We start from the raw sequence: 72,089 nt of genomic DNA, 5'->3' as shown, positions 1-72,089 counted from the left end.
CTCAGTGAGGGGTACATAGGTTCAAGAGCCAGACAGCTCCCAGTTCAGTTTCCACACCCGTTATCTCAGTGAACTTGGGTGAGTCACTTTAACCTCACCATGCCTCAGTTTCTCCCTCTGTAAAGCAAGTATAATAGAACCTCCCTCTGAAAGGTGTTGGATGTTTCCATCTACAGGACTGGCAGCAGGTGCCGTGTGCTGTGGCCACTGGCTCAGTGCTTCCCTCTCTCCCTGCTCTTGCCCTGGCTCCACAGTGCCTGTCCCCTCCAAAGCCAGCAGCCTCTCAGCCCTGGTGGTGGCTAAAGACAGCCTGGTTGGCGGCATCACGAACCCGGGTGAGGTCTTCTGCTCCGTGCCTGGCCGGCTCTCTCTGCTCAGCTCTACGTCCAAGTACAAGGTGACGGTGGGGGAGGTGCAGCGGCGACTCTCGCCTCCAGAATGCCTCAACGCCTCCCTCCTGGGGGGCGTCCTCCGCAGGTAGGAAGGCCAGCCCATGTCCCCCACACAGCGCTACAGCCGAAATCCCTGGTGTCCTCAGCCCTGCTCAGGGCATCAGAGAGAGGGCCAGCCTCACCCCAGACCACAGCGTCATCTCTGCCTCAGTCTCCCTGGCATAAGAGGCCCGGGGGACTCTAGATTGTGCCTGCTTTGCGGGCAGGCTCAGGTCCCCAGCAGTTCTCACAGGTCTGTGGGCTTGCGGGTAGGGAGGGGGGCAGAGAAAGAAGCCTGGGCACAGGGAAGGGATGCAGGACTCACCCACGTTGGGCAGGAGTGACAAGGCTGGGACTGGGGAACAGAGTGCCATCTTCACCCCCTCCCCCAGGAAAGGGACCCCCCAGGACCCAAGGCCCATTCACTGTGGCAGCATAGGCTTCACCCATGTGTGTTTTGGGGTGGGGAGTGTGGTAGTCCATGGTTTGTGTTCATAGTCATGTGTCTATCTCTCTCAGCACATGTCCTTGTGCCTGGGAAGGGTGTATCTGCTTCAGGGCTGTGAGTTTTGATGAGTCTGAGGATGGTGTGTACATGTGTACGTGTGTGTAGCAGGGGATGGCCATGAGTGTGAGTGTCCTGTGTCCTGTGTTACTTCTAGTGTGACATCTGGGCTGGAGTGTGTCCTGCTATGTGCATTTGTGCATGTGTGTGGAATCACATGTGCATCTTGAGCTAGACTTAGGTATGTTTACATGTCTGTGCCTCTGTGTAGGAGCTGCACCGGGGCAGTTGTAGGGAGTATCTCCTTATTCCTGGCCTCTTTGAGCATCTTTTTGAGGGTCTCTATGAATCCCTGAGTGTCTACCTATGTCCCTGGGATCCTGACTGGCTGTGATCCTGTGTCTCTGAGTCTGTGGGTCTTTGCGTATGTCTGTCTCTGTTGGTGTCTATGTGTCTCTGTATTCTTGGCCCTCAGTGTGTATCCATCTTTGTTGGGGGGGAGGGCGTGCACATGAGCGTGTGTGTATGTGAGTCCCGGGGTGGCTGCGTGTATACCTTTCTCCCCATCTCCCTGTGTGTCTCTGTGTTCCTGTGTATCTGTGCATCCCTGGGTGACTGTGCTAAGGACCCCAGGATGCTGGCCTATGCTGCTCCACCATAGGCCGCCCCTGCTGTTGAGAGACTGGGGAGGATTGAGGGGCCCCTGGAGCTGGGTGCTGGGCCTCCTGCCTCTGTCTTGGCTGTAAAACTAGTGAGGCTAGCAAGAGGTTGAGACCTTGCTGTAAGAGTGCCCAGGGCATCCCCAGGGCCAGACCCAAGCCTCAGCAGGGGTTGGTGGGGGCAACAAAGCTCTTTTGGGGTCACTTAGCCTACATGCTTCTCTCTTGTCTTCATAGTTGTGTGTCTGTCTCTCTCTGTGCATGTCAAGGGCCAAGTCCAAAAACGGGGGCCGGTGCCTGCGGGAACGGCTGGAGAAGATCGGGCTCAACCTGCCAGCTGGCCGACGCAAGGCTGCCAATGTGACGCTGCTGACTTCACTGGTGGAGGGTGAGTGAGGCCTGAATGTGGGCATGAGAGTGAATTCAAGGGGATGCGTGTCATCTGATGTGACCATCTCTAATGCAGGAGGCTGTGTTTAGTCATGTGTATGTATATTTGCATACGTGTTGCTGTATCTGTGTACGTACTGTGTCATGCATAAGTAAGGTGTGTGCGTGATAATCTGTGTATAGTCTTTGTGCATGTATGCATGCATGTGCAGTAGAGAGCTACCTGCAGCGTGTGTGTGTGTGTGTATAGGGGGAGTAGTGGCCAGTATCTGGAGGTTAGTGGCTCTGGCTCTGGGATACACAGTGGGCCCAGCTCCCGTCTCTGAGCTTAGAGCCCATCCCTGGTGGCCCCAAGGGTGGACAATGGAGTGGAGGCTGGAGCTGGGCTAGAAGGAAAGCCAGAAGGGGCATCTACAGAAGCAGGGTGGGGCAGGGTGCCCCCTTGCCAGGGGTCTGGAGGTTCAAGGCTGTGCCCCAGGCTCAGAGTGGCACAGGCTGGCAGCAGGTGACAGCTCCCCTCCCCCTAGGAGAGGCTGTGCACCTGGCCCGAGACTTCGGTTACGTCTGTGAGACGGAGTTCCCCGCCAAAGCAGCCGCCGAGTACCTGTGCCGACAGCATGCAGACCCTGGGGAACTGCACAGCCGCAAGAGCATGTTGTTGGCTGCCAAGTGAGTGAGGGTACCATGCACAGGCTGTCACTGGTGCCATGCACAGGCACACATAGGTGCAATGCACAGGCAGTCATCATAGCATCATATATGAGCACACGGACACCATTCATGAGCACACACATGTGCATATAGCCCACCAGAGACACATCTAGGCTCCCTGCTTAGGTTCACAGGGGCACACTTGGGCACCACATGTGGGCATATTTGGGCATCATGTTCATCACATTGAGACAAACATGATCATTCCCCACAAGCATGTGGGGGCGCACATGAACACTACATATGAACATATCTGGGTGCTGTGCATTAGTAAAAACGATGTCACACACAGGCTTACACAGGCCCATGTGTGGGTGCTATGCTCACATACCTTGACCCATGGCACCACCAGCCCCAGGTCCTGTTGTGGGTCTGAGGCTCCCTCTTCAAGCCTTACCCATCAGCCCCTCTGCTCCAGTGACATCCATCAGGCCACCAGGTCACACCTGACCCTCTGCAAGTCCCCTTGGTACTTCCCTCACCACCATTCACATGCTGCCACCTCAACTCAGGTCTCATCTCACTCCTGGACCTTCACCCCAGAGTCCTCATTCCCTCAACCTCCCTGCTCATGCACCACTTCCCTGCACAAGAATCTTCAGTGGCTCCCGCTGCTGCTGCATTGATTTTCAAATTAGGTCTGTGGGGACATCTCAGGGCCTGTTTGTTTGTTTATTTATTTATTTATTTTATTTTTATTTATTTGTTGCCAGTTGAACTCAAACAGGGCCTGTTTAACAAACTAGTATTCCATTAAGATTTAGTTTTTCAGAAAGGGTCCTTATCTTAGTCCATTTGGGCCGCTATAATGAAATATCACAAACTGGGTAGCTTATAAATAATAGAAATTTATTTCTCAGAGTTCTGGAGGCTGGAAGCCCAAGATCAAGGCAAAATCCCTGTCTGGTGAGGGCCTGCTTTCTGGCTTATAGATAGTACCTGGTTGTGTGTCCTCACGTTATAGAAGGGACAGGAGGTCTCTCTCTGGCCTCTTATAGGGGCACTAATCCTATTTATGAGGCCTTCACGCCTATGACCTAATCGCCTCCCAAAGGTTCTACCTCCTAATACTATCACCTGGGGGGGGTAAGATTTCAACATAGCAATTCTGGGGGGACACAAACATTCAGACCATAGCAATTCCATTGCAAAAAAAGACAGAGAAGGGGAGAGAAAGAGGGAGGGAGAGAGAGAGAGAGAGAGAGAGGGAGGGAAATCTGACAACCATCAATCTGTAGACTTAAGTCCAAACTCCTTTGAGGGCCCTACAATTTGGCCTGCACAGACGCCACCCACTCTCCCAACCTGCGTGCTCTCTCCTGCCCTCACATCCTTGGGCTTGCCCTTCTCCTGCTTAGAACACAGTCCGGTCCTCCCACCTAACGCGGGCCTTCAAATGGCAACCCCACTCTCCCTCCCATGAGGCTTCCCTCCAGTCCCCTAGGCAGAAGACGAAGCACAGACTCACCAGGCCGCCCCATGGAGAGACCTCTGAGGCTGCTCACATTGTAGCTGGAGAAACACATCTGGGCAGGGCTCACCTCATTCACTAATCAGTGCACTCAGCAAGTACGTTCTGAGTCCCAGTCACGTCTGAGATGCTGGCTGGGTTCCACGGTGTCACAAAGATGAGTGATGAGTGATTCTCTGGCCCGAGCCATACACAGGATGCACAAAGGAATGAAAAATGGCTGGAGACTAGAACTGGATTCAGGTCCCACCTAGGTCACTTTGACTGGTCATCAAACCTGTCTGAAACCAGTTTCTTCATTCATACCATGGGGATAATAATAGTATAGATTTGTGGAGAAGATTAAGGGAGATGATGCATACAGTGTACTTGGCACAGCGTCTAGGCCTCAATTAATATTCGCTGCTAGCTATTTGGTTATGCAAGGCAGATTCTGGATTGTTCCCTAATAATTTCAAAGACAAAGTTCTGTGAAGCATTGGGTGTTTGGGGCGGGAGAGGGGCTCAAGACATTTTCCTGGATAAGGTAGTAAGTAGTTGAGCTGTACTTTGAATCTGGCAAGACTTCCAAAGCAGAGAGACCGTAGGGTATTGACGTGTACTACTTCCTAGTTGTGTGATGTTGGGCTAGTCAGTTAACTTCTCTGAACCTTAGTTCTCTTGTCTGTAAAATGGGCATGATCGTCATTTGCACACTGTTGGCAGGGTCAGCTGTCATATAGACAATGTATATGAAGGGCCTGGCAGATAGGAGGTCCTTCTCTGGGCTCAGACCTTTGTCCTCTAACCTCTGACCCTCCTTCCCCACCAGGCAGATCTGCAAGGAATTTGCGGACTTGATGGCTCAGGATCGCTCGCCACTGGGCAACAGCCGCCCAGCACTCATCCTGGAGCCTGGAGTGCAGAGTTGCCTGACGCACTTTAGCCTCATCACCCATGGTTTTGGCGGGCCTGCCATCTGTGCCGCCCTCACTGCCTTCCAGAACTACCTGCTGGAGTCACTCAAAGGGCTGGACAAGATGTTTCTAAGCAGTGCGGGCAGTGGGCACGGTGACACCAAGTCTTCGGAGAAGGATGCCAAGCATCGGAAATAACCACTTCTTCCGCCCCAGCCCTAGGGGGCTCCCAACACCTAAAATGAGGCCTTAGCTCCTGGGGGTGGGCCTGCTATGAAAGGACTGAAAGGTGGGATTAGAGTCAGGCCAGAAAAAGAACATTCATCCAGAGACCCCAGAATTAGGGATCTGGGTTGGTAAGGGAGGGTGGCCTCTCTGTGGTGATTTGTTGGTAAAAGGGCCCAGGTATCTGTCTCACATGTGCAATTTTCTGACCTGTGATTGCTGGGAAGGGCTTGGGTAGAAAATTTTGGCATGGAAAAGTCTGGCTCATGGGGCAGAGCCTTCCCATTAGGGTGCCTAGGCAGCAGTGGGTGCTCCTAGTTGTTAATAAATCACAGGTGCTACTGAGGAGTTGGTGCCCCTCATCCCAGAAGCTCTTACCCCTAGAAGAGGGGTGCTGGCAGGAAGCCCCAGTGGGCTCTATGGACCATTCCCACTCTTAGAGAGAACCAGGCAGGAGGGGCACTCAAGGAACAAAGAAGATTAAAGCACAAATCGCAGAACTTGAATCCAGGCTGCACTTCACAGTCCTGTTGCTGTCTGTCCTATTTATTTATCTTGTACTTAAATTTGAACATTTAAAAATGTCCAGTGCAATTTATTTATCCCAATGAGTTGGGGATTCATTTCACTGTTTTCTGCTCACACACCAAGATGTCCAGCTGGACCAGGATGGAGAGGGTGATTTTGCTCACAAAGGGCTATGGGTGGGCTGGGAGGGAAGAAAGGTGTGTCAGGTACCCCGAGGTTGTTGCTGGGATTTTGTATTTGCGGTTGTTTCTCTTCACCCTGCAGTTGATGTACCTCCCCCTCTCATCATCTCTCATTCTTCTAATAAAGCCTTTCATTGAATATGAAGCCTTCCCTGTTCTTCTTGAGCCCAGGTCTGGATTTGCCTCCTATGAGGCAAAGGTCACTGGGGAGAGAAAGGGCCTGGGCATTAGGAGTGGGGTTTGGGTGAGAAGGGGTCTCTAAGGGGGAACCATGGAAGGGAGGTGTGGGCACTTCTGTAGGTGGGGGGTACCAAGGTTGGTGGGTCCATCTGGATTGTCAGTGTGGCTGTTTGTGTCAAGTGACTACTGTATGTGCATTATTATGACTTGGTAGGCTGGGGGGACTGTGGATGAACGTGTCAGTTTGGCTGTTAGGTGATGAATTACCATGACCACTGGTGGTGGGTCTGTATGTGTCAGTGTGAATGCTAGTGAACTCTGTGTGAGTGTGCGTGCACATGTGTGTGTGTATCAGGCAAATGCTAATCCAGCTGTCCTGTCTTCTTGAGGATCTCACCCTTCAGGCATCTTTTCTTTCCTGTATCATCAGTCTCTCCCTGTCTACTTGCCTACTAGATCATTCCTCAAAGCACATATGTTCTAGCTTCTCTTATTTTACAAAATATAAATCCTTCCCCATTTCTTTACTTCCTTTGCCGATAAAATTTTTGAGATTGCTGTACCGCCACCTCCCCTTCACCCCCAATTCACCCTTCAGCCCATGTCAATCTGGCTTCTGTCCCTACCAGTCCATTGAAACCCATTCGGCATGATCATCGATGACCACAATGTCAAATCCAAAAGGCTTATTTTTTTCTGGATTCAACAGCAGTGTCTGACACGGTTGACCACATGCTCTTTTCTGAAACACTCTCTTCTCTGTGATTCCCAACTTCTGGTTTCCTCTGACCTCACTGGTTCCAATTATCTTCTTTACTGGCTCCTTTTCTCCTTGACCTCTACATGCTGGCTTTCCTTGGAGCCTTCTCTTTTCTATCCACACTCTCTCCCTAGATGGTCTCATTCAATCCCACGGCTTTCAATGTCACCTATATGCTGCTACCTCTTGAATGTGTATCTTCAGCCCAGACTGTTCCCTGAACACCAGGCTTTGATGTACAACTGTATGCCTGATGTCTCTGCTAGACTAACAGGCATCTAAAACTATGTCCAAAATGGAGTACTTGGCTTAAGTACTAAGTTGACCTCTCCTAGACTGTCCCACCTCAGTAATTGGCCCCACCTTCTACCCTGTAATTGCTCAAGCCAGAAACTGGGGAGTCGCATTTGATTCTTCCCCTACACTCAATCCCTCAGAGTCCTGTGGATTCTGAGTCTATTCTCTTTTCTCTCCTGCCACCACCCTAGTTCCTTGGACTACTACAGCAGTCTCCCAGCTGGCCTGTTTCCTCTGGTACACCACCTTCATACTAAGGCCCTACGATGATCTGGACTTTACCTCCTTCTCCAACCTCATCTTCAACTATTCTCTTTGTCACTCACTCACTTCGCTCCAACCATGCTGGTTTCCTTTCTGTCCCTCAAACTACCACTTTGTTTCATGCCTCAGGGCCACTGCACTCACTATTGTTTGTCTGAACTGCTGTCCCCCATGTCTTTGCAGGTGTGCATCAGGGACAGGTATTGGGCTGCTTTGCAGAAGTGAAGGGTGTTCTAGGAACACGGGGTCTAGGCCTCATCTCTCAGGATAGGGGCCCAAAGATTTCTTTTCCCAAGAAGTTTTAATGCCTCAACTCACCAATATGAGAGGAGGAATGGAGGGGGAAGACTGGATGTATGCTCTGCTTTAACTGAAGCCCAGGGCCTGGCAAGAGACATTATACTACTAAGATTATTTTAGAGTATGTGAGGTTGAGGGAATTACTAACAGGCACGTAGCCCTTAAACAATGCCTGGTATATAGTAACAAATCAATATCCGAAGGGTAAACAAGGAGGATATTAGTTTATCAAAAACTTTTCAGGGCTGGACAACTTTCCCCAAGGAAAGGACCATGTAGCCCTCACCAAGTCCTACTTTAGGAATAAGAAAATTGTAGATCACAGCAATTTGCCCAAGGTCACAAAGCAAGTATGTGGGACTCACACATCTGTCTGATCCAACCCTCCCTTCATTTCTACTGCAGCACATGCCCCGCTGCAGAGAGGCTCACAGGCTTGACCCCAGCAAGGGGAGGCAGGTCTTCCCAGCCCCTCATGCCCCAAGGCCCTGCTATGCCAGCATATGGTCAGGATCATTAACAGTGCAGAGGAAGCAGTACAGTGTGGAGACTGTAGAAGTGGCATAAGAAGCTTCTAATGAGGTCTCAGCATTTGATTCTTCCCATTAAGTTGTTTTTATTTTATTTTTTCCCATAGCAAAACAAATTGTTTTAGCCTCTGACTAGCTGGGTTTAGCCGTAAGGAAAAGTAGATGATGATTAAAGAAAAAGTATACATGGATAGTTTACATGGCTTCTTTTTTGCAAAGCAAGTAGCTGCAAATTAAGTGGAGACTATTTAGACTGGGTAAGCATTCCAATTTTCACACTGTGGGAGTTTAAAGAAAAGACTTTCCTGTTTTCTTTTAAAGGATCATAGTGTTCCAGGAGAAATAAGAAAAGTACAGGCTTTGAAAACGCTCTCTCCTTCGATCCCCATGAAGGAAGGTAAGTGAGGATGAGGTGCAGGCAAATTCTCCTCCCAAACACACTCATAACATGCACATAGGAGCTAAGTGAGCAGCACACACTCAGAGAGAATCGGAGAATGTGCCTCCTTCTCTTGCTTGGTCACTGCAGCTGCTTCAGTGAAAGGGTCAAGGTCATAGAGTTAAAGGACTCTAGACTTCAGGCAGAGCAGACCCAGCAGCAGTCGCTCAGCTGGCAACACCAAAAGCTTCTCCAGCCACTTCAGCTCCCTCTTCCATCTCTCTCACAGGTTCCTTGCCAACCTTCCTATCCCTTCACTAGTCAGGGCTGAGCTTCCCTACCCTCAGGCAAAACAGCTGCTCTCCTCTCCAACCTATCTACCTCCCACCCTAAGCCTGGGAAGGAATAAATTGTTTTCTGTGTATTAATCACCTGAAAGCAGATGGGAACTAATTGGAAGACCATTCTGAGCAGCGTTGGCCAGGAGTGTTAAAGAATGGGTACATTACCAATGTTTTTCAAACTTCAGGAAATTGATTTAAAGGACACAGCTGACATTTAAAAAAATAAAATCCAGCAGAAGACAGAAGATACCAGAGTGCACTGCATCATGACTCAATACACACATACATACATAGAATCATTAAAAACGTTCCACAAAACAATGCTTTCCCTTTTTATAGGAGGTAAATATATAGGTGTGAGTCATGAATGTATGACCGAGGCCATGTAAATCTAGTTGGATCATAGGCTTTATGAAATATAGAAGAGGGAAAGGACACAGGAGAGTCAGGTTGGGAGGGGATTATGAAATGCCCAACATGTCAAACCAAATAATTGGGCTTTATTCTCTAAGCTATGGTAAACCATCAGAAAGTTTTAAGTGAGAATGGGTTATCAAACAAATTTTTTAGAGCGTGGAGAACTGGAGAAGGAAGAGATTAAAAGTAGAGTGAAGTTAGCAGGCTATTAAAACAGTCCAAGAAAGACAGGGAATGAACAAGAATAACTGGGATGAAGATTTAAAAAGAGATTTAGAAAGTAGAAATGCCAGAACTTAGTGACTATGTGAAGATAGGAGATAAAGAATAACATCAAAAATGCCCAGCTAAATGCAATGTAGTATCTTGGATTGTATCCTAGAACAGAAAAAGGACACTAGTGGGAAAATTGGTGAAATCTGAATAAAGGCTAGAGCTTAGTTGATACAAATGTACCAACCAATGTTAATTTCTTAGTTTTGACAAATATAGCATGGTATGCAAGATGTTAATATTATGAGAAATTGAATGGGGTTATATGGAAACTCTTTTATCTTTGCAACTTTTCTGTAAAACAAATTTTTCATAAACTTTTTATTTTGGAATAAATTAAATGATGCTTAGGTTTGACTTGGGCACCTGGGAGCCAAGTGGCTCTAATTCTTTAAGAGGGAACACTATAGAGGAGGTTTGGAGGGGGGCAGATGGTAAGGCTCAGTTGCAAACATGTTGAGTTTGATGTCCCTAAGGCTGGAGGGTGAGATATCTAGAAGCAAGTTGATCCGGAGCTCAGGAAAGAGATTAAGGTTAGGAAAAAGTGAGGGGGGGGGTTGTAGACTTGCCAGAGATTGCCCTGCCCTGGAGACATTTACATTTAAAGGCAGAGAACCATTTCATTCCTGGTGAGGCCTGGACACAGAATAAACATTTACCAATAATTATATACTTACTGAGCACTTACCACAAGCCAGGTCCTGTACTAAATGTTTACATACATTACCTCATGGAATTCTCATAACTACCCATATGAAATAGGTATGATTTCAACCATTTTACAAATGGGAAAATCAGAAGCAGGATTGCCTATGTTTTAGTAGTGGTACTCTACTGGGGAGAGCATCAGAATCACATGCAGGGCTTATAAAATAGATATCTTACGAAAAGATTCAGGAATCCAGCTAAAAGCCCAAACCTATGCGTATTTATAGTGGTGTTAGAGGTTGAACCAGCTGTGGTAATATGAATCATCTTTTTTCCCATGTATTCAATGATTAGCTTTCCTATGGTGTAAGGCATTTACCATTGGTGTATTAAAAAGTGTATAAGACACCCAAATCTGATGTTCATTCAATACTTTTGGGTCATGTCGGATCTATCAAAAAAAAAAAAAACTCTCAATACTGTTACTATGAATGTTATAATCTGTTGGTAGTATCTTAGAAGATAAATTTCATCTCAGACAAACCAAATCTATCTGTATGTGGTATTAAGAGTAGCACAGACTGGATAAAGGAGGCTTATCTAAAGTTTGAGAACTACGGTTTCAAATGAAGAAACCTCAATCCAATGGTTCTCTGTCATGACTGAAGATAAGAATTACTTTAGCAGCTTTTTAAAACATTCCATTTTGGCCGGGCGTGGTGGCTCACGCCTGTAATCCTAGCACTCTGGGAGGCCGAGGCGGGAGGATCATTCGAGGTCAGGAGTTCAAGACCAGCCTGAGCAAGAGTGAGACCCCGTCTCTATTAAAAATAGAAAGAAATGATCTGGACAACTAAAAATATATAGAAAAAGTAGTCAGGCATGGTGGCCCATGCCTGTAGTCCCAACTACTCGGGAGGCTGAGGCAGTAGGATTGCTTGAGACCAGGAGTTTGAGGTTGCTGTGAGCTAAGCTGATGCCACAGCATTCTAGCCTGGGCAACAGAGTGAGACTTTGTCTCAAAAAAAACAAAACAAAAAAAACAAAAAAAACCCATTCCATTTAGGCCCCAAACCTACTTATTTTGGGTTTTTTGTTTGTTTCAGACAGGGTCTTGCTCTGTTGCCCAGGCTAGAGTGCAGTGGCGCCATCATAGCTCAATGCAACCTCAAACTCTTGGGCTCAAGCAATCTCCCTGCCTCGGCCTCCTGAGTAGCTGGGACTACAAGCCTGCGCCATCACACTTGGCTGATTTTTCTTTTCTTTTTTTTTTACAGAGACAGGGTCTCACTCTTGCTCAGGCTGATCTCAAAATCCTGGCCTCAAGCGATCCTCCTGCCTCAGCCTCCCAAAGTGCCAGGATTATAGGCGTGAGCCACCACGCCCAGCCACCAAACCTACTTAGAATCCAGGAGGGCAACCTAATCAGGTACACTAAAAAAGAAAACTCCCAGGTGATTCTGATAACACACATCTGGTTAAGCAGCGGTCCCCACTTTTTTGGCACCAGTGACTGGTTTCATGGAAGACAATTTTTCCACAGACTGGGAATGGGGGGATAGGGTGTTGTGGGGTTGGTGCAGAGCTCAGGCAGTGATGTGCCACCCATCTCCTAACAGGTCACAGACTGGTAATGGACCACAGCCCAGGGACTGGGGACAGCAGTAGTTAAGAACCACTGTTTTATTGGCCTCAATCAAAAAAATCTACATTGTTCTCCAAATACTAGGTTAAGACTAAAACAGGTATCTGGTTAACAGCCCATGATATATCAAATTAAGGGAATATCATGCAACTGTCAAAAAGAATAAGGCAGATCTATATGTACTGATATAAAAAATCTCTAATATGGTATTAAATAAGCAAATTTAAAGACCATTTTAAAATATTATTTGAAGGGGACATGCGTCTGTCTGTATGTTGGTAAGCATACTTTTATATAGGAACAGACTACCTCCCTATTAAAAGGTAGAAAATAAATTAGTAGCTAAAGTTGCCTGCAGGAAGGGAAGCAAGTGATTAGATTACAGGCATGGGAGAAACATTTTCCACTATATGTTTTTGTACTGTTTGCATGTTTTATTAAGTACATGTATTACCTATTCAGTTTATTTAATTTTAAAAGCTTTAAGGGCAAAAAGAACCATTGCTTTAGAGGGAATGCCATATTAGCAAGCAACGTGTATGAAAGAGCTAGGTGGGAAGGAAGCTGGCCAGTGGAGTAGAATGTTGGGCTGTCAGCTGCTAAAGCACACCAAGAGCATTAATGGAGGGACAGGGGCAGGAGGAAAGACAGTCCTTACAGAGAAATAATCTTCCTTCCACTTTCTGAGGTGATGTCAGGTAAACTGAGACCCAAACCAGAGAGCTCAGTTTATCCATATTCAGCTTTATTCTGAATTAACCATCTGTCAAGAGTGCATTTCAAAAGAGTAGAAAAAAATAAAGGAGCCCATCATAAAAAGTTGCCTGGCAAGTGGGAGGGAAGGCATGATGTTAGGAGCCCTGTTTGGGGAAGGAAATGTTGTCCAGGTCATGAATGCCATTTTTGTCAATGATTCGAACGCTGAAGGTTGGCAGATTCAGGATGAAACGTTTCTGGAGCTGCAGAGAGATATGAAGGAAATCGATCAACAAATAATTATTGAGCACTAACTAAATGCCAGGCTCTGTTCTAGGCACTGGGGATACAGGCAGACAAAAATGAAACTGATTTTTTTTTTTAAAAGAGACAGGGTTTCACTCTGTTGCCCAGATTGGGGCTGGGCTGGATTACGGTGGTGTCGTTCAATCTCGAGTAGTTAGAACTGCAGGCACACACCAAAATGCCCTAATTTTTTTTTTTTAAGAGATGGAGTCTTGCTGTGTTGCCCAGCTGGTCTCGAACTCCTGTCTTCAAGGAATCCTCCCACCTCAGCCTCCCAAAGCTCTGGGATTATAGGTGTGAACCAATGTGCCTGGCCTGAAACTGATATTCTACTGGGGGCAGTTGTTACTAAGGACACTCAGGAAAGCTCAAATGGTAAGTGGAGACCGCCTGGGAGGCAGGGAGCGTGACCTGTGAGATATAGCTGGGAGCCTATCTCTAGTCAGTCAGCTGAGAAAGGAATGAGAGAACCCAGTGCTCCCTTCCCCACAGTCTGTCGCCAATCAGTCTGGCAAACACAGACTTCTCTCTTCAAATGTCTCAAGATAATAATAAGCCAACAAGGAGTGACTGCCCTCAGACCAAAGCAGTGTACTCCCAGGTCCCAATTCCTTGCTCCAGTCACCCACACATTTTATAAGAACCGGTGAGTGTGTGTTTGTGTATGCAGCTGGAGGGGTGGTGGGAAGGAAGTCAACAGAACTGTTTTTGGAACAACCCCTGCTCTGTCTCCTCCAATGCAGGCTGACCTGTCTGTCATTAAGGTAACATCTCTGCATGCTCATAAAAACTCTGCTTGAGAGTCCGTTCCAAAGGAGCTGTGGGCACGGAAGCTGACAGCTCCACTAACCTGACAGAAGATTACAGAGAAACACAGCTGGGGCAATCTTTGTTTCTGTGGCTATCCTCTCTGGACACCTAACTTAAAGCCTCCAGAGAGAAGACACAAATCTCTCCACCTGCTCCCTTTGGAGCCTATCCCAGAAATGTTCACCTCCCAGGCTTTAGCCCTCCTTTCCTCGATGGTTCCCATCTCCTCTGCAGCTGAGCACTGTGCCGCAAGAGCCCATTCCATTTCCAGAGTCCTCTCTGGCTGATGACTCCTATATGTCAGAAACTTGCTCCAAGAGCAAGAAAAGATGACAATAAGAAAATAAGGGTTTCTAAAGTGGCCCTCTTTAGGATTCATGGGGAATAAAGTCTCAAGAGCACTTGCTATTCCTGGCTTCTTCCTGGTAGCCCCTTGCAACACTTGGGGCTGCTGGACTAATGTGGCCCCTTAGCTGAATGGTTAAGAAAAGCAAGAGTTTATTCTCAGCTTCTGCTTTGGAAAGGGGATTTATAAACAAGGGGGTGGGTACTGTGAACTGAAAAAGACAGGCTTGTGGAAGAGGCAAACTACATTACTTCAGGTGCTCCCACCTGCTCTCATGCCCTCACTCTCTCACTAGACCATGAATTCAAGTTCATCCTCAGGCCACAAAAACAGTAACAGAATGAAAAAACCTAGTGGGGTTGCTTTTTGACCTCCTTATCCTACAGTCAAGCCCAAAGCCTTAGACTCTAAGGAGTAGTATTGGAATGGGTGTGGTCTGTTGCTGGTCTCACAAACTGAAGGCCACTCTCCCCTTTAGCCCAAAGCGTCCTAGTTGCTTTCTATGTCCTCCTGGAATTCTCAGGGAAGGCTTTCTCTCCAGATTACAAGGACTCATGCACTGTTAAGGGAACAGACAGTATACAGACAGTATGGCAATGACAAGTGCCACAAGAACAGAGCAGGTATAAAGTCTAGGGCAGTAGTTCGAGCAGGTATAAAGTCTAGGGCAGTAGTTCAAGTATGGCCTCAGGGACCACCTGGGATTGGCAATATCACCCAAGACTGCTAGTTAAAACAGAGATTCTCAGTTTGTACATCAGAACAGTGGAATCAGAATGCGAGGTTGTGCAGAGACAGTCATCTGCTTTTTTAAATATTGATTGATTGACTGAGACAGGGTCTCACTATGTTGTCCAGGTTGGTCTCAAACTTCTGGCCTCAAGCAATCCTCCCGTCTTGGCCTAGTCATCTGATTTTTTAACAAGTTCCCCAAATGATGCTTATACACACTAAAATTTGAGAACCACTGGTCTGGATGAACCAAAACAAAAGTAATTAAATTATAAAACTGACATTGATGGGGAGGTGATCCATGAGAGAAAAATAAGCTTGTTACCCACACCAAACTCTGTCCCTGGTAGCAACTTCACATCTGGTTAGTGGGTATTTATTACACCTTCTGGCAAAGATCAGAAAAAATGCAAGCAAAGAATAGGAACAATATTGGCAAAGAGAGAGACAAAACATTCCTTTCAGGCTCCCATGGGAGCTGCTCACCTCCTCCAGACATTTCCTGAGAAGCTCCACTGCCTTCTCACGTGAGATAGCTGAAAGAGAACGAGACCAAGAACTTAGGTGCTGTTATTAAGTCCAACCCTCAGCAGCTTTTGATTAAGTTTCAAACTTCATCAGGACCAAGTGCCATACAAATGGAAAAGGCAAAAAATGCTTTGCCTTCTAGCTTGCTACAAACTTATTCCGTATGCAGTTGAGGGTGCCCCAGACCCAACGCTCCAGCAGCCACAAGCCATTGCAAATTGATTTGCTACAGAGAAGGGTAAGCATGACGGAATTCTGCCTCCCCTGGCCAAGGCCCGCCTCTGAAGAAGTCCAGAGGCCTGCCTCTCTTTTACACAGCCCACCCCCTCCACCCCCTTTTAGTCCAGGGCTTAAATCAATTCCATCTGCCCTAGCCAACTGCAAATCAGGGGCAGGGAGGACAGGGCCAGAGTTTCAGCCTTACTTTCATAGCTGGGTCTCAGTTTAACAATGGGAAGAGAATTCATAGGATGGGGCTGAGACTCTCCTAAAATAGGAGCCGAAGGAACTGTCCATGGGCATAGAAAACTGGGGTGACACATTATAAAGTTATGCTTCAAGGGTGGTTAGTGGTTATTTTGGTGGGCAAATCAACTGTATTATTGACAGATGCCAAATCAAGAAACAATCACCAGGAGGCCAGGCTAATTCTTCTCAGGATGTGGCCTGGAGCTCTAGCATGACCGAGGGTTGAGTGAGAGGCCAGCACCAAAAAGGAATGAACATGCCAGATTCTTACGATACTGACGGGGACAAATGGAATGTAAGGAGAGAAGTGGTTATCTGTGCTGCTTTTTTTTTTTGGTAGAGATGGCGTCTCACTCTTGTTCAGGCTGGTCTCGAACTCCCGACCTCAAGCAATCTTCCCATCTCGGCCTCCCAGTGCTAGGATTAGAGGTGTGAGCCACTGCACCCAGCCTGTACTGCATCTGTAGTCTGTGAGAGCTATGAATCCCAAGTGCCTATAGTCCACAGTGCCTAAAGGTGATGTTGGGATTGGGGTCAGAAGGTAAAACAGCACAAAAGCAAACCTGTGTCTGAAGCTTTGCCAAGCTGACAGTTTATGGACAAGGAGGGAGACAACTTTTTCTTACAGAAGGGAGCAGCCATTGGGTGATAACCAAGGGCAGGGCCTTAAAAGGGCCTTAAAAGGTCCGTGGCCTTAAAAGGCTTTTATGTTTAAGCAAAGAAACCCTCATTTGTCATGCTGGGGACCTGTTTATCCTTACAAGTTCAAAATAAATACACAGCTACTTGGTTTACTCATTCATTCTTAAGCATCCGGCAGAGCAAAATGAGTGAAAAAAATTAACTCTTATAACTGAAGAATTATAGAACCTAATACAAATGTTTTACTCACTATGGCATCTATTCTAACCTCCCTTTAAAACAAAACTTAGCTTTAGAGATATGTAATATCTCACTCTGGCTGGCAAGAAAGGGGCTTTTATCAGCTTTTTGAAGACCCTACTGACCACAGGAGAGAAGCTTTCAGAGGGTACCTGCTTGTGCTTCTGGGGATCCATCCTCTATTCAATCCCTGGCCAGCTAACTGCAAACGTGGACATAACTAGGAAGCAGCTGAGGGCAGGGCTCTGCCACTGCTCCCTCCTAGAGAGGTGCTACTTACTTGGTGTGTAGTATCGGTCGAGGATACTGAGAGTCAGGAAGGCACCATAACCATGGGCTGCAAAAGGGGCCTTGGCCAAGGCTGCTAGGTAGTCCATGTAGTAGAGTGCTGGCCCCTCATGCTCATCATAGCCAGCCAGGAGGAGGTTCACGTGATATGGGGTCTGCAAAGGAAAGATGTGACAAACTGATGATCAAAGAACACCTATTAATATTTCTCTTCCCTGGCAAATGGGAATATTCTAACTCTTGTTCAGTAAGAAAATACTAGCTGCAACTGAGTAAATCACAATGAAAGTAAAAATGTAGGGGAATCTAGAGGACCTGGAATGTGGTAAGAGACGAACGGAGGTTGGCTTGTTTTCTTTTAACAGAAGGGTATTTGGAGTACTTTCACTAAGGCACATGAGAAAGCTGCTTTCTTCTTAAAGCCTAAAGACAAGAACCTGTACAAAAGCAAAAGGCAAAGCATGTGTGCTCTTGTGTTATTACTAATTGTTGAAACCAACAAACACAATTCTGACAGTGTCAGGCCACACATTGAGAAAGCAGCAGTTCCAAGCACATCAAACAAAATAAACAAGTTCACATCTGAGCACATGAGACAACATCCCAAATGATAAACTGTATGCCCACTATTAAAGAAATAACTTGTGAGGTGGGGAAGGATAGTAGGTCTCAAATATTTAAGTCAAATCACTAGACTTTTAATAAAGATGGCAGTAATGGAAGCCACAAACATAAAGAAACACAGTAACTTTTGAAGAACTGTAGCCTTATGTAAAATGCTAACATTATTCTAATATAACAAGCCTCCCCTAAGATAATTAAAAAGTAATTTTTGAGAAAAATAGAAAGTAATTATAATTTGGATTTATAGGTGTCCTTTCTTTGAATTACCTGCAAGTCTACAAACACAAGTTACTATACAGAACCTTGACTAAGTCTACCTTACTCTTCATCTCCAAATGGATGATTTTTTTTTCTAACCAAGCTGAGGCATTTACCACATTAAATTCATTCTGTCTATGCCCCCAGACATGGGTGGTGGGACTCCTGTTTTATATGATATGGCTTCCTTTTTCTCTGCAGGATGTGTTTTTCCTCTTGTGTTTCCTTCAATGGGTAGTAAGCAGGCCTTGCCTATGGATATGTGTCCATCCCTAAACTTAATGTATATATTTAATTAAATGTACATATATTCAATTAAATGACACCCTATTATGCAGCATGAAGTAATAACAACTAATGGGTCTAAAAGGGACATTTTACATTCTTTGAACACTGAATAACATGGGCATTTGGCAGCCTGAAGAAACTCATGTTATATTAATTCCAAGCCAACTGTGCTAAGCAGGAAGGGTTCCTAACACCTCCTGAAGAGTACAGAGTAACCCTAACCTACAAACAAGTTTCTGCCTTGGGGATAAAATAGTGGATAGCCTCAGAGGAATAAGAATTGACCAGTAGTAGTCAAGACTTCTGAGAAAATAATTATCTGCCTATCACATTTCCCAATGTACTACAGTCTGCCAAGCTCTGAATTCTCTGTGTGTCTGTGACTACCTCCTTAGCAAATCTGACCTTAGGCCAGACACAACCCTTATGAGCTTCTGGTTTTTTATGTATAAAACTGGGTTAATTAATCCTTCTCCTTTCTATCTTCTAGGGAGTATAGTGAAAAAAATATTAGAGGTGAAGCATCCCAAACTCTGGAATAAAAGATGCTCCCTAAATTCCTAGTATATTAACTACATTCTAGTCTCCTTTTGATAGCTCACCATTTTAAACAACAACAACAAAAAACCTATTTAAATTAGCAAGAGATAAACATATATATAAATATATATAACTAATAGCTCCTTTTTTTTTTTTTTTTTTTTTTTACAAAAAAGTGTGAAAACAGTACTGCAAAATCTGGCAGACACAGAATACCTTGGTATTCTTACAGTCAAAAGTGGGGGAGGTGAAGAAGAGAGAGAGAGAGAGAGAGAGAGAGAGAAGAAAAGGAATTCTAACTGGTTTACCTCACCAAGAGAATTAATAATACAGTATTTTACCTATCACAAAAAAAGTTGATCTTTTTTGCTGATGGGATACCTCTTCACTACTCACTGGCCAGAACACCTATGGTATGGTTAACCAAAATAATTTTATCAAGTTATAATGGTATATTAAGGGTTCACCTATATACCCAAAGAGGCCTTAACCAGCAGAACACAGATACCTTCTGTCTCCAAGGAGGATCTTGCCCACAATACTATGAGGTTAAATTGTTTAAAAACAAGTAATGTTATTTTAAAAGCCACTACCAGAAGATTTTACATGAAACTCTACGTGAACAGAATTCCACAAGTACATTGTATTACTTAATTCGTCCGTATAATATCATTTATTTATGCTTAAGAATGACTGACACACACACACACACACACATACATACACACTCACCAAAGTTGGTATTCAAAAGCTACAACTCGTGGTATAGAAGATAACTCACAAATTATTGTGTGACTTCGAATTACCAACTTTTGCATGTGTGAGATGCTTAAGCATAAATAAATGGTGTTATCTAGACTAATTAAATCAATACATCTGTGTAACAACTTGCAGTTTCTGAATTCTTCTGACAATGTTCCATCAAAGATCTCCGGCTCACACTAGTTTTTTAAAATTTCAAATAAACTCTAGTGTACTATCACTCTCACACACCTCTAAGAATCGTGCCATTCAAAGTGACAAACCACAGTTATGGATTTCTTGATTGTTACATTTCCTCTCTTGATTCATTAGTGTTTTCCTGGAATGAGATAAATTCCAAGCCATCCGATTTTGTACTATTCTTACAGCATACAAGTGTGACTGCTGTGTTGTGTTTAGGAAAAAACTTAGTATATATAAGACATGACCCACCTATTCAAGTATTTATGCCAATTATAAACTCTACAAAAGCAGGACCGTGTCTGGCTTATTCAATATGTACAAGCATATAGTACATGCCCAACAAATATTTGCTGAATGAATAATAATTATACCACAAAGCATTACACATTTTAATACATAACATGGCTAGTGTCTAATATCACAAGAAAAAATTAAGAAAATCACTAAACAAATGTCAGAATGAAACAGGTTCTATTTCTGAGAAGTGGTTCAAGTTTAAGTCAATTGCCAGCATCTCTATGAATACATAGTATTGTTGCTTTTTGCTAGGTTCTGAGTCCTTCTCTTTCTACCTTCTTCTAGACATGGGTTGCTACGTAAAGAAAAGCTTAGGGTACAGGTCAGGCATTCAGAACTCAACAAAGTGAGGAGACCAATAGAATAAATAAATATCTCAGGAAGAAACACCTGGGCTATGTGTGACTTTAGAAAAGTCAGTCAATCTTTCTGAATTTTAGTGTTGTCATCTAAAACATGGGATAATAGCTCTCCAAAAGGGCCGCTACAGGGAAGATTCAAAGAGATAATGCATGTAAATGATAAGCATAATGCCTAAAACATAGCAAAAGCTTGGTAAGTGGTAAATATTATTACTAGGGAAACATAACCATCTATGAAGTGTCCATGAAATAAACAGTACAAATACTTAGGAGAAGCCTGACTACTTCTGGTACTGAGAAACTCCTCATATGTGTCTTCATAAAGGCATACAGAGGGATATTTTTAAAAAGTGCCCAGCACAGCATCTGACACATGGTAGAAAAGCAGTAAATGACAGTTTCTTCCTCTCTCATTCCCAGGACAAAAGAAGGTCCCTAAGGAGTGGTATTCAGTGTCACAAGCATTCATATTAGACACTTAGAGGATATCTACTTCATGGTCAACCCATCCTAGCCCCTCAAAAAAGAAGACCTACATCCAGATTTGCAAAGTAAATCAACATGTATTAAGTACCTTCACGTTGTTTCTTACCTTACAAATGTGTCCACTCTGAGGGTTAAGCCTCACTTTCTAGATGTTTTTTCATCAGTTCCCTTCTTTCCCATGATTAGTATTTTTAACTTGCCTAATTATTCTGGGAAAATGCAAACACTAAGCAATAATGACAGAATTGCCAGGAACTCTTTTACAAAGATTACCAGAAATCTTTTACAATGTAATCTCTATTCTGTGCATGATATAATCTAGCCTTTGGTTGTCTCCACTATTCTGTTCAGATAGCAAGTTTAAGTAATAAGATAAAGTTATGAGGTCCCCCCACACCTGTAATCCTAGCACTCTAGGAGGCTGAGGCAGGAGGATTGCTTGAGCTCAGGAGTTTGAGACCAGCCTGAGCAAGAATAAGACGCTGTCTCTACTAAAAATAGAAAAATTAGCAGGGTGTTGTGGCACACACCTGTATTCCCAGCTACTTGGGAGGCTGAGGTAGGAGGATTGCTTGAGCCCAGGAGTTTGAGGTTGCAGTGAGCTATGATCATGCCACTGCACTCTACCCAGGGCGACAGAATGAGACTCTGTCTCAAAAAAAAAAAAAAATCATGAGGTCCCCAAGGGAAGAACTGTAACTTATATGACTAGGTATCTTCCACAGCAAAGGCTAAGACTAAATATTATATAATAGTTTAGGATTAACCTAAATATCCAAATGACCGGTAAATGAATCCAAATATTTAGCTAAGACACTCTGGCCTTGCAGAGCACCATCAATGGTTTACAGTGCAAATACCAACATGCTTAGTTTTAAAGTTATGTCTAATTCATATACAAAGAAAAAATTTTAAATGAACTATCCTGGGAACCCAAAATGAATTTTAGCCTCTAGAATAAGGGTACCACCAAATTTTGCCTCTTAATAGAAGCCAGTGAGGAGAACTAGACAAATGTATTTTTTCCTACCTTAACAAGTACATAATAATGTAAGCTTATTTTTACAGTGATGAGCTTTTGGTCATTTTGAGATCTCCTCATCTATACAACAAGGACAATAAAAGTACCCATGATTATAAGGTTGTGGTATAGTTTAAACAAATCCATGTAAAGTGCTCAGTGCAATGTCTGATATATTGTAATAATACAGATTGACTATTATCACTATCATCGCCACCACCACCATCATTTTTAGGATTTGACTGCATTATCAACATTTGACTAGATAATACGATCAAGTAGATATACCACAGAGAGCCAATAAAATTTGGTTGCTACTAATAAAAGAGATAAAATTTAAGCCAGGGGAATTAGCCAATAAGCACATCTCTTATGTGCTTTTTCCTGGGATTGAAATAGACTTAAGTACCTCTGAGCCCTGCGGAACTGAGCTCAGTTCCACTTTGGGCTCCTGTACATTTGGGCGGGCACAGTGTAGAACTACATACACACACAAACTTTCCTTAAGTTAGAGGGAGTGTTTCTCTCTCTCTAATTCTTGTATATTCCCTCTCCTATGAAAAAGAAACACTGTAGTAACTAAGAAGAGTGTGAAATTCCATAAATTTTACAGCTAAAGAGAACAGTTGTGATAAATACATTGAAACAACAAAATCAGTGACAAGAGTCTAGGCGGTGACAAGCAGCGGTGTGACATCTGGCGGAAGCCAAAGTCACAGCAAGGGGGAGAGAGGTGGGCGTGAGGAAGCATCCTGCCGAGCGTGGACACAGAAAAAGAGAGGAATTGACAGTCTTCCTTTGGAGCCAGGCCAGCCTTTGCCACCTCTAATTGAATAGGAAGACATTGCTATGAGTGAGGTGCCTTAGAGAATGATGCAGTTTCTTTTTTGATATGCTGCACCTTGGAATGCTAAACACATGTGAGGTATACTTCCATTCTTCGTGGGTCAGTAATTTAGAAGGAGATGCAGAACCACCAATGAGTCAAACCAGTTTGTCTAGAGATGAGGGTTCTAATAAGCAGACTTCTAAATATACTAAACAGAGGCTGCACTTTGAAAGGAACAGTGCACCTGCTATTTTCTTTTAGTACAGTCAAATTATCAAAGCTGGCTAAAATTCCATCTTTGGCACTCATAGTATTTGACAAAAATGCAGGTTGTAGACTTAGGAGGGATCAAAGATCTCAACTAGTTTACCCAGCACCCCTTTTATAAATGCAGGGACTAAAGTTCAAAAAGGAGAGAGTAACTTGCCCGAAACCACATAGGTAATTAGCATCAAGAGTCAGGACCACATGCAGGCTTCCCAACTGCAAGTCTTGCATGCTTTTCCAGGAAACCATGCTGCCTCCACAAAATGGAAATTAGTGTAAAAATATGATTCAGTATGTAAATGTCAGTTTCACACTCAAATATTTCAGAATGTACTATTTGCATACCAGCACCTATTGTTCTCAATTTCACTTATTGCATCTTATAAGACCAATAATATTTTAAGTTTTTAAAAATTTTTTGAGACAGGGTCTTGCTATGTTGCCCAGGCTGGAGCACAGTGGCTGTTCACAGATGTGATCATGAAGCACTACAGCCTCAAACTCTCAGACTCAAGTATTCTTCCTGCCTCAGCCTCCCAAGTAGCTGTGGCTACAGGCGTGTACCACCCTGCCTGGCTAATATTTTAAGTTTTAAAAGAGTAGGTTTAACATCATACAATTATAACTCCTCTATAGGGTCTAAAACTATGCAATATATATAGTAGGTATTCAAAAAATATCCATGATGATAAATAGTTAGTAACACCTTAAATGCTTTGCCAATGGCCAATTTTTCAACTTCATTAATAAACAAAATGGATCAATTATTATTTTCTTATACTGATGCTCTGAGATCTGAATCAGATCTTGTTTCCAAGAACCAACAAAATTTACTAACTAGCTGCTTTGGGTGAGTTTGGTGGCATAACTTTAAAATTTCAATTTTGCCATTTAATTAAAGAAGGACTGTATACCTGAATTGGAATTCACTATTTGAAACACTTTAAAAAAAAAAAAAAAAAAGACTCAAGGATTTTGGCAACTTTCAATTATTGTGACCTAAATACTTTTTCTAGCTCTAAAAGATTATGGTTCTATGAACGGGGAAGAGGGTGGAAGAGAACTACCTATCCCTCATGTCTAAGAAGTATGGAATAATTTGTATCCTGATTTTACTCCTCTTGGCTATATTCATTTTTAAGGAAACCCATGTATAGATTCAATCTCTCTTAGCCTTAAGTATAAAAGCACACAGTTTATAAATGGCTTCAACCAATTCCCATGAGAGTTTTCTGGGACTATAACATAGGATAATTATGAATTGGGCAGATGCCCCAAATAACTTCATTTCTGCATTTAGAATGTGAATAAATTCAACAAATGTTTATTTGGCATTTACTTTGTGTGGAGCATTTTGCCAGGTGATGAAGATGGAAGCCTAGATCTGAAAGGAGCTCACAAGGTAGACGTGCATAGGAAGGATTCCCTATGTGAAGGTAAAGAAATATGGAGGAACGTGGAATGTTCAGGTACCAGTGAACATAGGACACATAAATGTAGAGAATTAGGTGATTTCAGCTGGAAGCAGAAAGGAACTGGGATGACAAAAATGGGAGGATACTGCCATTGGCCTCCTAGACTAACGAATATGAGCCATCAGTATGTAAAACATGGAGGAGCCAGTGAAAATTTACCATTTCCATCCCTCTGTTGATCCACGCCTTTTTTCATAACTTAGGACACTGGCTAACTGGTGCCAAGGAACACTAATGTCTCCGGATTGACTTTTCACTGGTCCCAGTCATTTTTCCCCCTTCTCTTTAAACAGAAGATTTTGGCCGGGTGCAGTGGCTCACACCTATAATCCTAGCACTCTGGGTAGCCGAGGCAGAGGGATCGCTTGAGGTCAGAAGTTCAAGACCAGACTCAGCAAGAGCGAGACCCATCTCTACTAAAAATAGAAACAAACAAACAAAAAATATTAGCCAGTAAACTAAAAATAGAAACAAAAAATTAGCCGGGTATTGTGGCTCACACCTGTAGTCCCAGCTACTCAGGAGGCTGAGGCAGGAGGATCATTTGAGCCCAGAAGTTTGAGCTACTGTGAGCTAGGCTGACGCCACAGCGTTCACTCTAGCCTGGGCAACAAAGTGAGACTCTGTCTGTCTCAAAAAAAAAAAAAAAAAAAAGATTTTTAGATAGGGGGAGATAGGAGACATATTTAAAAGGTAGAACAGATAGGACTTCATAACTAGTAGAATAGGTGAGGGAGAAAGAGGAGTTAAGAGGACTCTCAGTAAGGGGAAAAGTGGTAGTGCAAATCTAAAGAGCTCATTTTGGACCCCATGAGCCTAAACAGAGCTGCCCAGAGACAACTGGAAAGAGAAAATAGTGTACAACCAAAGTCATGAGACTGAATGAAGAACCAGGAAGTTAGGAGGTTTTATTTACATAGACACATTCTCACACTCACATAGGGAAGACAGTGAAGGAAACACAACAGGACACTATGGCAGAGGTATACCTAAGTTGCCATGAGAGCACAAAGAAGATGAGGGTGACATATGTGTAGGGGAGGGGGTATGGAGAAATACATGAAATCCATGCTAAATGCTGAACTGAGTTTAACTGGCAATTAAGAGCTAGCCTTGTGGGGATGTAGGCACATTCAAGTGAAACTGATCAGCAAAGTGGTGGAGTGGGCAAAGGCAGAACCACGAGAGAAAACACATGGGGTAGGTTAGGGTCCTGTTATCCACTGTTGCCACTCAAGAGGAACAAAAAGGTATGGAGTTGGAAGTTGAAAATGGTTTCCTCTTAATCTTGTCACTAAAAAAAGTACAAGTTTAAATCGATCAGAAGCAGAATACAAGTGGTCCCCTGGGTTACAGATGAGATGCATTCCGGAGAACATCTTTAGGTTGGATTTGTATGAAACTTGGATCTCTGATGAACAGTGCATATACAGTAATAATAACAATACTATAATGGCTCACACGTGGTAATCATAATACAGCATAATACTGTAGTAATAATACCCCTGTACTGTAATAATAAAGTTACAGAAATTATTGTGCTTTCTTTTAATTCAAATAAACAGAACATAAAACAAACTCATACAAAAAGTTTACATAGGAGGTAGGTGAAATTTCAAAAAAAAAAAAAAACCACTCATCTAATGTTGCATCAATGCTAGGCTAATAGGACTGTTATGCTTATTTTGATCTTCTAACCAAATCAATAATAACCTTTCTGTTTCAATAACTAATCCACTATGCCACTTTGTAATAACTGATGCTTTCATTGGAGAACTGTCTTTCACTCATTCTATTATTCTCATTTTATCCTTTATAACTACTCCAACAGTCAAGTGACTGAAGCCTTACGCTTTCCCAATGAATGATGGCGGCTGGCCTTTCTCCAAAAGCTTAATTATTTCTATTTTTGTTTCCACTGTAATCACCTTTCTCTTTGCTGCAGGCTCACCTAGACTTGCAGTAGACTTTCACTTTGGAGGCATAGTCATTGCGGTAAACATAGACTCACAAAATCAAATTAAAAAGTTAAAACAAAAGAGATACTGTGAGTAAGTGACCATGTAAACAATGAAACTAGCTACTAGTGTAAAGATGCTGCACCAATGAACCACTTCTGCCATGTAGGTTTGCTTACGTGCGTGGAAGAAACTAATTCTAGAATTATTAATTAATTATAAATTATCCTTATGGGGAACCTTGGGAGCCCCATTCATAAGTATGGAACACCATTAAGTCAGGTTGTCCCTAACACAGAGAATGCCTGTACTTTAATGAGCTTCACAAATAGCGAAGTTAAATTAAACTGACTATATGACTTTCCTTGTTCTCTCTTGTTTCAAATACATTTATCTTTTGTAGCACCAATGAACAAATCAGCCCATGTTTATAAACTCTAATACTAAATTGAGAAATGAGGCAAGCATGCCTTAAACAAAGCAAACCTTTGATTTTCAGAAGCCCAAGATGAAATAAAATATTGCTCTGAAAATGAGACCGTCTAGCCAATTTCTTTTTCTTTTTCCTGCCTTAGGTCATTCTCTGGAAAGTGTATTTGGTATACCTATGTGATGCTGGCAGATGCAAAATAAAAATAGAAAAATTGTCTTCATTTTCCTTTAGTAATGATTAGTTCATGTTCAAATGTTTTTGCTTTAAAACACTGGTAAAAACTCATATTATGGTTGAGTTCTTGAACTTAAGCTTACGAATGTTGCTGTATTTACAACCAATATTTTACATTTTAAAAGCAAAACACCCTTCAAATTATTATTTGGATAAACCGTGCTTTTAAATGCCATACAACGAGTAAGACAGGCAAGTACTTTTGTGAAAAAGCTATGAAGATCAAATGTGGCTTTATCACTTTCCAGTTGTGTTTCCCGAGACAGTGCATTTGGAGCTTCAAGTGCCCCCTCCGTAATGAGGGGGACGGTACTGCGTGCCTGACACAGTTGTGAGGAATTGAAGTGCTCACCTGTGTTAAAGTTCCTGGAAGAAGGCCTAGTAAGTAGTAGGAGCCCAATAAATCTGAATTGTAGGACCGAAAATTTTGAATATTGTATATATTTCAATTTTTAACAAAATCAATTTTAAAGTTCTCCCTCAATCCCAAAATTTCTATAAATTTTACTTCTCTAAAGCCATTAATAACCTCAAGTTTGATTGATTCTCCTATTAAAGTTGTAACCTTGTTGTAATTAGAAGTTTAGAAATTTAATGACTTGAAATGTAACATGGCACAGATGCCTTATTATACCAACTAGTTAACACAGTATTTGTTTTCTACATTAATTTTACTTGCTAATCAAAAATACTGCTTTCCCCCAAATAACATCAAAATAAAATTGCTGATTGTGCAATGGTGAAACCAACACCATGTTTGCAACAAGGCCACATGAATTCTTTTTGTCTTGAGCACGCAGTTTCCGGGAAAATTTAAGATTCCCTATACCTTTAAGTCAGTTCTTAAAACACTCAAATGCAAAAGGCATGCTTTGCTACAGACTTGCATACCACAAGGCATATATTAAGTTGTACATGCTAAGCATACTCACATCTATAAATGCTGAACATCACAGCTGACTCTTCTCTTTGAGTTAATAAATAAGATGTCTTCTAGAAAAGAGTATTTAGGACTATATATAATTGTACATGTTTTTAGATGCCCACAACAACTAGATATAGAGTACTAAGGAAATCCTAGGGAAAAGACTATTTGGGAGCCCTTCTATTAGAACACAGCATTCCCCATTGGTATCCCAGGTACAACACAAGTTACTCCTATAGCTTCGATGAACATGGAACATAGTGTATGTACATGGTACATAGAACATAGTAGTATATGTAATATAAACTACACAGGAGGCTCAGAGAACTATCTATCTGTGCCCCAAACATCCTTTGCAAACCACTGTGCCTAACCTAACAACTTTTCACACACCTTGGTCTGTGCTTCTAGTTTTCCCTTTTGTTTCACCTTAGCCTTAATAACAACTAGTCCTTCAACACTCAGGTTAGGTTCTGTGTTCCCAGAGCACCTTGTGTATATGGTTATATAGCACTTGTCACTCACCAGTGCAAATTGTTTACTTCTCCATTTCCTACCTAAAGGTACACACTGAGGTTTGTATCTGTTTCCTCAGACCCAAGGACAATGCAGGCTGGCAATTTGCTGAATGAGTGACTATTAGCAGTTACTGAACATCTTGGCTATAAGAAACCATACCCATTAGGAGGCATCAGAAAAGGAAGTGTGGAATTCTGGTGGATCATTTCAGTTTACAAAGCTTGAGAGATTATTATCTCCTCTTCCTTTTTTTCTTTTCTTTTTTTCTTTTTCTGAGACAGAGTCTTGCTCTGTCACCCTAGGTAAAGTACAGTGATGCCATTGTAGCTCATTGCAACCTCAAATTTCTGGCCTTAAGTGATCCTCCTGCCTCAGCCTCTCAAGTAGCTGGGACTACAGGTACACGCCATCACGCCCTGGCTAATTTTTCTATTTTTAGTAGAGACTGGGTCTTGCTCTTGCTCAGGCTGGTCTCAAACTCTTGAGCTTAAGCAATTCTCCCACCTTGGCCTCCCAGAGTGCTAGGGTTATAGGCATGAGCCACTGTACCCGGCCCTTTTTTTCTTTTCACTCTAATTAAACTTATTTGCTCTGGTGCCTACACTCAAAAGTAATGATAAATCTGAACTCTTTTTTTCCATTTTTAACTTTAAAAAACAATATTATGCTTTCCTGCCCTTTTAGCATTCCTTTTTATGAAATAACACATATATATGAGCATAAAATATACATGCACAACTAAATGAATATAGTGAACATACATATAACTACCTCTCAGGTCAACCCTTCTTCCCCAAAAAGCCTTCCCCACTGCCCTTCATTTCAGATGACTGTTTTTGGGGAAGAGAGTAAAGAAAACCTTAAGGGGTTTTGGGGATCAGTGCCTGAATTCATATCCCTGCATGATCTTTGGCCAGGGCAGGTAAAAAGGGGCTCCAAGATTCCAACGTATGTGTGTTTGTGAGTGTGTATGAGGGCATGCCCACACCTATGCCTGTGCCAGGGCACTGGTTTAAAGCAATCTTAAAAGATGAGGGCAAGCTGGGCACAGTGGCTCATGCCCATAATCACAGCACTTTGGAGGCCAAGGCAGAAGGATAGCTTGAGGCCAGGAGTTTGAGTTTGAGACCAGCCTTGGCAACACAGCAAGACCCTGTCTCTATAGAAAGTACAAAAAAAAAAAAAAAAAAATTAGCTGAGCATGGTGGCGCATGCCTGTAGCCCTAGCTACTCAAGAGGCTAAGGTAGGGCCGGGCACGGTGGCTCACGCCTGTAATCCTAGCACTCTGGGAGGCCGAGGCAGGTGGATTGTTTGAGCTCAGGAGTTTGAGACCAGCCTGAGCAAGAGCGAGACCCCGTCTCTACTAAAAATAGAAAGAAATTATCTGGCCAACTAAAATATATATATACAAAAAATTAGCCGGGCATGGTGGCGCATGCCTGTTGTCCCAGCTACCTGGGAGGCTGAGGCAGTAGGATCACTTAAGCCTAGGAGTTTGAGGTTGCTGTGAGCTAGGCTGACGCCACGGCACTCACTCTAGCCTGGGCAACAAAGCGAGACTCTGTCTCAAAAAAAAGAGGCTAAGGCAGGAGGCTAGCTTGAACCCAGAAGTTTGAGGCTGCAGTGAGCTATGATCAAGCCACTACACTCTAGCCTTGGGCAAAAGAGCTAGATCTATCTCTTAAAAAGAAAAAAAAAAAAAAAAGGTTAGGTAAATTTGCACCTCTAACAGTAACATTTTAAAAATAAATGCGTATTCTTACTAAGCAGATACAGTACTCTGCTGCTCTAGGTTTAAACTAAACCTTACCAGGAAACTACAAAACTTTTAAGACACAAGTTTTAAAACAATATAAATCTAGACCAATTACGGAGGGATGGACAGGCTTGAAGCTCTGACTCGGGCGGGGCAAGAGCAATATATGTAACCTAAACATTTGTACCCCTGTAATATGCTGAAATAAAAAAAAAATAGACCAATTACCTATATTGCTTCACCCCTATTTTGGATAGGAAAGATGCTTTAAATGAAAAGTTGGCATTACAGGGTTGCACAGTTCCAGCCATCCAATAGGCTTATTCCACTTCAACTAGAACAGAGGTTCTCTCCACTCGCAGCAGGCATCCAACAGGGTAGCACATATATGCTCTCTGAGTGAGAAAGCAACACCTTCTCACATACAGCCCCCTGGAGAGAGATGGGGAAGGGGAGGGGGAGGACTTTACACCTGCAAACTCCTAACTCAGCACTAGGGCTGGGAAAAACAGCACATATTTTTTATGAAAAAAAAAAAAGAAGAAAAAATGGTTTCCTGATAAAGCTAGTAACTTTCAAAGAAGAATCTTCTCACGCTATTTTTTTCTTAGGAGACTAGTTAAGTGAAATGATTCAACAGCCAGCCTTTATCTCCATAATGGACTTAGTCAAGCCCTAATAACTGCATAAGCAAACTGCTTATTAAAAGGGCAGCTGTCAGAATTCCTAGTCCTCTTGGTAGAAAAACACTATAAGCAAAAAGTGTTGTCATATTAATTAAAGCACTTCAACTTCAAGGCACATCTGTCCCTGGGCCTTTGGATAATCAAAATGACCACTAAAAATAGAACAGCGGTATCTCCAATGGGGCAGACATGAGCCACCCTCCAATCCTAAGAGACTCCCGTGAGATGTGACCTGGGACACACACGTGTTTTACAGTACCACTGAATATCCATGTAAACACAGCCATGTGTTTCCAGTTTTTAATTCATGTCCTATTAAGGCTAAGAGTTAGCCAAGAAAATCCAGTTAGCCGACTAGGTCCAGCGGGAAAGAAAACTGTTCTCCAGGTCTAAAAGGGCTGCTACTTGCACTGAAAGTCCAGAAACTTCATGATGAACATCTTGGTTTCTTTTTGTTTTTTGTTTTTGTTTTCAATTTCCCCATCGCCAAAGTAAGCCAGCTCTGTCTGTCAGGATGCCCAGGCTGTGTGGCAGCGGTGTCAAAGGCTGCCATTTGCTTCAAGGCACTGCCATCTGCAGCAGCACAACATTTTGTCTCCGGAAAATAAACACATCTGTCCTTGCCAGTGTCCTCCCACTGTGCCGCCCATCTGGAGCAGGTGAGCTGGAAGGCAAGCCTCGGCATGGGTGAGATGGGGGCAAGTAGGGAAGATGAGGCCTCGAGGGAGATGGCACATGGAGGAAGAAGGCAGTGCTGCGTCATGTCACATCCTGCTAGCCACATTTGCCAAAAAGCATGTGAAATTACCCTTGTTAGTGATATTTTAATTACATGTAACAAATGGTTGGTAGTGTTTAGGGGACAAGACCTGCACAGTCAAGGCTTCACCTGGGCCATCTGTTCACAAGACCTCACTGATACCACTAAACAGATGATGTCTTTGTGCCAGCTACTTAAGGCATAAAGAGAATAACCCTAGTGATCAGAATAGAAGGCTCAAAGCAACAGGATTCTTCTAGGACAGGAGCACACTATACATGCCTGCTACCACATCAAACGCTCTCAAATTCAGGCCCGTGCTGGGACAAGCCATGGTCACTGCTGGAAATGACTAATATCTGAAATTCTTCCTATTTTTTCCCTTTCACTAAAAAAAATAAATTCAAGTCTGGTTATGGTCTTGATATCAGATCTTTAAAGCATGCTATTTGAAGGCTGGATGAAACCATAAAAACCATCTAATCAAATGCCTGCTTTCTCCCAAGGTTTTTAACTAACTCACTAAACCTCTTCCAACTGTACCATTAGTTTTCAAACTTTGTTAGGAAGGGGACAGTGAAGGTACCTTTTCAAATAAAACCTTACATAGAACTCCACATGTAAAATAGGTAACGGCTGAATTGATCTCTATGAAGCAGAGCTAAAGTACTGCCACACTTGGTCTTCCTTGGTTAGTTGCCTGAGTATTTTCATGGAATAAAGTTTGAAAACCACTACACCAGGCTGGATATTTTTCCAACTCATTATTTCTACTGTTTTCTTGCTAAGCATTTACAAGTATAGCCCTATGAAAAGATAAATTACCAAAGCCTCCTGAAATACTTCAGAAAAAGTTCTAGAAAACTCTTTGGCCAGTGAGTAGTAGTAGTAAAACCCTGATGATTACACACCATGGAGGCCAACATTCTACTCTAAGCCTTGCCACAATTCCACATTCCCCAAAGACATCAGGTTTCGCTGGTTCATACCTCAGTCTCCGTATCTGGAAAATGGAGGAGGTAACGGATGCTAACAGATAATTTTAAGGCATTCATATGGGCTACACCAAATATGCCATATAATTCATTTCAAGTAAGAAATAGCCCCAGTACTCATTGCCATCCCTCTATAGCTCATTCATTAATCAAACTCTAAGGAGAATTTAAGCATCAGGCCTTGAGCATAGTGCAAATTATGTCCATATGTCATTACAGAATTGTCAAAATAATCCTGTTAAAAATCCAAATACACTTTGGGAAGCCAAGGTGGGAAGATCGCTTCAGCCCAGGAGTTCGAGACCAGCCTGAGCAACACAGCGAGACTAACTCCGTCTCTACCAAAAAACAGAAAAATTAGCAGAGGGTGGTGGTGCACACCTATAGTCCCAGCTACTTGAGAGGCTAAGGCAGGAGGATCACTTGAGCTCAGGAATTTGAGGCTGCCGTGAGATCACACCACTGCACTTCCAGCCTGGGTAACAGAGTAAGACCTTGTCTCAAAAAAAAAAAAAAAAAAAAAATCCAAACAGCAATGATAGAGTCATTTATTAAATACTCTTTTCTAAGGAGGTATCATTCATTTATTCAAAATATATTTTATTATAATTCTCAGTTCTAATGTATGTTGATCAAATTTTTAATGTGACACATCTGATCACTCCTTCCTTCTTAACAGATGAGGAAAGTGAGGTTCAACAAGCATAAGTAACTTATTCAAGATTACACAAACTAGTACACATCAAAGAAGGGAATGGAAGTCTGGTATATCTGACTCTAAGTGCTTAAAGAAGCTTCATAAATATTCAAAAATGGGGAGTCAAACTCATAGCAAAAGCTGAATAAGTGCTTTTTCTACCCCTTGGAATCTAGGAATAGACCAACTTAAATGTGTATATGCACATAAATAAAAAACTGAAACGAAGGCTTTTGAATTTTTTCCCCATCTGTCTTTTTTATCTTCTCCTCATGATCTTATGTCTTTAATTCTTACATGAATTAACATCCATTCATTAAGAATACTTTAATAAAATTCCCTTCAGTGTATAGATGCACAATAACATTCTCAGTAGTATATGTGGACCTAACTGGATGACATTTATTCAGCAAATATTTATAGAACACCTACAATGGGCACATATTCGTACCAGTATTCATACCAGTAAATTTTTATATCACCTTCTTTACCAGCAGATCAGTTCAAATAAAATAGCACAACAAAGAATTCCCCAAGAGGCTAACACATAGCCCCAAAATTGTCTCTTCAAACAGCAATAGCAGCATAAAAACAGAAGTATTATCTACACATTATGTGGAGGTTTTGACATTTTAACACAACTGAACATTTCATGCTCCCCTAAATGCACATGCTTGTATATTAGTCCAGTAACTATTAATAATAAAGAAGACAGCATGAAAGAGTATGATATTTGAAGTTAGAATCTTAGCTGACTCTTTCATAGGCTATATACGTGCTTTTGGAAATGTGTACATTGAGAAACACTTAACATCTCAATTAATCAACTTCAATATCCTTGTAAGTAAAATGGGGATAACTTACATCTTCCAGTGTCATAATAAGGACAGTTACAGATAGATACATACCTAAGTATTTTGAATAGCACTGTCCAAGAGAACTTTCTATGATGATGGAAATGTTCTATACCTGTAATGTCCAATATAGTAGCTGTTAGCCACATGTGGCTATTGAGCACTTGAAATGTGGCTGTGACTGAGGAACTGAAATTTTTTTTTTTTAAAGAAACAAAAGTTTATCTCGCATTCAGACAAAATCCAGGAGACTCTCCTCCAGGAACTGAATTTTAAATTTTATTTAATTTTGGCCAGGTGTAGTGGCTCATGCCTGCAATCCCAGCACTTTGGGAGGTCGAGGTGGGAGGATTACTTGAGGCTAGGAGTTGGAGACAGCCTGGGCAACATAGTCAGACCCTATCTCTACAAAAAATTTAAAAATTAGCCAGGAGTGGTGGTACGTGTCTGTAGTCCCAGCTATTCAGGAGGCTGAGGCAGGAGGATCATTTGAACCCAGGAGTTGGAGGTTGCAGTGAGCTACAATGATGCCACTGCACTTTAGCCCTAGTGAAAGAGCAAGACCCTATCTCAAAGAAAAACAAAATTTTTTTTAAATTAAAATTTAAATAGCACCAAATAGCTAATCGGCTACCATAATGGACTGTGGAGACCTAGAACAAATCCTAGCACATAATAGATGTTGTTAGTTTATTTCTATTTTCCCTATCAATACCAGTAATTTTTTATATCCCCCCGTTTACCAGCAGACCAGTTCAAATAAAATAGCACAACAAAAAATTCCCCACAGGAAGCTAACTTATAGCCCTTAAATTGCTTCTTCAAACAAACAGCAATAGCAACATAAAAACAAAAGTGATTTGTTAACCAGTTATTTGTGACATACACTGTGCTGAGAGTTTTGCATAATTATTTCATTTAATCTTCATGATAATTGTATGAAGTTGGTACTACCATTTTGTAAGTAAGGAAATTAAGCTTAGAATTTGTCCACAGACTTAGAGCTAGCAAATTAGTAAGCAAATACTCAAACCCAGGTAGTCTAATTCCAGAGACTATGCTCTCAACCACATTAAATTGCCTACATCTTAATGAACCAGCTTACATAAGATTCATTATATACTTGGTGGTAAATAAATGTTCTCCCAACCCAACATCACCCTGAAACACACAAACACACACACACACACACACCCCATAAACTGGAAATCAAACAATTTGAGCTATAGACATAAAGTTATGCAAGGTAACTGGCTGGCCCAAAGTAAGTCTCATGTGCCAACTGGTATGTACATGTACCAAATTTGGTGACTTTCCACTTATAAAGAAGACTGACAAACTATCATCACCTCTCTCCCCATAATAAAATGACTAAAATATAAATTCATATTTTAGAACTAACAATCTACTTTGATAGGGGGTTGGGGGAGCTGGGATTGGACCTACAGCAGAAGCACAAAGCAGAGGTAGTCAATACTTACTAGAGCCCCATGTCACTGTCTACAAGGGATATTTGTTTGTTAAGACATCAAACATTTCTGCTAGGAGATTAATCGGATTCACTGCATTTGCATGAAACACATTGCCACTCTTATCTCAATTCTAAAAGAAGCTTAATTTACTTAATGTCTACAGCATTTATGACAAAGTATTTATTGTGCCCAAAGCTGGAATTCTTATTCCAGTTCTGCCTGATAAGTCAGAGGAACATTTTACATAGCAAGCTACAGCATACTCTTTGCTGAATACCACAGGAACGTCTGAGAGGCAGGAAAGTTAACATCTGACCTATTTTTCTCTCTTAAGGAGGAGTGAACAAGAAAAGACCATTGACCTTTCACCCAGATTCAAACAAAGTATATAAATTTGTCATCTTCTCCCAATACACCATGTCTCTAGCTTCTCTTTAAACACCTTGCACAAGCCCTTGGTCAAGGCTAGTACTGAGAGATTCCATTTATTGAGAAATTCTCCGTCCTGTATTATTAGGCACTAAAAATAAACTGCTTTAAAGATAAGTAAAGTAACTTTTTAAAAAATATAACATTTGTACTTGTTTAGATTCTAACATAACTCAGTTTAAGCAAGTATAGATGAAATTCAAACCATAATAAAAATATGAACAACGCCAGTGTTCTAGAAACACTACTGAAGAACCAAGGAGCTGACCTTAAGGCAGAACAGTCAAATAATTATGGCACCATTACTTTTAGCTCTGTCCGACCTGCTGTGTGACCTGGAGCTAGTCCCTTTGCCACTTTATGCCTTTCACTCCATATCAGTGATAGAGAATTAACTACTGTCTCAGTGGAATAGTGAGTAGATTAAATTATTAAGCAAAATGCTTTGGGCAAAAGTCATGTGAATGTTAAATATTATGATTTACAAGCATTCATTTTTCCCAGCACTCCTAAGGGGTTAGAAGTTATCTAGATTTCATAGATGAGTAAACAGGCATGGGGGTAAGGTCACATGGTAAGGCTCTATTTACATAGTCCCTGTGGGAAGGGATTAACACACACCTTTAGCAATCATATGAACTTTCTCTGCACATCCTAAACAATTTTTAATGCATTCAATACTCAGTGTTGTATCTTTTAACATGCTATTGATGAAACTGAAACAGCTCTAAAATAGCAACAAGAATAAGTGAGGAGGAACAATTCTCTGTGCTTTGGCCACCATAGAAAGACACAGAAAAATAATTTCAAGATAAAAATTTAAATTATTATTTTCAGGGTTTTACCTCCACTACCATGAGGACTTTGAGTCACAGGAATTAAGAAATATGGTTTGCTATGAAAATACTTTGAAAAACTTTGGTAGTTTCTTAGAAAACTAAACATATGCTTGCTATATGATCCAGCAATCACACTCCTTGGTATTTACCCAAAGGAGCTGAAAACTTATATCCAAACAAAAACCTGCACATGGATGTGTACAGAACTTTACTTATATTTGCCAAAACCTGGAAGCAACCAAGATGTCTTTTAGTAAGTGAACAGATAAACTGTAGTACATCTAGATAATAGGATATTATCTAGCACTAAAAAGAAATGAGTTATCAAGCCATGAAAAGACATGGAGGAACCTTAAATGCATATTACTATGTAAAAGAAGCCAATCTAAAAAGGCTACATATCGTATGATTCCAACTACATGACATTCTAGAAAAGGCAAAACTATGGAGACAGTAAAAAGCTCAGTGGTTGGCAGAGGATAGAGAGGGATGAAAAGACGGAGCACAGAAGATTTTTAGTGCAGTGAAAATACTTTGTGTAACATTGTAACAATGGATACATGCCATTAGATATTTGTCCAAACCCACAGAATGTACAATACCAAGAGTGAACCCTAATGTAAACTATGCACTCTGAGCGATTACTGTCACTGTAGGGTCATCAACTGTAACAAATGTAACAATGGGGAATGATATACATGTGTGGGGAGAGGGGCTATATGGGAGATCTTCATAATTTCCCTCTCAATTTCACTGTGAACCTAAAACTGCTCTAAAAAATAGTCTTTAGGAAAAAAACAGGTCGTCAAAGGTCTTCATAGTGGTATGCCTCAACCCAATTCTTTAGGAATGTATATTTACCCTTTGGGCTTTAATCAGCAACTGTGCAGAAAAAGAAAACAGATCTAAAGGGACTAAAGAATGAATGAGTAGCAATAAGAAGGGTTCAGAAAGGCCAAAAAAAGGGCAAAAATACTACTCATGTCTAACAGGAATATAAAAGAAGCATGAAAGATTTTTCTGCTCTTATCTAAGGATGTCTGATATATTGCTTACCCGACTCCGAAGACAGTCAGCCAAGTTTCGGCGTGTGAAATTAGCTGCTGCTGTGGGAGATAATTCATATCCTGGTACAAGAGATAAAGAGTCATACTTAAAGTGAAGCCGAAGGAATAACAGTACCCCAAATCATTTCACTATCCCTGTTCTTAAAGCCCACCATCTTTTGTACACTCAGAATATACAAAGTACACAGAACAAGGGATATTATAAGTAGTTCTAGTCCCTTTCCTCATACAACGGTTGTGAAACAACTGACTAGCACTGACAGCAATTCCTGGACACAAACAGAATCAGGATGACTGTTCCATGGTAGGATTAAATTAGTATCCTTGCTTAAGCTATTCATTCATCAAAAGATTGTGGTTTCTTCTGTAGAATGAAAGAGGTATGAATATATAGGTGGTGAAAAAAAAAAGAAGTCTTAAGATGCCAAGTTTTTAAGGATTACTTAATAAAGGACATTGGGAGAAGAGAGGTTAGAGGTTAGGTAGGACAGCCTGAGTCATATTTTATAAAAGAAAATGTAACTTTATTAACAAGTACAATATAATTTTCACAAGTACAAGCTACAGAAAAAGAATGTTTACAACATTTTTAAAAATAGAGTACCTCAAGAGTAAAACTTCAAAAAGAAATTGTAATGCTAACAAAGGTACAACCCAGAAGAATGACATCAGGTGTGCATTTAATAATGCATTCACCTTGGAATTTAATACCCCCCATAAAATGGGACCAATGCCAAAAGGCACAATAATGACTCACAACTCAGTGGGCCCACATGGAAAATGCCAGCTTGGAAAGACAAATCCCAATGTGATTAAGTTATTTCTTACAACATTTCAAACACCACTGTCAGATAAGGTGAGACTTAGATTCTAACAAATATTTATTGAACAGCCACTATGTTTCAGGGTCTGTGCTGGGTATTTTCACATGTATTATTGAACTCCACCGTCACAAGTCTATTAGTGCATATTAAATCACAACAAAAGGAACCCTACACAAACAGGAATACTACTGAATTCTCCACCTCATCCCCAACACAGCACTATGAATTTGACCATTATCTTAAAGGTCGAAAAGTCCGATGGCTGATTATCTACACACAGACTTTTCTCTCTTTCTTTCACTTATTTTAGCTCAGTTCTTTACCTTCAATATATATAAGAATTACTATATAGGGTTATATATACAAAACTGTACTTGACAGGTAATTTAAGGGTCTTTAAGGGCAATTTCAACCAAACAGAATTTTTTACTTTAGACCCTAAAACGCATGTAACAATTAACTCTTGTTCACTCTTCCCCTCTCCCAGGACAGCCAGTGAAATGTTATTGTACCTCCTGTACTGCAGAAGCATTATCAGCACCCTTGCCATGTAGGCAAAAAGTGGAGCCACTAAAAAAAAGCAGAATTCTTGAAATATTATAAACTTGCTTAAACCTAACTACCACATGCTTTATGTTCCTAAATGGCAGGAAGTGAACCTTGTTCATCTTTGAGTTCTCCGCATAACTAAGCAGAGTGCTTAACATAGATGAGGCCCTCAGAAACATTTATAGAATTGAATATATAACGCTAAATCTGCTGTCTAAAAAACTATACGAATGGATCTACCTAGTCATTTTGCACATGCAGTTATAACATATTCAAATTATAATAATTCCTTCACAGCTCCACATTATACAAGTGCAATGTGTAACAGTGCTATTAAGCTATGAAGTAAGAAACTAGAAATAAGGTTCTCCCTGACAGAGTATCATTACAAACCTTCCTGGATCAGAGGCCTAGTGGCCAGTACCGTCCGACAGGGAGGCTTTCCCAGTGAGTAAGAGTTCATTAGCCCCAGAGAGAACTCACAAAATACCTCACAAGAGTCTTAATTATCCAGCTAGACAGGAACCCACCAGAGAATAGGGTAGAAGTCTCTTTTATGGCACAGTAAATGCCTTACAGTTACACAATGGTTTAAGTTTACAAAGTATTTTCATATGTACTATTCATTAATATTATTATAATCCTATGTGAAAGACAAGGAAAATAATGGCCCAGAAAGATACGTGATTTTTCACATAGAAAATAGTAAAGCCAGGTTTTACATAGGTCTTTTGACCGTGATTCAGATATACTTTGGCTCAAATCACATCCTCTGAAATATCTAACACTTTAAAAAGTCTGATATTAGGGGGGGTGGGGGGACATGGGCAATATACATAACCTAAACTTCTGTACCCTCATAATATGCTGAAATAAAAAAAAAAAGTCTGATATTACCATCCTTTCCTTACCTCCAAGATGGTGTTAGTTTTTAATCTACCAAGTATCAGGGTTATAATGGTTCTCTCTTCTGGGGTTTCCACAGAAAATCTTTAGGATCAGAAGGATTAGAATCTTTAGGGTCTAGACAAGTTTTTTAAAATAGGAAGACTCAAATTAAAATAAGGCCACATAGGCCTGTTCATGTGTAGAGCTGCCAAGACAGAATGTTCTTTTTCAGTTCAAATTTAAAGACAAACCAACTGTTAAGGGCTGAATTTTGTCCTCTATAAATTCACATGTTGAAGTAACCCCCAGTACCTCAAAATGTGACTATATTTGGAGACAGGGCCTTTAAAGTGGCAATTAAGTTAATATAAGATCATTAGGGTGGGCCCTAATCCAATATGACTGGTGTCCTATAAGAGGAAATTTGGACACAGTACAGAGGGAAAATTATGTGAAGACACAGGGAGAAGATGGTCATCTACAAGCCAAGGAGAGAGGCCTAAGATACCAACCCAGCTGACACCTTGATGTCAGACTTTAGCCTCCACAATGTGAGAAAATATATTAATATTTCTGTTGCTAAAGCCACTTAGTCTGTGGTACTTTGTAATGGCAGCCCTAGCAAACCAATATGCTAACCAAAGCTACTCTAATCTTACCCACCATTTCGCATCTTATAAAGTTGCACATTTTTCTGAATATATTCTGCAAACTGTACAGTGTCTCCAGCCTCTCCAACACATAGGAGCAAGATTTTTTCACTCATCTTAAACATCTTGTCATGATCTGCTCAAAGAAAAAAACAATGTTAGAAATTGCCTTAACAGAAATTGACAGCTATTATATACAGAACCATAAACAAGTTTATTAATTACTGCAGTTGGCCCTCCATATTCATGGGTTTCACATCTGTGGATTCAACAAACTGTGGAAAATACTCAGGAAAAAAAATAGTTGTGTCTGTACTGAACATGTACAGACCTTTTTTTCCTGTTATTATTCCTTAAAATATAGTATAACAACTATTTACATACCATTTACATTGCATCAGGTATTAAGGTAATCTAGAGATGATTTAAAGTATACAGGAATATGTAAGTAGGTTACATGCAAATACTACATCATGTTATTTAGGGGACTTCAGCATCCATGGATTTTGGTATCCACAGGGGTACTGGACTCAAACCCCAAGGATACCAAGGGTTGATTGTATATTAATAATTTTACTAATCATTGTTTTTAGAAAATTTTAATAGGTAACAGTCTTTGTCTCTTTTACTCTCCATGTTAAACCATTAGCATATTTTACTGATGTCAATTTCAGCTGCAGAATATGTGAGAAAGCTGACAATTGAAAATACAATTTAAGACATTTAAAAGCATTTGAAATTCCAGGAACAGAACAATAGAAGAAACTGACAAAATCTAGCCAATGGCAATTATCTTTAGGCTCATGATTACAAAGCCCTGAAATATTTCTACAAATACAAATGTTAGTTATGATATTTATACCCATACAAAAGCATATAAAGACTGGTGCTATAATTAAAATTAAGGGACCCTCTTAGGAAATAGAAAACCTAATGAGAATATAAATCACTTTAAAAAGTAAACCAACTCCATTTCCAAAGCAAAAGAAAAAATTAAAATGATTGTCAAAGCAAAAATTCTAACAGTAAGCTATTTAAAATACCTCACAAAAATCCTAATACTCTAATCTTATCTAGCTGAACCAGACTCATTCAGAATAGATAGATAAATAAATATTCAGATTTCAATTACTGCCTAAACAAGAAAACTCCATATGCATTCTGCAGCTTCAGAAAAAGCTTACATCTTCCTATCTTGCTCTCACTTTCACTTTTCATTTTTCAAATAGTGCTGAATAATCTTCCCTGGGAGACATGTTTCCTGTTTGAAAGCTTCTGAAATGTCAAAATCCCTTAATAGGATTTAAAGAACAAAATGCTACTGTCAAATACTTTACAAGTGTTTGAGAGTTGTAGATACCAGTAATATGGCTTCTTAGACTTTGAAGAAAAAACACAAAATGTACCTGTAGATGATATCAAATTGCCTCAAAACTCCTAAACAAACACACTTCTAGTTGTTATACAGGCTACAGGAAATGTAAATACTGGTAGGCTGCAACTTGTTTATAAAAGAAAAACATTCACTTCTAATATATTGTCTATGCAACGAAAAAGGACCAGAAGGGTATATTCTAAGTGCTTCCCAGTGGTAAGAGTATGGGTAATTTTTATTTCCTTCTTTTGCTTATCAGCATTTCCTAAAATCTCTATACTTAATTTGTATCACTTATGTAAGAAAACATTGTTTAATAAGTTTGCATTACTTTTATAATAAGAAAAAAAGCTGTTTTTATTTTGGGGGAAAGTTTGTTTACAAAGAATTTTTGTCACATTTTGAAAAAGGCTAAAATTCTAGGCAGTAACCTGTTCAATTTTCAAATGAACTTAATACAAGGCCAAAAATTTTTTTAAACAATGAGCATGTCCAGTAAGTAGTGAAGGGTGATATGAAAACTCAAGTGACAGATACTAATGGCCCCCTGAGTTGTACAGGAAACTGCCTGTGTAGCTCTAGGGAATTTCTGGTCCTTGACAAGGAACTTACAACATCCACATACATGAAACAAATGGATTAAAAAAATGAACACCACCAGTGTGTAATACTCTGGAAAACCAACTGGACTAGAAACCAATAGACCTTGGTTATGTTCCGGACTCGGCACTCTGAACTTGGACAAATTACTTGCCTTCTCTAAGTCTCAGTTTCCAAATGTATAAAATGGTGATAATATCACTTATCCCCACCTAACTCACAGGTGAGGAGAACTGTAATGAATTCCACACACGTACTGTATTATTATACTCAGTGTTATATAATGTAGGTCAGATTACACATGCTAAAGGAATTCAGAAAAGAGAGTTCTGTGTGGGCTGGGGTACTCTGAGTAACTTAAAAGCAATTCTACATAGGCCAAGAGAAAAGAGACCTGAAATGCAGCACATAACCAAACCAAGAGTTGCACCATTTAACTTTAATAAGCTGGCAATCTTTGGGAAATGTCTTCTCTATAGTATCAAAATATTTTACAAAGTGACTTACTGAAAAACTGATTGGAAGTGGTATTCTCATTTTATACTTGGAGAAAATGGGTCCTAAAAGGTTACTATTTTTCAGCATTCTTGCCTTCTTTACACAAATTCATTCAGGAAATGAATGGTTAGGAGAAAGTCCTCATACAATTCTAAAACTCCTATCATAAAAATTTTTATACCAGAAAAGACTAAGGGAAAATTAGAGTTGAGTGCAATTTTTTCCAACTATTTTTCAAGAACTAATGCCAATTCATCTTTCCCCCATACCACAGTGATCTTTCTTTTCTCTAAATACTCAGGATTTACTCCTAAAATCATTAATTTAAAAACTAACCTAATACTAACTAGTCACACTTCCTTTATCATACAAAATCATCTTGCAGTACTTATTTCCTTGTTATCGTAATGTCTTGGACCCTTCCATAGATTATATCTAATATGTTGCACCCCCTATAACAACTAGAAGTACTGTGTATGTAAGTAGGCTTAAAGAACATTCTACTTTGTGAAGTGATTTTTCACATATTATTGGGATGAAACAGAAAACCTGTAAAAGTGTTCACTTGGTTATTGCTCTACCTAGAGACTACTTCAGGCTAAAATCACTTGTTTGTCAAAGGCCTTAATATTCAAAATAATGGACAAATTTACCCTTAAAACAAATTTACTCCTTTGGAAAGAGTAGTTTACAAACGGAAAGAACTTCTACAAACTAATCAGGGAATCTCAAAAAGTAATTTCACTCTAAGAGCAATCCATACCATAGATGTTTAACAAACCACTTTCAGGTCCCTTTTTCTTCAGAAAGAACAGAACTCAAGCAAAATCCCTCAGAGTTCTTTCCATCTCCCCAGGTGGAGCCAGAGCCTGGCAATCAGATGTCTGCCACTTTACAAAGGCAGTAGTAGACACATTTTTTTGCCTTTGTTCACATACTTCAGGAAATCCCAGATTTAGTATTTTTCTTTCCTTAAAGCTAGTAACTGTCATCTGCTCTCAAAGTTTTCCCTAGTCTCTACAACCAGAAAGAATCTCTTTTTCTTCTGCATTACTTGAGCAGTTTGTACTTTTCATGACACATCACTTTATAGCTTGTGTTATAATTACCTGTACACATACATAAACCTCTTACTGAATTGTAACTTCTTTAAAATAGGGGCCGCATCTTTTTTTCCCTTTAAGACAGAGTCTCGCTCTGTTGCCCTGGGTAGAGTGTAGTGGTGTCACTGTAGCTCACAGCAACCTCAAACTCCTGGGCTCAATCGATCCTCCTGCCTCAGCCTCCCAAGGAGCTGGGACTACAGACATGTGCCAAGATGCCCAGCCAATTTTTCTATTTTTAGTAGAGAAGGGGGGGTCTCGCTCTTTCTTAGGCTGGTCTTGAACTCCTGAACTCAAGCAATCTTCCTGCCTCGGCCTCCAAGAGCGCTAGGATTACAGGTGCGAGCCACCTCAACTGGCCTAAAATAGGGGCCACATCTTATTGTTCTTTGCATCCCCTCAGCACCTCACACTGTACAGCCCACATAGGTACCCAAAACCTATTTGTCAAATGAACATTAAATCATCTGAGCCAAAGGATAATGCTTTTTCAACAGTACCATGTCTATGATCAATCATGAAAACACACTCTTACATTCTGCAGATCAACAACCAAAATCTTTTTTAAGTTATGTATTGAGTATTTACTATACAGAGGGATAGTATAGTAGTTATGGGCAAAAGATCTGGACTCAGACTGTGTAGGTTGAACACAGGTTCTGCCACTTGTGATCTTACGCAAGTTTCTTAACCTCTGTGCTTCATAACATCTATAAAGTGGCAGTATAATAGTGCCCATCTCAAAAAGTTAAATGAATTTATGTAAATCGCTTAACACAGTACCTAATGCATAGTAAGTGCTTAGCATTATTATTATTATTTGTCAAGTGCTAAGCATTTGCACAGAACTCAGTCCTCTCAACAAGTTCGTAAATTTGCTATTACTAATCTTACAGATGAGGAAATCTGGGCACAGCAGAATAACCTGTACAAAGTCACAGGGCAAATAAGTGACAGGGCTAACTTCTAACTCAATCAGCTACTTAAATATAAGGAAAATCTGTGAGCCAGTGCCTTGCAAAACTGGAAATGAAGGATCCGAGCTGAGCCACAGGAAGATACGCATAGCGGAAGGGAAATGCCAAGCTTCTGTTCCCCAGTTTCACTTTCCCCAGCATCCCACTTAATGCCGCCAGCAAACTAACCTCATTACTAGTCACAACGAGAAACTCATCAGAGATTCGGGGGTCTAGGGAGCCTGGAGCCGGGCAGACGCTTAAACACTTAAAAACTGAATCCTTTTAGGCAACTCTCACCTAGCAAGAAGCATTTAGAGAAGGCCAGAGCAGAGCACGGACCTAGGAGCCCTGGGAGGAGCGAACGTCAAGGCCCCGGCCTTGCTTGCCGATCTCCTCAATTATAAAAAATATATGCGGGCAAGGCAGGTCGGGTTCCACCTCCCAGACCCCCCGGTACTCACCCATCCCCCACCCCCCACCTCCCACCTCCCTCGGGCTGCCCCTACACCCAGGCCCACTCAGGCCTCCCACCCCTGATTCCTCTCACCGTCCTTCATCTGGACAATATTGCTGGCGGCCACCCGGTCGGAGGCGACAAGGACATAGTCGGGACCCTGGATACCGATGAGGTACTCCATGGTGGCGGGAGGCCAGGAGCTGCAGGTTCCACAGGACGCGGGCCTGGCCGCCGGCTTCTCGGCCTCACCGGTGAGACAGCACCACACAGCGAAACCTGGCGCGACGCCCGCCGCGCGACCGCCCCGGCCTCTGGCGCTCCGGGATGACGTAAACTGTCGCGAGAGGTTGGGAAGTGGGCGTGGTGTTGGGTGAATTACACTCTGAGCTTGACTGTGGGTTGTCTCTGTGTCTTCTGATGCCCGCTTTGCAGGTCGCTTACGTTATGTGACGGCCAGTTTTTTTTTTTTTTTTTTGTCTACAAATTGGGATTTTAAAACTCTCTTAAGGGTAAAATCACGCACCGTATGTAAAGTGCCAAGTACATGTGGGTGCCAGGAAGGGGTAGGTCTCCCGGTGGCCATTTCCCTTCATTGCTCGGTAAAATCTCACCAGAAACCTCTTCCCTGCAAGCCAGATTGGAAAAAAATTTACTTGAGAGGAGCCCTACTTACATCCTTCACAAAAACAATATATGGTTGGACTAAAGATATGGGTTTGAAAACTAAAATCATAAAAACAATGAAAGAAAAATAGAAAAATATTTTTATAATGTTTGGAAGAGACATGTTTCTAACCATGACAGGGAACCCAAAAGCAATATAGGCAAAGATTTGACAGACTTGACTACATAAAATTACGAGTCTTTCTGTGGTGAAAGTCATCCTGGTGTTCAAAGATAAATGTAAATGGGAATATTTCAATATATGAAATAATATCCTGGAACTTACAGAAAAAAAATGAAATAGTTAATATCTGTAACTTAAAAGGAATTCCTACAAGTCAATGGGGGAAAGACAACACAATTTTAAAAGACCAAACGTTAAGAAAAGCAATTTGCAAAAGCAGAAACATGAACAGCCAATAAACATGAAAAGATCCTCAACCTTGATGGTAATTAGGAAAATAAGAAATAAAAAATAATGAGAAAGTATAAGTTGGTAAGATTATAAATTGTACAACCTTTTTACAGAGGACAATTTTGATAACTATTAAAATTAAACGTACATAACCTTTTAAATGTGTCCAAAAGAAATATTTGCACAGATAACCCAAATATTTGTATACAGGGATATTCAGTGTTGCAGCACTGCAACAACAACAACGAAAAGAGGGGGGAACAACTTACATGTCCATAAATAGAGACATTGTTATATAAAGTATGGTACACTCATACAGTGGAATATTATGCAGCTATTAAAAAGAATGAAGTTAATCTAAATATATCTATATCATGGTTCAAGATATAAGTGGAAGTGAAAATGCTTTCCTAAATGTAGCATGATATTATTAATATTTTGTTTGGTGCCCTCCCAGCAGCAATGAGTGAGTTCTCACTTTATTAGTTCATGTAACAGCTGGTTGTTTAAAAGTGCATGGGCACCCTCTCCTCTCTCGCTCCCACTCTTACCTTGTGACACGTCTTCTTCCCCTTCACCTTCCACTTTGATTGGAAGCTCCCTGAAGCCCTCACCAGAAGCAGGTGCTGGCACCATACTCATTTTACAGCCTGCAGAACTGTGAACCCCTATAAACCCCTTTTCTTTACAAATTACCCAGTCTCAGTTATTTCCTTTAAAGCAATGTAAAAAGACTAAGACACCTAGTGAGTGTGATTTGTAGGGAGGACTTTAACTTTTTATTTCATATACATGGGTATTGTTTGAATGTTGTACAATGCTCATGTATTACTCATAATTTCTTTTTGGAGATAGGGTCTCACTATGTTGCCCAGGCTATACTCAAACTCCTGGGCTCAAGGAGTCCTCTCACCTCAGCCTCCCAAGTAGCTGGGACTATAGATGTGCACCACCATGCCTGGTTGCTCATAATTTTTTAATAGGAAAAAAAAACAGCCATTTCTTTATATCTTGCAGCAATTCTGAAAAAAGCTGAACTATTCCATGACTAGTTTCTGACATCCACAACTGAGTTTTTGTACTAGCTTCCTGAGAAATGGAAAAAGAGTTGCAATTATATCTCCAAACACAACTATGCAATGCATTTGTCTCTGCAGAAAATGTAGTGCTTACTTCATTCTGAATGTTTCTTCTAGCTCTCTGCCCATAAAGGAACATAGAGCCTGAGGAGTCTGGGGCAGCCTATCTATCATGGGATGGATGCCAGGGGCAAGTGAGGTCATTAAGTCAACTATCCCACTATGAACACAGCTGCATCCATCATCCTAGAAAGAGTCTTTCCTTGAACACTACTGGGGAAGGAGGCTCCCCAACCCCCATTGTGTGTGTTTGTGGGGCTTTTTAATTGTAAAAAGTACATAGTTATGCTCTACAAACACATATACAAACAAATAATACAGAAGTGAAGAGTTAAATCTCTCTCCTTCTTCCACTGAAGGAAACCACCCATCAAATGTCTGTATCCTTCCAGACCTTTTCCTTTATACATACCAATATTCATTCATTCAAAAAGGCTACAGACTTCTGAATTGGAAAAGCTGCAAACTTTTTTTTACAAAAAGGACCCAATGATTTTTTTGAACTGGCTCTTCCCTCTTCCTCCCCAGGAATTCTGAAATTCCCTCTAGCTAAATAACACTAGAGCTGCCCTAACTTCTTGTTTGTATAGAAGAAAGTGGGTTTTCAAGACCTAACTTTTGCTATCTCACTGCATATCAGAGAGAACCCCTCCTCTAATTAAAGTCTTAGAATAACTGAGACTTAGAATTTTAGAAAAGTCTCTGGAGGTTCACAGAAACAGCCAACTTTTTCTATAAAGGGCCAGATAGTAAACATTTTTGGCTTTGTAGACCATACTGTCTCTGTAACAACTACTCTTCTTATATTTCCAGTTATTCTTATTTTTCTCACAGTCGCTTAATGTCTACTGTCTATAGTCTCATAGGTATCTACACAGCCACTACCCCAATAAATGAGTCAATATATGACTCAAAGACAAAGACAGGATAAAATCATATTGATTGACACTTAAACTAAAAATCAGCCCTTTCCAAATGAACCTTCATCTTCAAGGAAAATCAACAATAATGGTAAATATCTAGAATTAATTCTTGTTGTTCTCTACTGTAGCCTTGGCTGAGTGATGACCAAAAGGGAAAAATCAAGATTTTAAAAGTTCTCATACTCTTATGAAAAAACTGACTATGTTCTAAGGCCATGGCATCAAGCCAGAATCTGTTTTAAACCCATTTAATCAGTAAATGAGTGTTGTATACCCTGGTAACAAGTAACTGTAACCAGTTTTAAAACTTTTCAATCAATCAACAATATACATCAGTGAACATGCTTTTTTGCAAGTCAACCACTTAGTGACAACTCCTTGTTTCTAAAAGTCAGCCAATCAGGATTTGACTCATCCCAGTGAACATACTTCTGAATGTCAACCAATGAACAGTCTCACCCAAGTAACAACACTCCTAAAGATGATATCAGCCCACTCATGCCTCTGAAAATCCACCAATACTTGAATTCCATGCTTTACCCAAACTCTAAGATTAGTAGTCTGCTCTTCTTGGAGGAAACTGTGCCTGACCAGCATATATTTAAGAAAGCAATAAATTAAGCCTTGTATTTTTTTTTTAGATATTGAGTGGTAGTCACATTTATTGACATATGGAAGGCTGCTAGCTTTGAGTGTGCCCAGAGCAAGAAAGGGCTCTGCAGCAGCAGCAGACTGCAATATAAATAGCCCTGCCACTTGGGCCATTTGACCCAGCTGATCACATGTCACTAGAAGTGTCTGGTAGAGAAAAATGCCATATGGAACTTCCGGTAATCCACAAGGGAAGAGTTGTAGCTCAAAGCCCAAAGACATATCATCCTGGTAGAAACTGACCACAGGACATTAAATGACTATGCAGCTCAATGTTCCCATTTTGAGTTGGATTCTGACAAACCCACCAAGTTATAAGGCCAAGTGGGCCCAGCAGCAACCCATCATAAAAGGGAAGTGGTATATCTGGGATCAACTTTTAGCAGGTCCAGAGGGCACAAGTAAACTGCATGAACAGTTCGGCAGAGGTAATTGCATCTAATCATCATGAGAAGACAGGACTGCTGCTATATAATGAGGGCAGAGAGGAATGTGTTTGCCACTTAGGTGATCCACTGGGACATCTCTTGGTACTCCCATGCCCAGTTGAACTGTAAATGGACAATTTTAGCAACCATGGCCTGATAAGGGTCTGGGGACCAGGAGACCAGGCTCCTTAAAAATGAGAGTGTGGGCCAACTCATCAGGCAAGCCAAAGAAGGGGGATCTACAATGAAGTAGGGAGCAGAAGAGGGGGATGATGACTATAGGTTACAGCTCAGGACCAAATGTAGTAGCATGGGCTATATTTCATTCCACAAACCTTCCTCTTGAAGTTTTCTCAGAAATTGTGACCCACCAGGATACAGGAAAAACTGTGCCTAGACAGAGTGAATTTAATGTGAGAAGGAAGCAGAACTGCTTGGTGCAAGGGGTGGGCTGTAGTGGATCTGTCAGTGCACTTCCCCCTGCTATGTTGGTTGACAACAACTCTCAGCCGCCTTGTCTTCTGGAAAATTGTCATCCCCCTCACCTGGGAGGCTGAAACCCACCTTGATCAAATAACTAATTGACACAGGAATACAAAAGAATGGCTCCCTTGCCTCAGTGGGGAACTAATTCTGTGGTCCCATCTGTGCTCCAGAGCTTTCTTATAGAATCTGCTGAGATCACATTCTTGCCAACTTTTTACTCCCTGTCCTATCCTGCTTCTCTCGCACCTTTCCTCCAGAAATTATTTCCCTAATAAATCACTTCAGTAAGAATCCCTGTCTCAGACTCTGCTTCTAGGAAACCCACTCCAAGCCAGTGTACATTGTTCAGAATATATGTCTAACCCTAGGGAGAAAGATAGCCCTCAAAAACATTTCTGAGATTGAATTTCTTGTTAACCAGAGTGAATAAGGGCATAAATAATATTTACCTAATGTAGAAAAATGGACAACTTCTTACATGTGAGTGTTGTATAGTAAAATTCACACCCGTTACCGCTTTATATTTTCTTGTCATATGGCTTACACTCCAGCCCTTCCAGTAGATGAATTTCTTTTGAACAAGGTACATCTCTCCATTGCCAGGTGCCAGTCAGCACTTTCAAAGCAGTCCACAGCTTGACAGGAAGCCGTCTCATGCTAGCAAGGCATCATTTGCCAGAACATGGTTAATTGAATGACCATCCGCCTCCTCAAGCTTTCATTTCCCCTACCTCATCTGCTTCTGCCAGTAATAGCCAGTTCACTTGGCATCTTCTGACTGGACCCTCAGTGACTCTGGCTTCACTTGTTGGTCCTACCTTTGCTTCATAGGCTAGTCTTGATGTTCAACCACCGATATCAATTGGCTGTGCTTGGCTTCACCTCTCATCACTGCCCTTGGCTCCTCAACTGCAGCTGACATATGCTAGCTGCAGCTCTGGGACAGGCCCCACTACTCCCAAGGTTTTTGCCTTATCAGTCCCACTTTGCATAAAACAGTATTTCATACTCAAGTCAGGTGTCCCATTCTACTCAGTCTTGGTGGTGCCTCTGAGGTTGACCACCCTGATTAGACAAATACTTCAAGCTAATTTTTTTGGCATCCATCTTCTATTGATGATTAGACATGTAAAGTCATAAGTAGTATTTCTAAATCCTCCTTATAGGCATTTTTGTGCATGAATCACCGGCCTCCTCCTTTTCTACAAAGCATCTTTCTCTACCACATCTTTGGACTTCATGGTACCTACTTTTATTTCAGTCTGAATGTTCGTCTTTTCTCACCACATTTCTGTTTAAAACCTTCTGCATCAGGTCAGGAATCTTTCCTCCACACACATACACCTTGGAGGTCCATAAAATGGTCTCTTACCAGTGACATTTGTCATGTCTCAGAAAACTCAGTTTCTCCAACTTGTATAGATAGTACAACATGGTCATTAAAAGTTTTTATTTGGAAATAAAACAATCCTGAGTTTGAATTCCAGCTCTATGACTTATTAGCTGGGAGAACTTGACCAAGATTCAACTTTTTTGAGTGTTAATTTCATTTTATATAAAATAGGGAATGATCATAACAGTACTCACCTCACAGAGTGGTTGTGAGGATGAAAAGAGGTAAAACAAAGTGCTAAGCCTAGTGCCTACAGATGTATGGTAGACATTCAATACATGTTATTATTATTTTTATTCACCATCTTCAGAGGTCACTGTTCAAGCCTCAGAGCTGTCCGGTAATTTTGCAAAGGACCGAGTAATATGCAGTATGAACTGTCTATCAGAGCCATCTATCAGTGTGGGAGGTCCCAGGCCTATATCAGAAGGAAGATCATCACTGGAGAAGTTGGGCCAGAGGAGGTCAGGCCCAAGGGAAGGAAGGGTGGTAAACCAAAGTGTGGAAGGGGGAAGGCAGCCAATCAAAGCCTCAACTAGAGAGGCAGGGCAAGGGGGAAGCCCAGGGACGGGTGGGGATGTGTTTGGGGTAGCTGGAGAGGGATTAAAATGCAAGTGAGTGAACTATGCAGATTTAGGGTAAATACCCCAAAAGGCAATATCCTTCCTGGCCCAGGGTACCTCAAGATGATAGAAGCAGAGTCTTAAAGAAGTAGAGCCAGGACAGATAAAAATCTTTTTTAATTTCAGATTCTCTTTCCTGCTTTCCCACTACTGATCCAGGAAAAAAAATGTTTGGCTTTCAGTTAGAAGGGGTTGGAATGGAGCCAGTCCAGGAGAAGAGGTTAAATTAAAAATCAGGGGCCTATTTGCATCCATTAAAGTACAGAAAATAAAAATAAAGAAAACCAGGGGCCTAGAGATTGGATAAAACTTGTGACTGGGTCTTGCACTCCAGGCTTTGGCTTCTCCACCTGGACCTTCTAGATCTCTCCCTTGAATATCCCTTTTTTGCTCCCCATCACCCCTGGGGTGTGTGGTTGGCCTAAAATACAAACATCAGGGCTGGCTGATGTCTTCAGCATCAGGCTCCTGTATCCCAGGGGCTTTCAGACAAATGACATCTTCCTCATCCTTGCATTACCCCCAGGGACCAGGGAGGTCACATCTGCTGATGGCTGAAAACACAACACTCTTCCTGTAAGTCCCACAGGACCTAACACAGCCCCAGTAGAACTGAACTGGTCCATGATCACAGACCTGTTGCTGCCTTGTACTGTCTGAAACTGACTACACCAAGCACATCACTGGCAAACAACTGTTATTTACCATCTATAATTGTTTCAACCTCTTGCCCACAGGCAGGGGAAAGAACCTAATGACTTTTAGAGAATTCTAGTCACCTAGGAAGCCTGTAATCATTCAATACAGTGATTCTGGGATTCTTCAGGAAAAGTCCTAGAGGACTTAAGAGGATTCTGCACAAACATCAGAAGTATCAATTATGCCATCTGACATCTGGTCCCCAAGGAGATTATACAGAATCAGGAAGGCTGGTGTGCCTTCCCCAGGGTTTGGGACCACAAAGACATTCAAGACCATGTTAATCCCCGCATTACCTGTTTCCCTTCCTCCATTCTCACCCTGATCCCAACTTCCACCTGGAGGCCACCTCCTAACTACTTTATCATCCACTCAGGCTCTGATCCAACAAAAGCTGATAAGCCCTCTTGCTCAGAGTCCTTTAATCTGGTGACTCCTGCCCCATGACATCCCACTTCTCTATGCCCCACGCCTAATATATCTAGGGCTTTGGATTGCAGAGACAGGAGTAAGATGAAAATATGCCCTGGCCCCAGCCACCCAGAACTGATGTTTGGATTGCTGAGACTCTAGGCTGAAATCCCAGCCTGAGTCTGGTCCTCCTTGCTGTTCATCCTCTAGGAGCACTGGCTTCCCTGATGCTTCTCCTGCCATGAGGAAGTGTGGCAAGCCAGCTTGCTGCTGGCACATGCCACGCTGTAGCACAACACCAACACTAATGGCAGAAATAATCACACTGACAACGACGGCTTGGTCTACATGCAGAAGGCACTTGTCATCTCCCCAGAAGCCTCCTGGCCTAGGGCTCAACTGTGATGATGGACCTGGCCCCTGGACCATGGCCCACACTGTTGCGGTCGCACATCAGATAAATCTGAATGGTTGAAATCATCATTACTGTCATCACAATTCTGGATTACTATTCATTTATTCCTGAAACACACATTTACTGAAGACAAACCATGTGCCAGGTACTGTGCAAGATTCTAAAGGAGTTACAAAGATTAACACTTTCAAGAAGAAGTCCACAGGCTCACACCTGTAATCCCAGCACTTTGGGAGGCCGAGACGAGAGGATCACTTGACACCAGGAGTTCGAGACTAGCCTGGGCAGCAACACCCTGTCTCCGCAAAAAATAAAAAATTAGGCAGGCATGGTGGCCCACACCTATAGTCCCAGCTACGTGGGAGGCTAAAGCAGGAGGATTGCTTGAGTCCAGGAATTGGAGGCTACAATGAGCTATGATCATGCCACTGCACTCCAGCCTGAGTGACAGAGTGAGACCCTGTCTCAAAAAAAAAAAAAAAAAAAAAAAAAAGTCCACGGTGGGAGAGAGAGATCAGCACATAATTCCAATATACGATTATATAGACTGTTATAGGTGGATAGATTCCCAGTGCCTAGAAGAATGGTAGGACATAGTGAGAGCTCAGTAAGTATGTTTTGATAAATATTGAATGAATGAACAGATGAATGAGTGAATAAATGAATATACAAAGGGCTATGGGGTCTGAGAGTGGGGAAGAGAGCAACTTTGTTGGAAAATAATCAAGAAAGGCTTCCAGAGGAGGTGATATCTGAGCTGAACTCTGAAAGCTGAAAAAGTAGCACAGTGCTCTGGTTAAGAGCATAGAGTCTGGATCCTGACTGCCAGGATTGAATACCAACCCTGTGTGGTTTCGGGCAAATGTGGTTACTGAACTTCTCTGTGCCGTGCCTTGGTTCCCCCATCTGTAAAATGGGTTCATAATAGTAGCTCCCTTATGGGGTGGTTGTAAAGATTACAAGCTGATATTTGTTAAGTCCTTAGTACGTGGTTAAGAATTATATATATGTCTGATAAATAATTCAACTGGCTAGGAGCCCATCAGGCTATCAGGGTGGAAAGTTAAAGGCAGGAGGAAGAACATTCCAACAATGTAATGGTATTGAGCAGGAATGGTGGGAAGACAGGGGGGGGCAGGGGCTTGACAGAGTATCCTGAATATCAGGGTAAGTGGTGTGGTAAGCCAGTACTTTTTAAGACAAACTTTTCATTTTGGGATAATTTTAGATTTACAGAAAAGTTGCAAAGTAGTGCTAAGAGTTGCAATATATCCTTCACCCAGTTTCCCCTAATGGTACCATCTTAAAAGGAGCTGTTGCTCTTAAAGCAAGAGCATGACATAGTCAGGCATGTATTTTAGAAAGCCCGTGATAGCAGTTGTGAGGAGGAAGAATTCCAGGGAGAGAGACGTGGCCCCGGAAGACCCATGAGGAGGCTGTGAGCACTATCCCAGCGGGCAACAGTGCAGTCAAGAAATGGGGTGAGAAAGAAGACACAGGTGTGAGAAAACTTCTGAATCAGAGCAGACAGCTATGGATGCTCAGGAACAGAAAGAACCCAGGGCACAGTCAGGAGATGCAGGCGCTGGGCAGAGCGGCCCTCTGTTGGAGGCATTTGCCAAGCAGCTACCCATGTGTGCAACCTGGCATCCCTCACCAGGAATCTCTCTGAAAAGCTGGGCAGGCTGGCAGGTGTGGGGAGTTCAGGTGGCTGTGCAGAGCCTGGGGTCAGACAGGAGTGGCCAGGGCTCTTTTCCAGGACCCCAGGCCCAAGCTCTGTGCACTGCCCTAGGGCCAGAGAAAGCTGGTGAGGCTCTCTGCAGTCACTCTCAGCTTCCTGGCCCCCATGTTGGGAAATGCGCCTGGACGAGAACAGAGGAATTGGTTTGGATTCATCCCTGACCTTAGGGTGTTATTCATTTGTACTGAGAGGCACTATGATGTAATGGTTAAGTATGGGTGATGGCACCAAGGAGACTGAGTTCAAATCCCAGCTCTACCACTTAACAACTATGTAACCATGAGCAGGTTTCTTAACTTCTTTGTGTCTCAATTTTCTTATCTGTAAAGAAGAGATTATAATAGTATTTTCTGATGATATTAATACAAGGATTAAATCAGTTAATTCATAGACGAAATGAGCATACATTTCCAAGGAGATATTAGAACACTATATATGCGTTCAAATTATTGAATTAATATGTTTGAATTAAATGTGTTTAGATTATTTAATACTGCTATAATTAACCAGTCTGCATATGAGGAAATGTTAGCTCAATAGAAAGCAAGCTTCAAATGAACAGAGACTGTATTGTTCCCATTGTATGTTAGGTACATAGTATGGTACATGGAATATAGTAGTTACTTGATATTTACTGAATACTTTTTTTTTTTTTTTTGAGACAGAGTCACTCTCTGTTGCCCAGGCTAGAGTGGCGTCAGCCTAGCTCACAACTCCTGGGCTTAAGCAATCCTCCTGCCTCAGCCCCCCGAGTAGCTGGGACTACAGGCATGCGCCACCATGCCTGGCTAATTTTTTTCTATATATATTTTTAGCTGTCCAGATCATTTCTTTCTATTTTTAGTAGAGATGGGGTCTCGCTCTTGCTCAGGCTGGTCTCGAACTCCTGACCTCGAGTGATCCTCCCACCTCGGCCTCCCAGAGTGCTAAGATTACATGCGTGAGCCACTGCGCCTGGCCTGAATACTTTTTAAATGAATAAATGAGTGGCAATCTAACTCCGGGGTACATGCAGTGTGCGGATGCTGATTCAGAAGCACTTTGGAAGACCTGTTTCATGGCCAACTAGCTTCTAGTTCAGTGTTTGGTAATTGTCCCTCTTGATGTGTCCATGTGAACACTAGACAGCTAAAAAAAAACAGTTAAAGGAGCAGTTGCACACTTGGGATCTATTCCAGGCAGAGGGCTATTTGGCTGCAAGGAATAGAAATGCGTGCAAGTCAGCTTTATAAATGGTTGTCTACAGTTGACAGAAACAGGGGAAGATGACTGAACTCCCCTCCCCAAAGAAGTATAGTTGACATGCTCTGGAACTAGAAAGTCATCACCCAGAGACTCCCCCATTGCTCTCCTGGGTCCTCCTGAGTTCTTGCTTCTGCGTTTTCTTGTATGTCTGCTCCAGTCTCCTCTCACCAACTGCCTTCCTCTGTTTTCACACACACTATTACGGCTGCCCCCAAAGTGGTTGCTTTCCCCCCACCCCAGTGCACATGAAGCTAGAAAGAATCTGATTGGCCCCACTTGGGCAAATACTCCCTGCTTTGGTCTACAATCCATGAACAGAAGATTGGATTTAGGGATACAGAGGGCTCCACCTTCTGGAAGAGAATATGCATGGGAAGAATATAAGAGCATCTCAAGAATTGGTCCTCTTTCCTGAAATAAAATAGAACTGATGAGTATTGTCAAAATATATGTCAATATGGGTGGGATTTCACTTTTGAGAATAGGAGGAAAGCCCAGAAATTTAGCCAGAGCCTTAGAAACATCCTTTTCCCAGGCATTTCACCTGGGTTGATTGGGTCCAGCTCCTTCCTAACTGGTTTCTGCTGCTTCCAAGCTCAGTTTCCAGAACTCAGAGGCCCCTACTTGGAAGTCTGACCATGTCAGGAAATCAAGGGATCAAGAGCTGGTTTTGGCTACTTATAACCCGAGAGAGGAGAAAACCTATGACAACAGAACTGCCCCCGGCCATTGTCAGACCTCAAAAATAGGGCTTTTAGCTGGGCATGGTGGCACACACCTGTAATCCTAGCTACTCCCACTGAGGCGGGAGGATCACTTGAACCCAGGAGTTCAAGGCTGCAGTCAGCTATGATCATGCCACTGCACTCCAGCCTGGGTGACAGAGTAAGACCTTGTCTCTAAGGAAAAAAACTGGGCTCGAGGTAAAAGGACGAGGGCTAGTTTAGGGGAAGAAGTCTTCTAGAAGCAGCAGCCTGTGCTTTATACTAGTTATATTTTGCAGTGTTTCCCAGCTTTACATTCACTAAACAGTAAATATAATTGGGTTCTGCAGAGCTGACATCTTTGTCCCCACTACGCAGCTCAGAAAATTGAGGTTAGAAAAGGTGAAGGGACTGGCCCAAGGTCACACAGTTAGCTGCTGGTCTCAGAGTGGACCCAGGCTGTTGGATTCCCAGCCCAGAGCCCTGTTGTGCCACTCTGCATGGCAGTGGTTTGCGGAGTGAGATTACAGAGAAGGGCAAAGCTCACGGGTGGCCAGAGGTGCAGAGAGTTAACTGGCTTCTCAGTCCCTCAAGGACAGATGACCTGATGGGGCTGGTTGGGGACTGCAGAGAATGAAGAATCGATCTGCCATTCCATGTGAAAATGGATTGTAGCCCCAGCCTGCGTGTGTCAATGGAGCTGATTAGCACTTGTGTGAGTCTACAGCCATCGATTGGCAGGTGAGAATCGTTCTGGGAGCAGCAGGAAGCCAGTCCTCTCCCAACCCCATTTCCACCATCTCCTTCCCTCCAAAGAGGTTTTCTCCCCCTCCCTTTCACCTGAAGTCTCCAGATCTCCTCCAAACCCCAGGCCTAAGTAGCATCCAGAGCTCCTCTAGCTACTGCTGACCAAAGGAGGCAGCATGGATGGTACTCACCTCATTAGGCCATGCTAAGTGCAGCTGGTAGAAGGACAGATGGCCTTTCAGAAAGGCACTGCCTGCTTGGAGAGTCCAGTGTGCATGAGTAGGTACAGGGTTCCGCTTGGAGCTTATATCATGAGATGAGAAAAGCAAGAAGGGTGCCACATATTGACCGTGTAACCTTGGGCAAGTCATTTCACCCCTCTGGGTTCCAATTCCCCTATGTGAATGGGATTAAACATAGCTTCATCATTAGATTGTTTGAATTAAATAAGGAAGTGTGCACAAAAGTACTTTGCAGTCTCTGGAACATAATAGAAACAATATATTAATAAAAATGTTGGTTGAAAATTGACTCTCTGCTCTCTTCAAGAGGTGCCCACTCTGGGAAGCCCTCTCTGGTTGATCTCACTTTAACCCTCTTTGCATCATTTAAATGTCCTGTACAAGTGACAGTAAGAGCCTTGGTGTTTTCTCTGACCTGGAGCAGTCCTGCCTTCAAGGAAGCTCAGGCCAGAGCATTGGGTTGCCTTTAGGGGAGTGAACTGTCAGGTTCCAGCCAGGGAGCCAGACAGGCTCAGATTTATCAGACCACCAAGGTCCATCTGGATTTAGAGGTTCTACCCTAAGCTTGGCACATGGTATCTGGGGAGTGCCCTAGGCATTCTTGTGCCTGCCAGGTTATGGCCTCTTCCATTACCTCTAATTGTACCAAGTCCACATGGCAGTCTTCCTTAGTTTTTCTCTCCTGTCCCTCCAAGGCTAGAGCCCAGTTGGCAGTGGCCCCGATTCCTTGCCTTGATCTCGCCAGATTTCTCCCCAGGGACCTGGATATATCTATTAATGACTGGCCTTCTGCCCCAAGTTTTTCAGGCCATCTGTCACCAGAAATTGGCCTCAGCCTTGCCTGAGTTGGGCGCTGCAGGACCGTTGAAGATCTCTGATGCTGCGGCCAGAGGGGAGCATCTTCTTGAGTCCCTGTAAATGCAGAGTGTGACTAAAAGTTACAAACTCTGATATAGACCCCTAGGACTGGAGTGGGAAGTGAGGATTGTGATCAGGACCATGGACAGTTGCCATGGCTGTGCAGGGTGCCTGGGGCTGAAGATGAGCTCAGCAGTCTTCATGCTGAAGCAGTGAACAGAGGCACACATCAGCACCATGGACAGATAGCACACGCTGTGTTATCCTGGAAGGGCAATCTTTAAGAACCTGGATTACTCAAAATTCTTCTTATTATAAGAAATGGAAACCTACTTCAGTCTTTGGAGGAGCTGGATGAGTGAGATGGGGCTTATGGTGGCACCGAATGTCAAGATTTCTTGCAATAAGCAGTGCAAAGTTACAGCTGCGTCCTCTTTACCTTAAAATAAGACGGCTTCTTGAACAGATATAGGGCTATTCAAATTATCTATCCTTTTAATTTTTGTTGGTTATGTATTGATAACCCCCTCTCTCTTTTTTTTTTAGACAGAGTCTTGCTCTGTCACCTGGGCTAGAGTGCCATGGCGTCAGCCTAGCTCGCAGCAACCTCAAACTCCTGGGCTCAAGCAATCCTCCTGCCTCAGCCTCCCGAGTACCTGGGACTACAGGTGCTTGCCACCATGTCCAGTTAATTTTTTGTTTCTATTTTTAGTTGACTGGCTCATTTTTTCTATATTTAGTAGAGACAGGGTCTCACTCTTGCTCAGGCTGGTCTCGAACTCCTGAGCTCAAGGGATCCTCCCACCTCAGTCCCCCAGAATGCTAGGATTACAGGTGTGAGCCACCACACCCGGCCCGCTCTCTGGTTCTTGATAATGATATTAGTAATTTGTATCTCCTCTCCCTCTTTCCTGATTAGTATGGCTAAGGGGTTATCAGTTTCACTGATTTTTCATCATTCTTGCCACTACCTGCGTTGTCCTGGTTTAGAACATTATCATTTCATTACAACAGCCTCCTCAGAGGTATTCATGCCCCAGCTTCCCATTCCAGTACACTGTACATACTGCTGCCAAATGAAACTTCCTAAAATGCCTCTTTTTTTCTGATGACTTTCCATGGCTACCATTGCTTTTAAATAATTTACAGGCCCCCTTCACTTCAATGGAAGGCCCTCCTCCACCATCTGACAAGCATTCACATCTCCAGAGCCATCGCCCACTTCTCCCCTGCACAAATCCTGTTCTTTCCCAGTGAAATAGGTCCACTTGTCATTCACGTTATGTCTAGGTGATTTCTTAGCTCTGTTTTTCTGCAACTCTTCAGCTGTTGGATGTTGAAGAAAGAACACCCGCCTTGGAATCTGAAAGCTGAGATTGCAAATATTGGTTGTTCCATCTATGGGTTATATGACATCACTTATTTTATCTGCAAAATGGGGTAATAATGCTTGCCTTGCAGGGCCATTCTTAATTCATTCAGCAAGTACTTGTCCTGAGGCTTACCTGCATATGTGTGTGCATGTGTGTACGTGTGCACATATGCACGATGGGAAGCAGTGCCGATGCTCCACCATGAGGGGATGTGCCCTGAATACAAATACAAGGAATAATAATAGAGAGCACTCATTGAGTGCTCACTGTATTCATTTGAGTGACTACTGCATTAGGCTCCAGGGATATAGCAGTGGGCAGGCAGACAAAACTCCCTGCCCTATTGGAGTTTGTATTTAATCTCTACATTCTACTCTTACATTTAATCTTCTGGAAATTTGAATCATAGGCTGCATTTTGCTTTTTAAGCAAATCAATACATGTACATTGTTTTAAAAAGTCAGCTAGCACTATGTCTTATTACAAAAAATATCAGTCCAAACCCTACTCAAGTCTCACTCCCCAAGACAACCACTTAAAACTATTTTAGCTGTGTCTACTGGTATTTACCTCTGAATATCTAAATAATATGCTTATAACACTTGTTCTCAGATTTTGTAGAAGATAATAATTTAATAATTCTTATACTGTCCCACCCCACATCTCTCCTTTTTCCATCATTCCAATATAGTACATCACAATTTTTTTTGTAAAATCAATATCAAAATCAACTGCCTTACTAATTTCATGCATACGATTCACGGCCGAAACTAATCTTCCATTATCTTTCTTGTACAGATTTTTGTCTTCCCTTGTGTTAATGGCCTTGTTATTTTCTTTCTCCTGTTTTTTTAGTTTTCCATATCTTTTTCATGAATTCACCCCAAACACTTCAATAGAATGCAAAAATTTTCTAAGTGCTGATTTCCACATAATGAAATACATCAGGTACTCTGTTAATTTCCCTGAAGGAGACTTGGAGCCTTCTATTTTCCTCTGGGCCTTCTGCACAGAAATTGTTCAGGAGATTCTCTTTATTACTTTTCTGGGCTGGACCCCACATATTTTTTCTTTCTTGGTTTAGTCTTTCATTCTGATAGAGCACATCTTCATCATTTCTCAGCCTTTTCACTAAAATCAAGTGTGATGGAGCTCATCCTTCAGTAGCTTCCCAAGACAGAGTACATGAGAAGTAAACTCTTGGGACTTTGTATTTCAGAAAATTCTTTATTCTACCTTTACAATTGGTTTATAACTTGGATGATACAGGAATCCTTTAGACTTTTTTTTGTTTGTTTTTTTAATTTCAAAGTATTACGGGGGTACAAATATTTTTGGTTACATGGATCATTTTAAAATCCTTGAGTAGTGGTTAAAAGTGTGCCTGTCACCCAGATAGTGTTCATTGTACCCATTAGGTAGGTTTTCACCCATTCCCTCCTCCTCCCTCCCCCCAGGGAATTCTTTAGAATTTTGAAGGCATTGCTCCAGTACAGCTGTTGGGAAGTCCATTGACATTCCCAATCCCACGTTATCCTTTATGTGAATCCTGTCATTTCTGTAAGGAAATTTTAAATATTTTATCCATATCCTTGCCTATCTAAAAGTTTATGCAAATGAGACTTGGTTTGGGCCTATTTTTATTTATTGTATTTGTCACACCTTTAGTAGGCCCTTTTGTTCTGGAAACGCCTGTCTTTCATCTCTGAGAAATTTTCTTCTATTGTTTCTGTGATAACCTCTTCTCTCCATTTTCTCTGATCTCTTTCTTAGTATCTGAAAGTCTTTTCTCAGCCTGTAATCCTAGCACTCTGGGAGGCCAAGGTGGGAGGATCCCTTGAGGTCAGGAGTTTGAGATCAGCCTGAGCAAGAGCAAGACCCTGTCTCTACTAAAAAATAGAAAAAAAAATTAGCTGGGCAACTAAAAATAGAAAAAATTAGCCGGGCTTGGTGACATGTGCTTGTAGTCCCAGCTACTTGGGAGGCTGAGGTAAGAGGACCTCTTGAGCCCAGGAGTTTGAGGTTGCTATGAGCTAGGCTGACACCACGGCACTGTAACCTAGGCAACAAAGCAAGATTCTGACTCAAAAAATAAATAAATAAATAAATAAATAAACAAAGTCTTTGCTTAGTTTTTCTCCACTGAAAAATCCACTAGTCTCCACCTGAGATGGTATGCACTATATGCACAAGTATTCTAGAAGCCGTGTCCCCTGAGTCCTAGGGTCTTATTATTCAGATTTCCCCCTAATTACCCTCTTTTCATTACATCTTTCTTCTTCTTTCCACTATGCCCAGTATTCCTAGACTAGAGCATCCCTGCTTCCCTTTTTTTATTTTTTCCAGTTTGGAGATGGGGTCTCACAATGTTTGTTCAAGCTGGAGAGTGGTGGCTATTCACAGGTGCGAACATAGCTCACTACAGCCTTGAACTCCTGGGCTCAAGTGATCCTCCTGCCTCAGCTTCCCAAGTGGCTGGGAGGACAGGTGTGTGCCACCATACCCAGCCTCATTCACTTTTTAAACAGAATAAAACTTTCAATCCTTGTCAAGATATGGAAGATGTACTTACCTGTCTGTGTGTAATACAGAAGGGACCTGGTTCTTATTGTCTTGTTCTTCGCCCATAGCTTACTCCTACCTTCTGCAGTAACTGGTGTCCCCAATAGCTAATTTTTCCCTGGTCCTGGGTCTCCAATTGGCTGACTTCTCTTTGGCATCCTTTGTTATATAGCACTTGGTATGCAGCTATCTCAGCTCTGCCAACTCCTCTATCCACTTGCCATCTTCCAAAAATATGTTGACATCTGTGGTCCACCATTGGCTCCTTTATATTGCTTTACTTTTATTTTTGTGAGGTTTGTGAGGGAGCATATATAAATGCATTTATTCCATCTGCCACATTTAACCAGAAATTCAAAAACTGCACTCTTAATTACTATGCTTTATTTTCTCTCAAATGAGACGGTACCTCTGGGATCCTACAGCCCAATGAGGATGAAATAAGATTACACATGTGAACATACTTTGTAAGCTCAAAAGAGCTGTGTGAACGAGAGGGTGTATGTTAAGTTCCCCTGCCAAAGTGCCATCCTTCCTTCTCCCTGTTCTCTGATTCCGCCCCCCCATCTCCAAGGTACAGCTCAAGTTTACCTCCGCCTTGGGGCCTTCCCTGATCAACAGGGATGTCCCTGAGGCCTGAACCACCACAAGATTCCCTTTGTACCTCCTCTTGCCCTAAGCAGTGCCGCTTTATTCTATTGTAAGCACAGAGCTACTGGCTAAGACCCATAATCAGGTGTGGGATTTCTGTTGTATAAAAAATGAGCTTTCCTGCTTCTTCCTGCAGGCAGGGGACACAGGCTTGACTAAACAAGGACAAGGTTTGGGAGCAGGGAAGGAAGGTTTTGTTTCTTTGAAGGTGAGTTTAGAAGGTAAATCGGCTTCTGTTGCCCTGCAGTCTTAGCTGTGGGTGTGGCCCTCAGAGCCCACTCTCTCCCTCTCGCCTCCTCTCCCCTCCCAGAACCTTCCTCCGGGCAGTGGGGCCCATGGCAGTGGCCGCACCCACCGGTCTGTGCCACTGCCAGAGGCTGTATCCTTTCCCTCCCTTGCTCTCACCAGCGCTTTGATGTGGGTTCTGAGAGATTCAACTCACACCCTCAGAGAGCTTAAGCCAGGATTATAGTGGAAGATGGGCTGGTCTCTGGCTAGAAGTGCTTGATCTTCACCTGAAAAAGATCCTGATCATTTTCCAACAGACAGATTCCATCTGATGGTCTTTACAGAACATTCCGCTAGAGTGAACTGTGCCATCTCTCACCTCTTCCCCGATGTGATGATTATGAAGGAAACAGCTTTTCCCGAGGACTGAAGCCGCAGGGGGCTCTCTGAAGGTCAGTGCTTATGTGCTGGAGCATCTCTGCAACACACAGGAGCACAGACACAACCGTACTCCCAGACTGTATGGGCACAACCCTTTGAGTAGCACCAGGAGCTCTGCCCTGTCCTGAGTGCACACACCAGGGCAGAAATGCAATCCCTCTGGACACTTCTCTGTCTTTCCCAGACCCTTCATTTTTAAAAAGCTTTGGAGGTGAGGCTGATTTGGCTGGAAACAGCCAGCAGGACAAGCTAGGTGGAAGAATGGCCAAAGTCAGAAGGACAGACAATAAGGAGGTCATGTCACTCTGGTTGCCTTCTCCCCTGCTGCAGGTTGTCCCAGGGCTTGGGATCCATCCCTCCCGCTTCTTTTTACGTCTGGAGCTGTGTTGTCCGACGTAGGAGCCGCTAGCCATGCATGGCTATTGAGCACCTGAAATATTAATATAACTAGTCCGAGTTGAGATGGGCTGTCAGTGTAAAGTACATGCCAGAATTTAAAGAGGCAGTTAAAGAAAAAATAAAAAATGTAAAATATCTCATGAAAAAAATTTTTCATATTAATTATATGATGAAATAGTAGCATTTGGATATACCGGGTTAAACAAAATATATTATTTTTAAATTTTTTTCTCAGCTATATAGAGAGCATAAAATATATCATTAAAATGAAAGTCATCTGTTTCTTTTTACTTTATTTAATTACATGTGCAGCTCACATTATTTTTCTATCAGTCGGTACTGGTTTAAAGCCTGCTCTGATCTAGCCTGCTTCACTGGGCCTTGATCCCCAATTTGGATCTTTCTTTCCACAGAAATGGGACCCTTGTCATCATTGGGGTCCCTTGCTGAATGGAATAAATGGAATAATGTTGTACCCACCTGATGGGGACATCACTTCATACCTGGACTCCTTCCCCCTGTCCCTTCTGGTTTGGGGGCCAGAGGTACAGACCACTCCCTCTCCCCTCCCCAGTGTCCATCCTAATTGAAGTACCAGCAGGTTCGGGGTCTCTAGCCTAGACACAGACCTGGAACTCTCCAGGAAGCTCCCTACAGGATGGGCCTGCACTTATCTGGTAGGGTAAGGCCAGGCGGCCAAAAATGCCATGTCTTTTTCTTATTTTTCCTCCTTCCCTCTTATCTGTCCTCTCCTCCCCCAATCCTTCTCCTCTTTTTTAAAAGTCTAATTCTGAGCAGCCGGCTCTGTTCAGCCTGACTGGTTTGTTATGGCTTATAATCTGCGCCAGGATTAATTAGCTAATTACTGACAAACGTCCGCTGGCAAGATTCTGCTCCAGCTTGTCAGCTTGAAGTGTTTAATTATTTTAATCATTTACTTTCATCTTCAAAATTTATGCTGCCAAGAGAGTTGCAGGGCATCTTTTAATTATGATTTGGGGTTTCTGCTGGGCTGTGTTCTGTTCCTGGGGATAGGGGACATTATTTTTTTTTTTTACCAATCTTCCACTGAAGCCTGAACACTCTTCTACTCCCAGGGCCTGGTTCTGTGTTCCATGGATGGGAGATGGGGAGGGATCCCAGGTCATCTGTGGACACCTCTCCTTCCGTATTCCCAGAACATAATGTGCACAGGTGCATAAAGGGAATTTGAATTTTGTGAGCACTATTATGTGCTGGACATCATGTCAATTCTGTATCTCACATTTATAAGCACGGAGTATGGACACAGTCTGAGAACTGGACACAGTGGCCTGGGATGATCAGTGGGGAGAAAAAAAGTAAGGAAGGGGTTCTTTTATTGATTGCTTGATTTTTGTGATAAAATTTAGTTATAATAAAGTAAGGTCATCCTAAATATAAAACTCTGTGACTTGTCACGTATATGTATACCACCATCCAGTCAATGTATGCTAGAGACTGCCTTGTGTCCCCTCCCAATTTATACCTCCCCAAAGTAACCACTTTTGACTTCTATCACCTCAGATTTGTTTTTCTAGTCTTCACTGTCATGTAAATGGAATAATTATGTGATTTTTTTTTTTTTTTGAGACAGGGTCTTGCTCTGTTGCCTGGGCTAGAGTGCAGTGGCATCATCATAGCTCATTGTAGCCTCCAACTCCTGGGCTCAAGCGATCCTCCTGCCTCAGCCTCCTGAGTAGCTGGGACCACAGGCATGCACACCACCATGCCTGGATAAATTTTTTTTTTTTTTTTTTTTTTTTTTTACTTTTTGTAGAGACAGGTCTCACTTTTGCTCAGGCTGGTCTCGAATTCCTGGCCTCAAACAATCCACCTGCCTCAGCCTCCCAAAGTGCTAGGATCACAGGTGTGAGCTACTGTGCCTGGCCAGATATGTTCTTTTTTATGTGAGACTTCTTTCACTCAATATTTTGACTGTGAGAGGAAAGGTTCTTTATTATAAACCATATTCTCTGTCCAAACCTATAGTTTGTGTCCAGTGGAGAGATTAAACCCGTGTTCTTAGATTTTGCTATGGTTTCCTTTCCTATAGTCATTGTCTTGAAAATGAGGCCATGCACAGTGGCTCACACCTGTAATCCCAGCACTTTGGGAGGCTGAGGTGGGAGGATTGCCTGAGGCCAGGAGTTTGAGACCAACTGGGGCAATAGCAAGACCCCGTCTCTAAAAAAATTAAAAATTAAAAAATTAGTTGGGCATGGTGGCAAATGCCTGTAGTCCCAGCTACTTGGGGAGGCTGAGGTGGGAGGATCACTTGAGCCCAGGAGTTTGAGGTTGCAGTGAGCTACGATGATGCCACTGCACTCTACCCAGGGTGACAGAGTGAGACCCCTGTCTCTAAACAAAAAAATAAAAAATGAGTTTAAATGTGATTTTTCTCCCTCATTCCCTTTCCTTCTCTAGTTCCTCCTCTTTCCTCTTTTCTCTTCCCCCCAGCCACAGACATGACTATCACTGTGTCCTATTAGGAAGTGCTTTCTGAGCTCTAGTTCATGCCATTCTGGATGCAAAGGCTTATGAATTCCCTAAAGACACGTGGTATTCAGAGGAGGGTTGTGAAGGGCAAAAGATTTCCCCATTTTGTGTTGACTTATGTCTCCCCAAAGAGAAATGTTGGATTCCAAGCCTCTGGTACCTGTAAAAAACCTATTTCCAGTGTGGCCTTAACCGGAAATAGGATCTTTACAGAGGCGCTCGAGTTAAAATGAGGTCATTAGGGTAGGCCCTAATCCAATATGACTGCTGTCCCCATAGAAAGGGGAAATTTGGACACAGACACATACATTCATAGAGAGAATGCCATGTGAAGATAAAGGCAGAGACGGGGTGACGCAGCTACAAGCCAAGGAATACCGAGGATCCCAGCCATCCGCCAGAAGCCATGGGGGAGGCGTGGGGAACAGAGCCCTCGGAGGGAACCACACCTGCCAACACCTTGATCTCGGACTTCCATCCTCCAGAACTGCAAAACAAGAGATTTGTTTTTTAGCCACTCGGTTTGTGGTGCTTCGTGACAGCACCCTAGGAAACTAGCATGTCCCCAAAGGGAGCTCCGGTCGGTCTTTCTGAATTTGTGTCATGAGACCGACACCAAGCCCTGCAGGATCCTCTGTGCTGGGGTCACCCAGGGCTAACCCAGCCCCAGGCTGGGAGTGACTGAGGTGACAGCTCAAAGCTGAGAGACTAAGGAGAGGAGAAAGATCAAATTAATTAGCTCAGCAATGCCATTAATGAGGCACCAGGCAGCATCCAGGGGGCTTCTGTGATGGCCCCACCAGGGCAAGATGGGCCAAAGGACGCCAGGAGCCAGGCCAGGCCCGGTTCTGACGTGATGGGATCTGTCCTCTTGATGCCTCCCGTCCACAGGGACTGGGACGGGGGGTGAGGGGGGGACACAAGGAGTCCTCATCCAGTGGCCGAGGTGGCTGGGGACTCCCTGCCCCTTTTGTACTTGACCCTGCACATGGCATCACACGTTCTAACACGCAGGTTCATACCTGAGTCCACCCTGATACATGCCTGGACCTAATTGTGCCGGCATGGGCTTGGCAAAGGCACTCTACCCATGTGTGTCTCCCCCCTCCCACGCCCACCCACCTTTGAAGTTCTTTTTTTTTTTTTTGAGACAGAGTCTCGCTCTGTTGCCCAGGCTAGAGTGAGTGTCATGGCATTAGCCTAGCTCACAGCAACCTCAAACTCCTGGGCTTCAGCGATCCTACTGCCTCAGCCTCCCAAGTAGCTGGGACTACAGGCATGTGCCACCATGCCCGGCTAATTTTTTCTATATATATTTTTAGTTGGCCAGATAATTTCTTTCTATTTTTAGTAGAGATGAGGTCTCGCTCTTGCTCAGGCTGGTCTCGAACTCCTGACCTCGAGCAATCCACCCGCCTCGGCCTTCCAGAGTGCTAGGATTACAGGCATGAGCCACCGCGCCCGACCCACCTTTGAAGTTCTATCTGGAACATTCTAGTTCATAGGAATGCAAGTCAGCATCTTGCCAGCCCATCTGGCAAATGCATAGGGAACACATTGCCCGAATCCTACAAAACCCTCTTTGTCTGGGCCCCTTGCCAATCCATGCTAGAAATCCCCCACCTGTCACCCCTCCTCCTTCTGAGGCTCCTGACCCTAAGGTCAGAGCCAGGTCTCACTGCCTTCTGCCAGAGCTCGAAGACTCCACCTAACAAGCCCTCTCCTCACCTACAGCCACGGGCTCTCCTTGTTCTGTCCATGGAGGTCTGTGTGGGATCTGAGTCCCTGTCTCAGTCTCCATCTCCTGTAGCTAAGTCTAGCTTATGGCGACCTGCATGACAAGGGCCATGGGCAGACTCCCCGGCCCCCACCACGAGCCGCCTGAGGATCTCAATCACAGATGAGTGGGAGGCCTGTGCCTGGTAGGCCTTGGAATGAAGTAAGGAGTGAAGAGGGAAACAACATGGGACATGGGTTCTAGCCCCGGTTCTGCCTTTAAGGCAAACCACTTCCCTTCTAAATCTGTTTCCTTGCCTGGAAAATGGGGACATAATCTCTGCTGTATAAAATTATACATTTAAGTAAGTGTATAAAATGTAAACTGCGTGTGGTATATACATACGAAGAAATATTATTCAACTTTTAAAAGGAAGGGAATTCTGATACTTACAACAACACGGATGAACTTTGAGGACATTATGCTAAGTGAAATAAGCCAGTCGCAACAGGACAAATACTGCACGATTCCACTTATATGAAGGACCTAGAAGAGTCAAATCCATAGAGACAGAAAGTACATGGTGGTTTCCAGGGGCTGCAGGAGGGGCAACTGGGAGTTATTATTTCCTGGGGACAGAGTCTCAGTTTTGTGAGTTCTGGGGATGGATGGTGGTGATGGCACCACCATAGTGTGAATGTACTTAATGCCACAGAACTGTACACTTAAAATGGTTAAAATGGTAAATTTTATGTTACATATATTTTACCATCATTTAAAAATAAACAATAAAAACAAGATGCAAACTGCAAAGCTCCGAACAAATGTGACATCATTAGTATTAAAGACACTTTTACACGTGGCTCTGGGGACCTTGGCAGGCCCCCTCCACCATAATAAAAGCCCCCTCCACTCCCATTTGTCATCATTTTCAAACAGTTTCCATGACATACACTTTCACAGTTGCTATACATTTGGTCTTCAGTCATCACTTTCTAGGTAGAGTAACAGGGGGTTAGAATAATAGTCTGAGTCAACAGACCTGGGTTCCAACTCACTCTGTTGTTTCCAGCTGCACAAGTTCCATAACTTCTTCAGGCCTCCGTGTTCTCATGAGGTGAGCAATGGTACTGACCTCAGAACACAGGTGTAACCATTCAATAAAAGGATGCAATGGGGTCTTGACACCAGGACTGTCACACAGCGCTCAATATATTAGAGAATGTTGTCGTTAAGTACAAAGGGCCTAAATGGGGATCTTATCAAAATTAGTTTTCCTATTGTTCTCACACACCTATCTGCATCCAACAATGGGCCTCAAAGTCAGAGGAGAAGGGTAGGTGTGAAGGCGATTGTGCATGTGAAGGCGATTCCTTTCTCCTGCAGGATGGTTCTCTGGGTGGCCTTGAATCGACCCCGTTCTCTTCCCTTTTTAGCCTGTAGTTCTCAAGAATAGCTGTAGAACGTGCTGGGAATGCAACAGCCTGAGATAGGGAGGGACTGGCCAGCACAACCCAGGCTGTGTTCTAGTCATCCCCTAGAAACAGGATGTCCTTTAACGCTTTAGCCCAGTGAGCCACCGATCCCCGGGGTACAAAACCCAAGACAGGCTGCCTTCTGGGGTCTCTCAGCTGCAGTGCAAGTGACACACACACAGATAGGATTCCATCCACCTTGGGCAGCTTTCCTGGGCGTTGGGGACCAGCTGACAATGAGTCCTAAGCTTTTGTTGTCCCTTGTTTCCTATCTGCAAGCCATAAACTCGTTTCAGGCAATCTGTTGTGTGTGTGGGTGTTCAGTCTCACTGGACTCACACAAGTTGGTAACCAGTGAACAGTGAACCTGATTCACACCTCCCTCTTTCCTGTCTTTCTTTTTCTTCCTTCCTTCTTTCCTTCCTTCCACCAATGATCCTTCACTAGGTTTTCACAGAGTATGGGGCACTTTGCCAGGGCACTGGGCTGTATTTCGATGCCTGACCTCAAAGAACTGGTCTGGTGAGGGAGACAGAGAGATTCTGGTGGCTTTGGGAATACAGAGAAGAGGACATTTTAAAGATGCACACATTTCTCATCGTCCTCACCTGTCAAGTGTGGATGATACCACTTGACTCATGGGCTTGTTCTGCACGTGCTGTCTGGTATTTGGTGGTGGCCCAGCAAGCATTTGTTGAATTTCAGTTAATGTAGAATAAACAAGATGTGGTACCTAAGAAAACGGGGGGGATATTTATTGGCAGCTCTGTCAAGAGTGGTGGGGCAGAAGCCTGGCCACAGTGTGTTGAAGAGACAATGGAAGGAGAGCATATCCACTGACTGCAACCGTTCTTCCAAGAATTTTGGTAGTGAAAGAAAGGAAAGGATTTGAATGATAGCTTAAGGAGAGGTAAGCCCATTCTGGAATGGAA

The 72,089-nt window shown here is 42.4% G+C and overlaps 2 protein-coding genes across 2 annotated transcripts in view; one reads left to right on the top strand and one right to left on the bottom strand.

Annotated features, from left to right (window-relative positions):
- TFAP2E (transcription factor AP-2 epsilon) overlaps window positions 1–5,350 on the top strand; it is a 16,725-nt gene extending 11,375 nt beyond the window's left edge. The window contains exons 4-7 of the mRNA XM_045548286.1: window positions 255–477; window positions 1,865–1,983; window positions 2,513–2,654; window positions 4,979–5,350. Of these exons, the coding sequence (XP_045404242.1) occupies window positions 255–477; window positions 1,865–1,983; window positions 2,513–2,654; window positions 4,979–5,261 (767 nt within the window). The 3' untranslated portion in view covers window positions 5,262–5,350. The remainder of the gene's footprint in view (window positions 1–254; window positions 478–1,864; window positions 1,984–2,512; window positions 2,655–4,978) is intronic.
- Window positions 5,351–12,759: 7,409 nt separating this feature from the next.
- On the bottom strand, window positions 12,760–46,331 carry PSMB2 (proteasome 20S subunit beta 2). The gene is made up of 6 exons (XM_045548285.1): window positions 46,102–46,331; window positions 41,033–41,155; window positions 38,098–38,168; window positions 17,084–17,246; window positions 15,412–15,461; window positions 12,760–12,994 (listed from the first exon to the last, which is right to left on the bottom strand). The coding sequence occupies exons 1-6, from the start codon at window positions 46,190–46,192 to the stop codon at window positions 12,887–12,889; spliced, it is 606 nt and encodes a 201-aa protein (XP_045404241.1). The 5' UTR covers window positions 46,193–46,331; the 3' UTR covers window positions 12,760–12,886.
- Between the last annotated feature and the right edge of the window lie 25,758 nt (window positions 46,332–72,089).

Source organism: Lemur catta, chromosome 3, assembly GCF_020740605.2.
Source record: "Lemur catta isolate mLemCat1 chromosome 3, mLemCat1.pri, whole genome shotgun sequence".
NCBI classification, from domain to species: domain Eukaryota; kingdom Metazoa; phylum Chordata; class Mammalia; order Primates; family Lemuridae; genus Lemur; species Lemur catta.
This window is presented reverse-complemented; position numbering and strand designations above follow the sequence as displayed.

Bases quoted from the DNA above. Each gene is read 5' to 3' on its own strand.
- PSMB2 (XM_045548285.1), bottom strand. From the start codon at position 46,192: ATGGAGTACCTCATCGGTATCCAGGGTCCCGACTATGTCCTTGTCGCC. The intron at 38,169-41,032 runs GTGGGTAAGATT...CTCTTGTACCAG, and splicing joins ACTTTATAAGATGCGAAATG to GATATGAATTATCTCCCACA. The intron at 15,462-17,083 runs GTAAGTAGCACC...GTTCTCTTTCAG, and splicing joins CGACCGATACTACACACCAA to CTATCTCACGTGAGAAGGCA.